A 72,089-nucleotide genomic window follows, 5' to 3' on the forward strand; every position below is an offset into this window, starting at 1 on the left:
TCGGCAGAAAGCTCTGCTGGGTATTGTCTTTGGTTAAGGAGTGTGTGTGAGTTCCTCCTCTGTTAGTGGAAATAGTACTTAGTACTTGCTTTGTAAATACACAATACTGCATCAAGGGTACCAGATTCCATCATTAATTTCTCTTCCTAATTGGAGTAGCCCTTGGAGCCCCAAACTTTAACTTTCCACTCAAGTCAAAAAAAGAGGAAATTACCTAAATCTCTGAAAGGTTTCCTGCAGAATCATGAGAAAAGAATATGCGTGGTCTCTCTATTTTTTAAAATACATTGCATTGTATTATCTGTGTAAATGAATATAAACCATTTCTTTGTAAACTCTGCTTTTTAAGTACTGGGGAAAGTGCCAGGTAACCTAAGTAGTTTCTGTGTTCAATCTCTAATGATTGCAAAGATGCTTATTCAACCAAAGAACATTTACATGAAGACTGCAGCAAGTAAGCAAGACTTTGTCACTTCCTTGATTACAGGAATTGATTTGACTTTAGGAAGAGTGACTTTAATTAGCTGTGCAAATGCTATTAATTCCAATTAATCTTCTCACACTGTCAAGACCAAAATCCAGGGAGAAGATAAATTGCAGCAAATCAATATAACTCCTGTTTCTACCAGGAACAGGTGCTTACGGAAAGAAGAATGTCATTTATAGGTGCTTGCATCAAGAAGTATATAAACAAGACAGTAATTCAATGTATCTAACCTCTAGATGATTCATTATAGCCTATTTATACATCTTTTTAATTGCTTTGCATTTGATGGAAAGTATTTAACCTAGTAGTTTTCAGAGTTATTCCAATAAGAAATCTCTGTTTAAAAACACACAATACATCTAAACTCTCTTTCCCCTAGAAAGCCTGAGATATGCATTTATAAAATAATTGATTATACTTTACAAACCTTAGGTAAGCACTACATTTGCATGATGGTGGGCAAGCCAGCTGATAAACCTATCCCCCCTCCTCCCGCCCATGCCTATCAGTTAGCTAATTATCTATCTCAAAGTCAAGATAGAGCAGGACACCCCCTATTTTTAATCTGACCGTGTTATTGAGAGGATGATGACCAGGAGGAGTATAAGCTACGTGGGGAAAGCATGCATAAAAATGTAAAGCACCAAATCTTTATAAAACAGATTACAAAGTGATTGGCCGAAACAGAACAGGCACAAGGGTTGTAGGCAGAATTTATATAGGTGATAACGTGGCCTCATTACAGCCAGTGTCAAAAGCAAGTCTGTGCCCTGGTCGCTTGGAGTCTGACTCTTTATACAACGCAGCCTTGATAGACAAAAAACCCACAAAAAATTAAGCAGATACACACAGGCCAAAATTCTTCAGATTTTACTTTGGCCAACTCCCACAGATGTCAATGACTGTTGCAGAAACTAGGATAACACAGTCGGAGTGGTATTTTCATTATCCTCTGTGGGTTTCACACTGCTGCCCATCACCATAATATCAGAGCACTTTCCACATAAAACTGCTGAGCGCTACTTAAGCCCCTACTGGACTTCATGGCATCTCTGGATCTTCTCTCTTTTCAGGAGAAAGCACTTAGTAGTGGTTTTAGGATTCTTGCCAGCTGAAGGTATGCACATAGAATTAATCACAACATCCCAGAAGATGGCCAGGAGGCCCACTAGCAGCGTTCATAACTCCTGGATGCATGTTGTTTGAGCGGGAATGCTTCCTGGGTGCATTGTACTTCCTCCTGATCTCAGGAATGCTAAGGAAGAGAGCATGCCCTGCTGTTTGTATTGGTGAAGGTGGTTGGTTCTATGTCTCCTTTGCTTCCTAGCTCACCTACGCAGCAGGGAGAAGGATCTAGTACTTAGACAAAACCTATGATTTGTTCCCAAGGTTTGCTTAGAGTCTGCCACCTCCCCATACTACTGAAAGGTTTAGTCCCTTTCAAGACAGGGCAGTCCCAGTTACACTGCTTTCCCTAGAGGAGCTGCTCTTTTTTATAAGCCTATCAGGCTGAGTCGCTGTATACTCTAAGGCAGGAGGCCCTAGCCGTTTTTCTGGCCAGGGTGGAACATTTTCAGTAACGCCCCCACCCCATTTCCCACCTGTGGGAAAACGGGTGTCTGTGAAAGTTAAGTGACAAACACAGTGCACCCAAGATGTATTTCAATAAATTTGGTGAATTCAAATGCCACTCCGAGTGTTTTGGACAACAGCTCTGCATCTCTGCCTGGAAGCAATCTAAAATCCACTGAGTTTATACTAATCCTTCAAAGGGTTGCATACACTGATTATCTACAGAATGTTGGATTATCATGTTACCACGTTAAACAGAAATAGGCCTGCTTTCTTTCCTCATGTTCTGGCCACTTTGCACTCTTCACATGGAGCAAAGTGGTGAACTGTGGCCCAAACTGCCCAGCTAAGAATTACCCTTGTGTAGAGGAGCTCTCAGCTGGCAAAGTGACATTACCGGCTCCTGTGCAACTGCACATCACCATGCACACACAACACAGAGGGTGCAATGCACCTGGTACTCTGCCAATTCATAACTGGTGTACGGTCCCATGCCGACCATAGGCCACTGGAATAAGCTAGAGCAGCCCCAAAGTTGTTCATCAAGCTTATGCCCATGGTCTGGCACAGATGCACCATGGGAATAAAGACAACAATTTTCTCCCTCATGCCCATATCCATCCGCACTGAACAACCTCTGTGTCAGTTATCTCTGATGAAACAAACAATGTCCAAAATTACTTTAAGTTTTGTGACCTCCAGAGACACACAGTTTTCAGCCAGTACTACGGAACACTACAACAATCTGATGTTCACAGCATTGCCCATCGCAGACCCAAATAACCTTATTCAGGGACCATGAGCAGGTGCTTGGGGAAAAAACCCTGAAATGCACCTTGCTTAATGGAGAGCCTGCAGCTTGGGCAGTACGCCAGCTGGATTTGTTTGGGAAAAACACTTGCGGGAGACCTTTAAGAGTACTTTAGCAGACCTTGTGTCAGCTATTGCTGGGGTGTGGGGGGGTACGACACTCTTGCAAGCTCAGGTTGAATCCTCAGCACTATTCCCCTTCACAGTAATCAAAGGATGGAAGGCATAGTGCTAGATTCTCTAATCAGATGTGTGCCTCCTGAGTAGCACAAAAAGATCAAAACTGTCTTGAACTGGCTAGCAGAGAACTCCCTGCTGGTGCAGATGGGCTGGCTTTGGAACCCGCACCTGTCACCTTCCAACTTCAGCGTAGGACGTAGTTGCAGATTAAGGCAGTTGCAAGGTCCGACAGAGCACCACGCTGTTTGTCCTCCATGGGTGCAGGCTCTATTAAACCACAACTGACTCCTTGTCATAACGCCTACCTGCCACTCCCCTTGCACTGAGCTGCGGCATAAGAGAGACTCAAGCCCTTGACTTTTTGCTGCTGTCTACAATGCAGAACAGTTGGATGAATAAGTTTCCTCTTTGAAAGGAGAGTGCTGCATGTGACAATGTCACAGCATTGTCTTCATCACACAAAGCATCAACCATAACATTGTGGAAGTAGCCCAGCATACACACACATTAGTGTGAATGCTTAAAGGCACAAGGCCGTCAAAGAGGGCAGCTTACCTTCTAAGCCGCATGGGAAGTAACTAAGCACAGGTCTAGAGAAAACACCATATGGAGCATAATAGTCATTTTTTAATCAGCCAGGGAGGGACAAAGGTTTTGGAAACAGTACAAGTTATTAAACCCTTCAAAGCCTACAATGGTAGTGACAGTGTATCAACCTTTGAGTGTCTCTCAGTGAAGGCACAATTTAGAATCTAGAAAAAAATCAGTCAACCCACTTGAAGTGAATGGAAACAACATTCAGTTTTGGTAGACAAGCACAGAAAGTCTCCCCATTTTGAGAAGTACTGCAGCTGCTTTTGTACATCAGTTCACAGTGTGAGTGCTGAAAGATCCTCTTCACGTTGTGCAGCAGTGCTAATTGATGTATGCAGGAGCATAGCAGAGAATTTAAATCTGTAGAGCATGGTAATGGAGAACGAGCTCAGCTGAACACAGCTCTCATGGGAAGGACTTGGAGAGAATTTACATTAGTTTTATTGACATTATCTGTGATTTTTAAACAACTGAAACACAAAGTATCCTTTGATTTAAGCTCCAGTGAGGTATACCAATTAAATAACTTGGCTTCACTCCTCAGCCAGGCCCACCTGAAGCCCCAAAATCATGGCGTTCTCTAGGTGCCACCTTGGCCCCTGACATAGTTTAGAGAAGTCCCAGGTCCATTCCCAGTGGCCAACAGGCCATCCTCCAGCAAGAGACCAGCATACATCAGCAACACACCTCTGCAGGTGTGGAGGAGTGAGGCAAAGAAGCTAGCTGAAAACCCTCCATGTCATGGGAATCCTCAGCTGAGAAGATCTAACTGTTTTCCACCTGCTTTGACACAAAGGGTACGTCTATATTGCAATGTGTAAGACCGGGCTTGAGGCTGAACTCAAGGCAAACCCCCCTACCCTTGCGTCTACACTTCAATTGTACTAACCCAGGGCTTGGACCGAGGGTCCCAGGATCCTGCAGGGCTGGATGTTTCCAAGCTCAATCAAGCCAGGACACAGGTTCTGAGCCTTATTGCTCATTAGTGTACACACAGTCCCACTTTACTCAGGTCCTGGGAATCAGCCAGAAGTATCCCGCAGTCCCTTTGGGGCAACTTCATTAGTCCTTTTGATGCCAACAATCTGCAGTGCATTCTATTGAAAATGGAAGCCATTTTGAAGTACTTGGAGGAGAGGAAGCTGATCAGGAACAGTCAACATGGATTCACCAAGGGCAAGTCATGCCTGACCAACCTGATTGCCTTCTATGATGAGATAGCTGGCTCTCTGGATATGGGGAAGTGGTGGATGTGATAATACCTTGACTTTAGCAAAGCTTTTGATATGGTCTCCCACAGTATTCTTGCCAGCAAGTTAAAAAAGTGTGGGTTGGATGAATGGACTATAAGGTAGATAGAAAGCTGGCTAGATCATCGGGCTCAATAGATAGTGAGCAATGGCTTGATTTCTAGTTGGCAGTTGGTATCAAGCGGAGTGCCCCAGGGGTTGGTCTTGGGACTGGTTTTGTTCATCATCCTCATTAATGATCTGCATGATGGGATGGATTACACCCTCAGCAAGTTTGCGGATGACACTAAGCTGGGGGGAGAGGTAGATACGCTAGAGGGTAGGGATAGGGTCCAGAGTGACCTAGACAAATGTGAGGATTGGGCGAAAAGAAAACTGATGAGGTTCAACAAGGACAAGTGCAGAGTCCTGTACTTAGGACAGAAGAAACCCACGCACCACTACAGGCTGGGGATCAACTGGCTAGGCAGCAGTTTTGCAGAAAAGGACCTGGGGATTACAGTGGACAAGAAGCTTGATATGAGTCAACAATGTGCCCTTGTTTCCAAGAAGGCTAACGGCATATTGAGCTGCCCATTAGTAGGAGCATTGCCAGTAGATCGAGGGAAGTGATTATACCCCTCTATTCGGTACTGGTGAGGCCCCATCTGGAGTATTGCGACCAGTTTTGGGCCCCCACTACAGAAAGGATGTGGACAAATGGAGAGAGTCCGGCGGAGGGCAATGAAAATGATTAGGGGGCTGGGGTACATGACTTATGAGGAGAGGCTGAGGGAACTGAGCTTATGTAGTCTGCAAAAGAGAAGAGTGGGGGGCTGGGGATTTGATAGCAGCCTTCAACTACCTGAATGGGGGTTCCAAAGAGGATGGAGCTCGGATGATCTCAGTGGTGACAGATGAGATGACAGAACAAGGAGCAATGGTCTCAAGTTGCAGTGGGGGAGGTCTAGGTGGATATTAGGAAAAACTATTTCACTAAGAGGGTGGTGAAGCACTGGAATGGGTTACCTAGGGAGGTGGTGGGATCTCCATCCTTAGAGGTTTTTAAGGCCCGGCTTGACAAAACCCTGGCTGGGATGATTTAGTTGCGGTTGGTCCTGCTTTGAGCAGAGGGTTGGACTAGATGACCTCCTGAGGTCTCTTCCAACCCTAATCTTCTATGATTCCTGTTTGTGAATGGCAGCAGCTCAAGTCAGCGTAAACCCTTTCTCTTCTGATCGATCATCGGTCTGCAAGCACATTACCAGAGAGCTTCCTGGGTTTGCAATGGAGACTAAATCAATCAAGTCTTTTGTAATGTGAGCTGCTTCTTGGTCACACAAGCATAGCCAGATTTTGGGGAATCTCTGGTATGAGGCCAGCAAAACTGCGGGCTTCAGCAAAAGCACCAGGAATGACCATGCATATTCCTCTATTTACCTAGATTTAGCAGTTCAAATTTCAGTAAGTTCCAGCTGTACAGCCGTTGTGCACCTGTAACCCACATACCTCCTGGGTGTGGTGTTCTGTCCAGTCTAGTGGCACCGAGACCACTTAGAGTTAGAGAGAGAGAGAGAGATTAATGAGTCTGCTCTACAGCCTTACGGCTTTCAGCTCATGCAGTAGAGGCTCATGCACTCAGCACCAGAGGCCCCAGGTTTGATCCCACTTGTATTGCCAACAGATCCCAGTCGTCGGCATCGAACCTGGGACCTCAGTGCATGAGACTCGACTGCGTGAGCTAAAAAACGTATGGCTGTTAGCTAAGACTGTAGAGCAGACTCATTAATCTCTCTAAGTGGTATCGGTGCCACTAGATGGGACAGAACACCACACCCAGGAGGTTTGTGGGTTACAAACCCTCTCCCCCACCAAATTCATTTTTCACCACATCATTCTGACTTACGTTGCATGACGCTCAAGGCCACCCCCTTCCCACACACTACCCACCCTCAAAAAATAAACGAGACAGTTTTCCCCTCCAAGTACATTCTTACAGGTACAATTCCCTCTTTTCCATCGGGCCATGCAAGTCCATAAAGTGAGAACACAAAGCATCCCTTATTTCTGCTGCCCAGCAGGGGTTGCTACACTTTCTGGCTAGGGAACCGATCCCAGCATTCACTCACTACCTTAGGTCCATAGAGGGGGAAATGGCTCACCTCTGGCTGCACAAGGGCTGTGAAGAGCACAGCAAGTACGGTAATGCGGACAGCATTTATTACACTGGCATCCAAACTGGTTTGTAAACACCTTCACCATGATTTTACTCTGCCAAAAGCACATTCAACAACCCTTCAATCCTGCTGAGAGTGTAATTAAACTTTTTATTCACCTCTGAAATCAGAGTATGGTTTCATAAACCATGGCAAAAGAAGATACGGGAGGTCCCTTCGAATAATACTGTGTATGTCAATGTCATTTGGTGGAAATAGTGTCCCAGCCTGCTCATGAATGTAGACTGTTGGGTGGCAAAAAAAAACTGGCCTCATGAACCTTTCCTACGGAGCCCACACTGAAATTCATAAACCTGCCTCAGTGGTCCACTAGTTCCTGCATAACAATGGAGTAGTACCCTTTGTCATTTATGTACTTATGTGCTCCTTGAGGAGAGCAAACTATGGGCACAAGTCCCATCAACAGTCCCCCCTCCATCCCACACACAGTTTCATAGATTCATAGATAGTAAGGTCAGAAGGGACCATTATGATCATCTGGTCTGACCTCCTGCACAACGCAGGCCACAGAATCTCACCCACCTACTCCTGCGAAAAACCTCTCACCTGCGTCTGAGCTATTGAAGTCCTCAAATCATGGTTTAAAGACTTCAAGGAGCAGAGAATCCTCCAGCAAGTGACCCGTGCCCCATGCTACAGAGGAAGGCGAAAAACTTCCAGGGCCTCTTCCAATCTGCCCTGGAGGAAAATTCCTTCCCGACCCCCAAATATGGCGATCAGCTAAACCCTGAGCGTATGGGCAAGATTCACCAGCCAGATACTACAGAAAATTCTTTCTTGGGTAACTCAGATCCCACCCCATCTAACTTCCCATCACAGGCCATTAGGCCTATTTACCATGAATATTTAATTATCAAAATCATGTTATCCCATCATACCATCTCCTCCATAAACTTATCAAGTTTAATCTTAAAGCCAGATAGATCTTTTGCCCCCACTGCTTTCCTTGGAAGGCTATTCCAAAACTTCACTTCTCTGATGGTTAAGAAATCCCATTCTCTCCAAGACAGCAGTTACCTCTGGGATACCTTTAATGCCTACTACCTGGGGGTAAACCACATGCCTGCTTGCCTCAGAAACCTGCACCACCACTTTTCTCATAGTCGACTTTCCAACCCCAAACTGATTGGCAATGGCCCTTTAGTAGCCTGGGGTAAACCAGCTTCCAGACTGTTATAGTAACCCTTTTCTGGACAGGCAAGGGAGACCTCACATGTCCCTCTTGACACTAGAAGGTGAGGGCAAGCTCCTCACAAAGTTCCAGAAATGTGGCTTTCTTCATGCACGAGTTCTGGACTCACTTCTGGTCATTCCAGGTCTGCATGATGATGTGGTCCCACCAGTCTGTGCTTGTGGTTCTGCGCCAGAAGATGTGGTCTACATAGGGGGTATCAGTAGCTATACCAATTATACTGAGCAGCATCTGCCAGTGAGAGTCTGCAATGCCAGGGTATTCCCCCTCCTCTGCCTTCTGCAGATCCATCAGGAAAGCCATCAGGTACGTTAGGTGGGACAGAAAATGCTGCTGAAATGTCCAGCAGCACCGAACAGATATGCTGCCAGTTTCCTGATACGGAAGTGAAAGCGCAAGCAAGAGAAGTTCTTCAAAAAATACCCCCTCCATGTTGGCGACTCTGGAAGCTGGGAACATACAGAACAAAATGACTGCTCGGGAGGCTGGGTTGGTGGGCAGTTCAATCTTACTGTAATGTGCAGGGTGGGCAGTAGTTTTCCCACAGCGCACTATGTTCCTAGGGCTTGAGTGGCCACACTGCAAGTCGGGAGGCACTAGGGACTCTGGGATACGGTTACTTTGACTCAGGTCTGCACATTGCACTGTGGATGCCGGAACCCTGTGTTCGAGCACCTAGGGTTAAAATACGATGTAGATGCTCAAGCCCAAAGTTCCCTAACAAAGGTCAGCTGACTCGAGTCTCACTAACCCTGGGCTTACATTGCAGTGTAGACATACCCAAAGGGACCAGACTGATGTTTAGGACTGAGCTCCATGGAGATGGGTACAGCATAGCAACCAAGAAAGATAAACAGAACAAGCTAAAAACTAAAGATTGGAACGTCAATTTCTTTCTTCATATATTTACGGAAACATTTTACAGAACTTTATAAAACACTGGTCTGTATTTAGAAATTTACTGTGATTAGATGTTCGGCTGTGTGTGTGTTCTCTGTGTGCTGCCCCACTTTGCGCAGACAGCGGCACAGCAGACCTTAAGTGAACTGCCCAATAACGACAAGATCTGTTAAGGTACGAAGGCAGCAGGGCAGGTTTATTGTTGACAAAGCACGGTAATAGCCCTGGTAGACTCTACAAGGATACAAAGACATGTATGCCCGTGACAATGGACGCAGCTCAGTGAATGGCAGGACTTTCCATTCCCCCCTTGGCTGGACAAAGATACTCCCTCTGAGATACATCTTTATACCCTGATGCAAACAAGTTAGTACTGCCCCTTTGACATAGTTACTGCCCATTAACGTGGCTAGTGATTACATTGTATATGTTAATTTAATTAAAACATTTCTATTATGTACTGTTACTCTGACCTTATCTTTTAGGAGGGGTTAGTGTGTTCCTGTTATCCTTGGGGAATGTTTTTGTACCACTTGATATTGGGATGTGTTTGCGTGAGTATTTTGTGACTAGCGCTTCTTAGGAATGTGTATGTTTGCAATATTAGCCCTCTTCTTGCCAGATTTTGCAAGCAGGGTTTGCCTTATACCAGGCCTTTGATACAAGTGCTTATGTTTCAGGCTCTTTTCCTACTACATTTACCATTTTTGAAGTATGAAAAATGATACTTCTGTCCATGAAGAAAATACAGCCATTTATATGGAGTCCTGCAGTAACGGTCAATGCTCATATCCACAAATTTTCAAATCAGTAATTGCGGCACTCTATTTACAGCTGTTCGGCAAGTACAGCCTGTAGCAATTTATTTTTCCTTAAGAAAACTTTCCTAAACTTGCACCTAGCTCTTCCATATTCTTTATGATCCTATCTTGGTTCCTCCCACTCAATTTCTGCACATGATTTAGTATGTTTTCTTTCTATTAGAACTTAGTAATAACAATAATAATGCTGCGCGGTTACATTATATCTAAATTCTTATGATGGCATCCATCACCACCATAGCTTTTGAGCACGTTGTTGGAGTTTTACTTCTTAAAAAATGCATGAATCAAGAATACCTTGCATCTAACATCTACAAAAGCAATACGTTACAAGGATCCTGTAAGGGGCCAGGGCATAGGCAATCTGGCCTAGTGTCTGCACGTCAGGGATGGTAGTTACTCAGCAGGAGTCAGAGGAATTGCAAGAGCCAGGTTTGGTAAGCAAGAGCGGTCAGAGGCAGGCCGAGGTCAGAGACCAGACGTAGTACAGGCGTCAGGGTCAGAGTCAGGCTGAGATCAGAGACTGGAGATTGGGAGTTAATGTGAAGTCAGGAGCTGCAGCAGGCTGAAGTCTGTGTGCTTGCTCAGACAACTTCCGGGGGCAACCCCTGGGGTTAAACAGGGTGCTCAACCAATCAGAGAGTCACAGGGTACTGTCACTCCGGCTTCGTTGGGTGGTACTCCTTGTGGTGCTTACTGCTCCAGATATGCTGCCAGTTTCCTGATACTGTGGTGCTCCCTGGCTACAGCTCTGCATTTAGCTCTGCACTCTGGGAACATCTGTTGTCTCAGGCTCTGCAGATCCAGGTTCTAATCCACAGAGCTTTACAGATCTTGACATGGTTTACAAAAACGGGCAAACATTATCCCCATTTTGCAGATAAGGAAAAAGACAATGAGGTTTAGGGAATTGTTCCAAGTCACATTGAGAATCAATCTCAAAAACAGAACCCAACAGTCCAGACTCCTAGTCAGCTGCTCTGATCTGTAGTCTTCAAAGCCTGCCTGCCTGGCTAAAAATTCCATTTAATTTATATTATATAATAAAGTATTTATATTAATTTTATTATATTAATTAATTTATTTATGATATAATTTATATTATATAATATAATAATTTATATTAATATGCGTTAGTGGTGCAATGTTGTAAGGAAATTGGAAAAAAATAGGTGAGTAAGGAAATTGTTAGTCAACTGAGGAGCAATAGGGTCAGAATATTCTGAAAAATGGGAGCTGGAGTAAGAAAGGGTGGAGTTTGAAACTAGGGTTTGGAGGTAAACAAGGATTCTGCTTTGTGACAAATTTTGTTCTGGCAATTGTAATAAACTGGAGACCTTTACAAAAAATTGAGAAAAATCCAGAGTGAGACAGAACAACCAACATCTCAGTAGTAGGTGATGTGGGAGAGCCAAGTTCAAGGCTCCACTCATCCTTATTCAGAGCAGCGCCATGAAGCTGGGTATCCCTCACTGCAAGTCAGTTCCCTGGCCATTTGGCTATTCTGGGATAGGTCCTTCTCTCGCAAAACATTCAGTTGAAAACTTCTGGAATAGCTGTATTTGAAAAGCCGTTTTGTATTGGACTTTGCTGAGGTAAGAACCCACAGGCCTAGATCTGGGGTCTGCAGGGGTTAAAAGCAGGTACTGCTTTCTTGTCTCCAGCAGGGGCCCAAGCTTGGTTACCATCAAGAGGTACTGAAAGGTTAAGCCATGCAAGAATTCCTGTTCTAAGGGACATGAGCAACAGCACTCCATGATTCCCTGATTTGGTGCCACTCCCCTATAAACCAAAAGCCATTTCTGGGAGTTGTCTGAGCAACACAGACCTCCAGTTTGCTTCTACCTTAGACCCTACCTCACTGCAGGGGCACAGGAACTTGGGGCGAGGCGGGGGGGGGGGGAGGAGGCGGGGGAAGAGCAGGAGGCCCATGGCCTGCCCACTTTTTAACATGGGCGTAGTTTGGGGTGCGGAAGGGGGCCCTGTTACTCCCCCAAACTGCAAGCGTCGGGCAGACGCAGAGTGGCACAGCCAGGGGCTGCGCTTCACAATGAGGGAAACTGATGATCAGCTTCCCCGCCCCAAAGCGCAGTCCCTGCTTGCAGCGCCAGACTCTTCCCGGTGGGGGGCTGAGGTGGGCCTTAGCCCCTCCTCGCCAGGAAGCCTGGCCCCTCTCAGTGGCAATGCCCCTGCTCCTCCTCTTCTCCCTGAGGCCCCGCCCCCTGGTCCGAAGAAGCCCCAGCCCATGTCGCTGCCCCCCAAGGCAAGTGTAGGTTCTGGAGCTCTCCACAGCAGCCCAGGCTCCCTGGGCAGCTCTTACCATGACCCAGCTCTGGCTTCCGGCCTGGCCAGAGGGCAGGGGCAGCGCCATGGTAGGGGGTGGGGTCTTGTGGGTCTCCCACGTGTACTAAGGTTCAAGCACTCCTGCCTCACTGTGACTTGCCTTGATCCCAGACTCCGGGTTCTTGACGAAGGCTTGGCTACAGAACCTGATCCCTGCTTTACGGTCTTCAGTTTAAGACCATTGCTGATCCCAGTGAAAGACTCTGGCCTAGCCCAAACCCAATTCTCACTTCACTCTTTCATTGTGGCTATGGATCTGACTTTGCAGTTTTGACCCAGCCTGACCCCAGATTGATCTCTGACCTTAAGCCCCAATACCAAGCATCTCACCCCATGGCCATAGGCTACCCACAACCTGGCTCTGACAGTTGTGCTAGAGATGGATTATTTTAGCTCAGAAATATTTAATCCAACTTGTCTCCCATTATCATTAATTCATTTCAGCCTTCTCCAATATTATAAACAGAAGGACAGTAACCATTACAGTGAGCCAAAAAAATGATCACACAATGATATCTGAGATATACTCTAAACCTAGGGAAAAACTATTTAAGTTTTTGTTAACTATTTGCAAATGTTATTTTTCTTACATTCTGCTGAATGTAACAACACTGGAAATTTGCACAGGGAAGTTTTAGTTCTGAGCTCAGGTAGTCTCTGTAAGGAGAGAGATAAGGGAACTGAGGCACTAATCTTACCCACATTTGCAACACAACAAATTGATCTAATTGAAAGTCTGCTGCTTTTAATGTATTGTTAATAATTTGCTGATGTTTCAAAGGTTTCTCAAGTAGGTTTTTGTTTTCTCCCTCATTTCCTCATGCCCTCCTATACTGTTGTTTCTGAGAAAGCAGGAGACAAAGGGATGCAGATGTGCTCAACAGATGCATGTTATGGGACCACAGTAGTTTTTTCTAGGATTGGTATGTGACAGCTCTGAGACCTTACATCCCCTTTTCAGCTACCTTTATCATAGCTTGGAAAAGCACAGAAAATGGAAGTGAATACAAAGTAGATAGGATAAGTGGATCAGGATAAACTCAGATACACTGCTTCTAAAATATACCGCACTTGTCAAGCTTCTGACACACATCTTGGCTAGCTGGAAAAAAACAACCAAAGAAAACATTCGTTATCAAAGTTAGAGTTACTTCCACAGTTTGTAATAATGATGCAGCCTTTGTTTTCTAAGAACTAACGTCTCATAGACTAATGTATTAGTAACTTTTTTGTATTAATTTAGGACCTAAAAATGAACGATGTACGACATGTTAAAAAAAAAATCATGCACCATATCAGACTATTCAGTTCCGTGGCAGCATGTGCAAACATTTTTCACCAATGGATTAAATAAAAATTGCATCCAGTTCCTTTTCTGCAGAAATCTGCCCAAGGACATGAGACCAGAAAAATCAATGTCCCTAAATGATTATAAATCTGTTTTTGGAGTGAACATTTCACAAATCAAGTCCTGGTAGTTTTGCGAAGTTCTAGTTATGACCTTCAAAAAGTATACTTTGTTACCTTTGTAAGGACATTCAGTTCAGACCTAGGAGCATTCTCCTCATTCAGTTAGGATGCCCAGTCCTTCCAACTGAAGATGTGTAGTGTGACAGATATGGTGATTTATTGCAATATCCTGGACAAACCTTACTGAATTAAGTTTAAGTATCTTAGGAGTTTATTCTATTAAGAATGCAAATGTTTATGTATTATTGTGGAATTATATGTAATTTATTTAAGAGACATGGCTAGTATCAACTTTGGGAAGTGTTATGAGCTTCCAGAGACTCTCAAACAATGTGCTAGGGAAACAAAGTTAATGGGATTCTGAGGAAATACTTGGAGGGGGAGGGGAATGCACATTACCTGCCTCCAGATCCATCCTTTTGAAGGTGCACCTTGAAGGGAGAACCATTGTCTGGCGGATTACCCATTCACAGTCTCTTCAAAGACCCAAAATGGATAACAGGGTGATTCTCAGATCCATGTGTGTGCTGGTTCTGAGCCAAAGTGGTTATGAACTGATATACATAGAAAAACACCTTGGTAGGGGTTTGAAGGACTGGTCAGTGGCTAGAGCCCTTGTTGGAGTAAGCTTATTACCAGAGAAGGGCTACTAGGATGACTTGAGGAATGGAAAACCTACCTTACTGGAGGAGACTCCAAGAACTTGGCTTCTTTACCCTAACCAAAAGAAGTCTGAGGAGTCCTCTCTATAAATATATCAGAGGAATAAATACCAGGGTGGGAAAGGAGTTATTTAAGTTAAGCACCAGTGTGGACACAAGAACAAATGGATATAAACTGACCATCAATTAATTTAAGCACGGAATTAGACAAAGTTTTCCAATCATCAGAGGAGCGATGTTCTGAAACAGCTTTCCAAGCGGAGCAGTGGGGGCAAAAAAACAACAAAAAACCCAACCCAAAAAAACAACTGGCTTCAAGACTGAGCTTGATAAGTTTATGGAAGGGATAGTATGACATGAGTGCCTACAATGGCATGTAGCCAATCTGTGACTACTAGCAGCAAATACCTCCACCGGCCGGCGATGGGACACTAGATGGGGAGGGCTCTAAGTTAATATAGAGAATTCTTTCCCAGGTGTCTAGCTGGTGGGTCTTGCCCACAGAGTTAGGCCATATTTGTGATCAGGAAGGAATTTCCCCCCTGGACAGAATGGTAGAGATCCTGGGGGTTTTACACCTTCTGTAGCACGAGGCATTGATCACTTGCAGGTTTAAACTCGTGTAAATGGTGGATTGTCTGCAACTTGAAGTCTTTAAATCATGATTTCAGGACTTGAATAACTCAGCCAGAAGTTAGAGGCTATTACGCGAGTGGGTGGGTGAAGATCTGTGGCCTGCAATGTGTAGGAGGTCAGACTGGATCATCATAATGGTCCCTTCTGACCTCATATTGTATGAGTTTAGAATCTATTGACATGTGTATAGATTCTCTTATTGCTTTATAATGTTTTCTCTGTAATGATTTTACCATAAGAATAAATGTGCTTGCTTAGAAAGAGCTGAGTGGTAACTTCACTGTGGCAATTACATTGTTTACCTTTTCTGAGGAGAAAAGTAAAGCAGACCTGCTTTGGCAGTCTGACTTTGCTGAGGATTTCACAGTGTAGACAAGGAACTGTGCAGCCTGGAAATACCTCAGTCAAGTGAGAGACAGACACAGCTGTCTGTCGAAGAGAGGTGATGGCTGGGATCTGGAATTGTGAGAGTGGATACTCTTGGTGGAAAACAGACAGGGTAATACAGTGCAGTTGCCATGAACTATGATATGTATCATGACTTATTTTTATCTTATTATCATCAGCCTCGGAACATCTAGGCAGAGAATCAGATTTCTTTACATGAAGCTTCAGCTCCTGGTCTGACACTGGAGAAGTCTGGGAAACTCAAGTGGCCACATCCATGCTGCAGAAAACTGAATTATGTTTCAGAAAGTGCAGTGTTTTCTATACAAATGTTTCATGGAAAAGAAGATTTTTGGCAACAAATGTATATACTACTGTTTGTAAAATCTTATTGTTTGTGAAAATAATGACAAACAGGAGATTCTAAATAGTAACAACTATTCTTCTATCCTGATCTCCTCTTGAGTTAACTAACACAAGTGTCACTTTTTAAGGCTCTCACACCCTCGCTTGGTTCGTGTCCCACAGACAGGAAGCAGAAGGTGAGAAGCCAGAGTGCAGACAATGCAAGCATAATCACAGCTTTTTACACCTTTCTCCTCCTCCTTAGGAGGCTTAATTATATCTGTAGTGCTCACCCTTGGTACCACCCCTTACCATTTATGGTCATATTCTGTTTTGGAGGGTCTTGAATCTGGGGGCTTCAGTACCACTTCTTTTGTACCCCCCCTGGGAGGGGTAGGAAGTGAGATTGTGTTCCAACCAGGGACACCTTTTCTTTGTCTTTTAGTGTTTCTTATACCTTCCCCCCCCCCCCCCCACACACACACACACATCCTCCTTGCCCCTCCCAATTGGTTGCTTGACTTTGTCATTGGAGAGGAGTTGGGGAAGAACTGTCCTTCAGTTGTACATTCATACTCTCACCATACCCAGCAACACTTTTTAACTCTATTATCTTTTCTCATTGTACTATAAACCCCATCTGGCTGTAGGCAGAAGCAACACATGGTGTCTTTGTTCCTTGTTCACAAATGTCAATAAGGATATAGACACAAACAATTGTATTTTAAAAAGCTCAAAATTTAAACGGGCAAACAAAACCCAAAATTCTCTCTCAGGAAACAGGCCTAAATACTATATTAACATCACGAACAGTGCTTGTCATAATTTATTAGAGCTGGTCAGGAATGTGCTAAGTGATTTGCAGTTTCTGAAAAAAAATCAACATTTTGATTTTCCTGATTTTCTTTATGATTATTATTATTTTCTGTTGGGAAAATTGAAACAAAACATTTTGTTTCATGTTGGTTAGACCCAAATCAAAATATTTGGATTTGTTGAACTGAAATACATCATTTGGTATCAGTCTGACAGTTTAAACTGCATCTGCCTAAGATGCTGGAGTGCCTCATGGGAGTTGGAGTTTCGGTGCCTTATGCCCCCATTCTGTCCTTTGGGCTGTGCTCCTTGGCTGGACTACATTTCCCATGAGGCACTGTCGGTTGACAGTGCCACATGGTCCATCATAAGAGCTAGGGAGCCCAGCCTTTAGGGAAGAATAATGGCATGAAGCACTCAAGCTATAACTCCCATGAGGCACCATACACAAAGGCAAGTTAATGTCTAGCTTGTTCAAATATAAATTGTTTGGATGTTGCTGAATTGAAATTTTTCAGAACTTTTCATTCAAGGGGGGAAAAAAAGATATTTCAACTTCTTACACCATTGGGAAAGAAAACAAATGTCAAAATATGAAAATTTTCTATGGGATAGAAGTTCTGCTTTTTGATCAACTCAATAGATTATGAGACACTATGACCAGAGTTTCCAAACTCAGATGACTAAATTTAGACACCTAAAGAAAAGTGACCTAATTTTCAGAGACAAAATACTGTCTCAAAAAGGGCACTTAATTAGGTACCCAAATATGGATTATGGAGCATATATTTAGATAACCTTGTTTGAAAATATTCACCTGTCTGAATGATTCACACTACCAGCAGAATGTAAATGAAACTTTATCCATAAGGATTTTCAGAGACTTGTTTCAGTGGCTATCATATACACTTTTTGAAGGCAGCATATGACATTTTTACTAATAACTGTTAGTGTAAAATTTAATTGCAAGAAACATTGCTGTACATTTATCCTCAGATCATCACAGTATCAAGTAGATTACATATATTTCAATGAACACTTTATCTCTATCCTGTCATTCAAAGTATATCAAATAAAGTTTTCTATGAAGATTTTCAGAGCTTAAAAAATTGCATATGATGAGATGATAGAAAAGAGAAGAGAGAGAAATGATAAGTCTTCAAATATGTAAACATTGTTTTAAAGAAGACAGTGATCAATTGTTCTCCATGTTCACTAAGAGTAACAAAAGAAGCAATCAGCTTAGTTTGCAGTAATGGAGATTTAGGTTAGATACTAGGAAACCCTTTCTAACTATAAACATAGTTAAGCACTGAAACAGGTTGTCCTAGTTTCACAGTTAACTATTCCTTCGCTTTTACTCCAAGGACAATGTTTTTACCAGTGACCACACATCTCTTCCAAAGCAAGCACATTTGTTTTAAAGGGCAAAAGCATATAGAGAAAAACAACAATAAAAGGTCCAACAAGGTTACTAAATATACCAGAAATCACCCATCAGTTCTATGGGGGTCTAATAGGCCAAGCTCTTTCCAACCCTTTAGCAAGGGCTGGGGCTGCCCTAGGACCAAAGGTACTTCTGATTGCTGGATCAAAAGGAAGACTCTGAGTCTATTTAAACTCCGCCCTGACATCCAAAGATGTGCTCGGTCTCCCAGCCCCTGAAAACAGGTGAACCAGGACATAAAGCTTCCAAGGCAGCCTTGGGAATTTCCACTAATCACCCTCCTAGTGATTCCAAGAACATACAAATATACATCACCTATATTGGTACAAAGGACTGTGAGTTGTCTATGGTTCATACTGTCTAGCCCATCTCAATATAATGGCTTTTTGAGGGTGTCATGCTTTTGACATAAAATACAATACCGTCCCCAAAAGTACTGCATGTAGTTGCAATATCTGTCATGCAGGTTATCTAGGAAGACTGTGGAATCCCCTTTACTAGAGACTTTAACGGAGGTTAGACAAACACCTGTCAGGGATGGTCTAGGTACACTTAAACCTGCCTCAGAGTAGAGGGGTGAACTAAATTACCTCTTGATGTTTTTTCCAGCCTGGAATTTCTAGGATTCTATGATAGATAGGCATATTATGGCAAATATATCACATGCATTACATCACAGAGAAATACAGAAGTTTGGAATTGACTGTATTTATAAAAGACCCAATAATGGCTAGAGTGAATGTTGCTATAGACTTCAATTCTAGGTTATCTGAAAATAAAGAGTAAATTTTTAACAGTGAAAGTAATTAACCATTGGAACAATTTACCAAGGGCTAGGGTAGATTCTCCGTCACTGACCATTTTAAAGGCTAGATTGGATGGGTTCACTCCCCTAAAATAGATGTTGGAGTTATTTTGGGCAAGTTCTGTGACTTTGGGAAAGGTCAGACTATGTGATCACAATAGTCCCTTCTGTCCTTGGCATCTATGAACCCCAAGAAATAGTCCCAACAATATTTAAGAATTATACAGGAAATGGAAGAGAAAAATGTGAAATAATCCATTTGTGAATTTTATTCACCATCTCTGTGATGGTGATTAGCAGTGAATGGTGATGAAAGACCATCTTATAAGAACATAAGGATTGCTGTACGTATAAGAACATAGCAATTGGTCCACCTAGTTAGGTATCTTGTCATAGTGACTAATACCACACATTTCCAAAGACGGTGCAAGAAACCCTGTCGTGAATAATCACTAATATTATAACTTTGCTCACAGAGGAAATTTCTTCCTATCTCTGTCAGAGCGTGTTTAGCACGTGTCATAAAGCATGAAGTGTTGATAGAGAAACCTTTTATAAAATATCCATAAGATCTTATTAATGTAACTGTGGATGTTCTCATTAGCCATACAAATGCCCAATCCTTTTTATAAAGATTTTATCTTCAGTGATACCTTGGGGTGGTGAATCGAATGGGTTGAACAAAATTCCTTTTCAGTTTAAATGTATTGTCTTTCAAATTTATTTAATGTTCCCTTGCTCTTGTATTACAGTAAAGAGTAAAAGCGTCTACCCAATTTACTTTCTCTACACCAGTCATTATTTTACATATTTATATCACATCCCCGCTTGTGCTTTTAAACCTGATCTTTTAAAATTTCTGCATAAAAAGTCTTTTCCATACCTCAATCATTTTCCCCCCATCTCTTCATCCTCCCTCTTTCTATTCTATCATTTTTGACACAGTGTGACCAGAACTCACCCAATGCGCATGGTAGTTTCTTTAACAGAATTTATAATATTTCTATCCCTAACATTTGGCTTACTCCATTGACTGCTGACATGTGTTAGGCAGATATTTACACATCCCCTTTTGCTCACTAATGGGAACAGTAAAATGTGTGCTTGTGTGCACACGCCCATGTGGTCATGTTCATCTTGTACTAATTATTTTGGTCTTGACTTGGAATTCAACTATTGACTATCCTTTGGTAAAGTACTTACTGTATTGTACTAGGACTTAAGTACTAGTTGACTTTCATGACTTTCTCAAGGCTGGCACAGTGTGAAAGGAGAAAAATCAGATAAAAAGGAATTTAGTTGGCTACTCAGTTTCTATATTCCCTATGCTCCAATTTCAGGATTCATGACTAGATTGTGTTTCAGACTATACTCTTGAAGCTTATGCACTACACCTTGCTCACGGCTGTGCCTAAAGTCACAATCTAACCCTCAGATGTGTGTCTGGATATACACACCCTACATAGTCCTTTCCTCCTTGTATGGTTGCAATGAAATCTACAGCATTAGTTGTGAAAAAGGTGCTACTCAGCATTAATAAGGTTATTAGAGTTTGGACCTCACTCATGAATCAGCAATGCTGCATGACGTGCCATTCTGCCACCCAAATGAAAGGTTCTCTTTCCACACTAGCAATAATAATGGCTCTTTTAACAAGGTTGAGAAAGTAGATTAAAAAAAGAGCTGAACAATTAAAGTGTTTTGAGAACCTGTAACAATGGTTAAAGTATTGGGGATGTGGGAAAGTATCTTATGTGGATCTCTCTCAAATAAATCTCTTGTGAATCCAGTAGCAATATTTCCTCTGAGTAAAGAATACCCATTGAAATGTAGCACAGTGGGCTCTTAACATCCACTCAAACCTGAATCATTAACAGGGTAAGGTAGTGAATCCGTTAAAGGGCTAGAAAATCCCCACTTTCTGGCCTGCACACCTACATGTTTGCAAATGTGTCCTTTTAAGGTAATACTAAAATTCATTTGCAATACATTAGCTTGCCCACAAGGGCTGGATGTATGGTTGCCAATCCTCCAGAATTGGCCTGGAGTCTCCAGGAATTAAAGATTAATCTTTATGTCCCACCAAAATTGGCAACCCTAGTTGGACAGCCTGGGGCCCGCCAACCCTGATTACTCAAGAGCCATACCTAGGAGAGATCAGGTGATTTCTCTATGAAGATCAGCAGAAAGCTGGGGGAGAGGGGATGGGGAGGAATGCTCAGGGATCAGAAACTTATTATGAGTTAGCAGGTTCTAGCAGAGTCTTGGGAGGTAGAACTGACACTCCAGCCAGACAGAGCCTGGGAGTCACCTGCCAAAGCAGAAAAGGCCCTATTGCAGGAAGGTCTGGGAGAAGGAAGAGAAACCTTTGACATGTGTGGACTTTCACTCTAGGATTTTGAGTTTTGTTTGCAGTTTATTTTCCATTAATCAGCCCAGTCCCCAAGGAGGGGTATTTTGACCACAAAAAGCCTTAGTGATGTTTTTATCTGTACAGTCCAAGATGAGAAAATGAAGCAGGCTGCCTGAAGCATGTCCCGAGGCCACAAGGGGGAGCACAGGATGCAGCCTTTCTGTTACAGTATTCCACATACAAAACTAATTCCATGATACCCACATGTTGCATGTAAATGCTTCCCACAGCTGCATTTTCACCCACATATTTCATACTGCATGTACTCATAGGTCCCATAATAAGAATACACTATTTTTATTGCAGTCAAATTATATGCAGTGCAATCATATATTGAAAAGCAAAAATGCACTAAATCAATTATATATTTGGTGCATATAACAGATAAGAAAGAAAAAAAAAACACTCAATGAAACTTAGGTCACCATGAAATGTCTGACTTCTGAGTTACAAAAAAATTGAAGTTCAGATTGTTTAGTCTGCAGAAGAGAAGAATGAGGGGGGATTTGATAGCTGCTTTCAACTACCTGAAAGGGGGTTCCAAAGAGGATGGCTCTAGACTGTTCTCAATGGTAGCAGATGACAGAACGAGGAGTAATGGTCTCAAGTTGCAGTGGGGGAGGTTTAGATTGGATATTAGGAAAAACTTTTTCACTATGAGGGTGGTGAAACACTGGAATGCGTTACCTAGGGAGGTGGTAGAATCTCCTTCCTTAGAGGTTTTTAAGGTCAGGCTTGACAAAGCCCTGGCTGGGATGATTTAACTGGGAATTTGTCCTGCTTCGAGCAGGGGGTTGGACTAGATGACCTTCTGGGGTCCCTTCCAACCCTGATATTCTATGATTCTAGAGATGGGTAAAACTAAGGAATTGAAAAACTTCTCAAAGTTCAAGATTTTTGTTATTTGATTACAAATTCACAATTGGGCCTTTTTGGGGAAAAATCAACTAAGGTTTTATTTTCTAAACAAAACTCAGTCCTTTTTACAAACAAGACCGGGCTTTCATATCAACAGGCAAAATGCATTCCTGCAAATTCTTGATGCAAAAGTTTTGTTTTTTTTTTGTCAGCACTGAGAACAAAACAAAATTCGGGCACTAGCAGCGCAAGTGTGGGTGGACGGAAACATCAAAATGCTTTCATGAAATAAAAATTGAGACTTTCATGCTGACTTAAATCAGATAAGCAGCAAAATGTGTCTGGTTCTCTGTAGTTTGTTTAAACCTCCAAACCTTTTGGGGGTCTGCTAGTTCCAAATTTCTTCTTTCCCTAAAACTGACTTTCACTTTGTCTTCAAGTGGAAGGAATCTACAGGGGGAACCGTTACTTTTTATATCCCAGGGGTAACAGCAGGAATCTTTTACAGAGGCAGCAGCTTTGATTTAACATCTTTCATTTAATGCTACTGAACAATAATGGGATCTCAAATGTACAGTAGTACATAATACAGATGTATTTCATAGGTGACAGTGGTAGTGGGAATATTAGTGGTAAATACACCAAACGGTGAAAAAACACACAGGGGGCAGGCTACAAATTTAAAAAAAAATAAGCAAGTTTTAAGCAAATTACAGCCAGCCAATAACCTCAACACAAGTTGTATCCTGGCACCGAGAGATGGTAACTTCCTGTTCAGGATGAGTGTTTTCAGCTCCACTCAGCGGATGACAGAGCCAACAAATATATAGGGCGTTTAAGTGTCAAGTATTTAAGGTCCAAATTCTGCTCCACTCACTTACATTGAGTACTATTTTGTACTATAAATAGTCCCTGATATATTGTTTGGAGCTGTGGACTGTATTAAGTTCTGGTCCTACAAATGACCCCATGTAAGTAGTCGCCTGCATGGAGTTTTTAGTAAAGCCATAGGGCTGTGTGTGGACATGACCGAGGGTGGCAGAATCAGACCCTTTGTGTGGTGTGCTGAAATGAAAGAGTATAATAAATGGGTTTTCAATTGCAGCTGGGCAGGAAACAGGTTTCCTATCCCGGAAACATTGAGGAGGTATTGAAAACATTTCCTTTCCTTAATCAAAATTTGAAATCCAACATTTTTGCAAACCAAAAGTCTGCAAAAGATTTTCAGTTCAGGACAACTTTGACCATGTTTTATTTTTTTAAATGACTAGTCCACACTGAAGCCCAGGCCACTGCATCTTCATAGCCGTTTTTATAACCTACCCATGCTACAGTTACAATTTACATTTCAGTGTAGAAATACCCTTCGCCACGATAGCTTCTTGTGTACCATCCCACACTTCACATAAGCCAGAAGAGAAGTGGAAAATGAGAAGCCAGGAAATAATTTAAGTACATAATCCCCAAATGGGATCCACGTGATCAGATCCCTGCCCCTCTACAGAACTCTGTAGCTTCACTAAAGCGTCCATATGGGCTCAAGGGTCAGATTGCAGGGTCAAGACCTTAAGACAAACCCAGCTTCTGTTTGAGCCTCTCTCTCTTTTCTCTAATTATCTTTTCATAACCCCGGACTTTCTTTTTCCTGTCTCAGTTTTGTATAATCAAATAGAATAAAAGTATTTTAAAAAAAAGAAAATCATACCAGGAATGGCATTTATATTTAAGAGGTTTTCATGCTACTAATTTGAAAGCAAAATTAAAATATGTTTGTTAAATCTAAACTGAATACTGCATGTATATACATTTGTATATTGCATGTATATATATTTTAGATAGTAAGAATATTTGCATGTGGATCATAAGCTACAGTAGTTGCCATGGTTACAGTGAACATTTTTGCATGTTCCCCTTTAGAGGTTTGTTTATATATATTTAAGTAGCGTACTTCAATCTTTTGAGTTGAGCACACTTTTTTAATGGTTATTTTTGACTGCATAGTGAAGAAAAGAGTATAAAATATGAATTGGTGGGGTTTTGTTTTGTTTACTCAGCAGGTTTTCATTCAAAATCAGTTTTCTTTAACATATCTGAAAACATAGGACTAATATAGCCTGGTTAACACCAGGCACATTAACTTGAGAGTGGACGAGATGGCTGTTATCGCTAACATCCATGATACTAAAGAGAACAAGGTCATGGAAATGCCCACAATGAAGCGACGAACCTCACATATGTATATGCTGTATTAGTATAGAGGGCCAATCATTCATCTTTCTTATCTTTCCAGCAGGCCTTTAAAAAAAAAAAAAATCAAAGGAGGGGCCATGGTCTCATTTATAGTTTGCACAGCATCAAAATCATCCCTGATGTATCTCCAGTGAAGTCAGCAGAGTTAAGACTCTGGCCTGGTGCTTTTATCCCCATTTACTCCCATCTCCCAATTTGGTGTTTTTATCCACACTTACATGAAAGATGAATGAATCTACAAGCACATACAAAGCAAACAGCAGTAAATACCGGTGCAAAACTGTGTCTGGATTCTGACTCTGAAATTCTGCTGAGGGTGGCTCTGAAATCTCCATCATTCTCCTACCTGCCAATTTTGGTATGGCCCATCATGGGAAGCAGCATGAGGCTGAAACATCTGTCCTTCCCTTGATGACATGTTGTCTGCCTTAAAGCAGAAGCCATGACTAACACCTGGAAAGTCACTAGATTGACACCTCCTTTCTTTTTCAGAAAACTGACATGACCAGGGACAAATACACCAAACCACATACTGCCCAGTGGTTTATTCCACTAGGACCTTTCAGGGTCCAGACCAGTGAGGGATTATGTCACCACCTGTCCTGCAACTTGGGGTGTCTCATAATGCTTTGCTGCTGTGGCTTCCAGCCTGGGCTTCTCACAGTCAAACAGCATGCAGGTCATACCCTGAATGTCTGTGTATGGTTGTGGTTCTGGTTGAACTACTCTGATCCCAGCAGCCTGCCAGCAAACACCAGCCACACTCTGGCTCCCATCAGTTTTGGTTAGTACCAAAACTCCAGTCCCAAACTGAGATGACCCCAACTCCAGTCCCAAACTCCAGATGACCCCAACTTCCAGTCCCAAATTCCCTTCCTCCCCCACCACAAAGATGTGCTCTGTACTACCCAGACCTCTACTGGACGATTCAGATGTTTTAGGTCCATTCTCCATGTAAGGGAACAAAATACAACAACTTCACACCTTAAATGGAGTTACTCACACTGTTCACAATACTGGATTCATTTTGATTAAAGAATAAAAGAAAGGGTTTTTTTTTTTTTTTTTTTTTTTTTAACTACAAAGGGATAGATTTTAAGTGAATACAAGTGTTAAGGCATTAAAGTCAAAAATGGATACTAGGAAAAATAAAGATAAAATGCTTTCTAGTACTAAACTCAACAGACTAGACGTGGTTTAAAATGAAGTTCTCACCACAGATTCCCAGTATCATTGGTGATCAAGTTTCAGGTCAGGATCTGCACTCACAGTCTGTTTCGTTGTCTTCTTATGTGGAAAAAGAACGATGGACCGGGAGACAGAAGTTGGGGTGATTTTGCCCCTACTTTCATATTTTAGTCACTCTTTGAAATGCATTTTCCTGAGAGTGACCCCTAGATAAAGATCTACTCAGCTGAGAGCAAGGAGACATGGAGTTGATGGGAGGATGATTCTTGCTATTGTTTTCTAAGATGCAGATGTTTAGATCCTGCCCCCTTTCCTTGCCACAGAATGGCCACTTGATAGGTGATGGCCCATCAGCTTTGATAACACTTGGCTGGGGCATCAATTTGTCCTTTGTCTTTGAGGAACAGGATTACCCACTTCCCACACTTGTCTAGTAAACAGACTTCAGTCATGATTTCAGACCTTTACATATAGTACTGTTACATACATTTTACCGTGCTGTTATTGACCAGCAAGTTTTTAGTTTTGAAATGATAGCTTAACAACCCTTATTTTGTACAATGATTATTACAATAGAGTGCAGGGTGTAAATACAGGGTGCATTCCGTCACATCCACCTTTTAGGTGGAACAAGTTCCTTGGCAGAAACAGGAAACCTTGAATTATGGGATAAGTGATGAGCTGCCAAAATCTTAACCACCGGTTCCCTCCTCACCCCACGAGAGGGTCGTGGACCACCCCCGCCCCTGAGGACTCCTACCCCATCCAACCCCCCACATTCCTTGATGCCCCCCCCGGGACCCCGCCCCATCTACCCCCCTCCTCTGTCCCTGACTGCCCCCAGAACTGGGCAGGAGGGCCTTGTGGGCCACCATAGTGGATATGCACTGTGCCCCGCCCCTAAGAGCCAGAGGGACCTGCTGGGGGGCAAGGTGGGGAGTCCTGGCAGTGCTTACCTGGGGCAGCTCCCAGGAAGCATCTGGCAGGTCCCTCTGGCTCCTAGGGGTGGGGTAGCGTAGCTAGGGTGGAGCGGCTGCTCCCCCCACCAATCACATCAAAAGTGGAGCCTTAGGCGCTGGAGCACCCATGGGGAAAATTTGGTGGGTGCAGAGCACCCACTGGCAGCTCCCTGGCCCACGCCCGGCCCCAGCTCACCTCCGCTCTGCCTCCACCCCTGAACGCGCCACCCCGCTCTGCTTCTTCACCACCCCCCAGCCCCGGCTTCCCGCGAATCAACTGTTAGCAAGGGAAGCCTGGGAGGGCTGAGAAGCAGGCGGCAGCTTTGGGCTCAGGCCCAGGGTGGCAGAGGTGAGCTGGGGTGGGGAGCGGTTCCCCTGTGCACCCCCCGAGTTACCTGCTGCAGCGCGGGCGGCCCTCCTCGCATGCCCCCCACCCCAGCTCATCTCCGCCTTCCTGGGCCTGAGCGCAAAACTGCTGCTTGCTTCTCAGCCCGCCTCGGCTTCCCGTGAGAACAGCTGATTCGTGGGAAGCCTGGGGGGGAGGCAGAGAAGCAGAGAAGGGCGGTGCGTTCAGGGGAGGAGGCAGAGGCGGAGAGGAGGTGAGCTGGGGCCGGGCGAGGAGCTGCCAGTGGGTGCTCTGCACCCACCAAATTGTCCCTGTGCGTGCTCCAGCCCCAGAGCACCCACCGAGTCGGCAGCTAAGGCGCCACTTCTTGCCGGTTGTTAAATTTAGAAGCCCTTTTAGTATTTTAGAACTGGTTGTCCCTCATGTGCCATTTGGAAACTCAGTCTACACCGTCTCTTCTTTCAGTCTTTACAGTGCATATGTCCCCCTGAGCCATCCATATTTTCCTCACTAGGCTCCATCTTCATCATGATCTTAAAGTCATTGTTCAGTCACAGTGAGGACTGAGTGAAAGGGCAGGTGGCAGAAAGCTTAGGAGTTTGTTCACTAAGAGGTCAAGGATGCAAAGTGGCAAGATACTTTGCAAGTTGCTTTAGTTTGAGTACACCATCTGCAAGAAATGAAGACCTTAAGTAATTTCCTATGTTACATGACTATTTTTTAAATGCACATACATGAATTAAATGTGGTTATGACAATATGTCTCAAGGAACTAAAGTGAATAAAGGAACCACAGTACCATCTAGTGCAGGAGTGGGCAAACTACAGCTCACGGGCCAGGTCCAGCCCACCAGCCATTTTAAGATGGCGCTCAAGCTCCTGCTGGGGAGTGTCATGGTCCCCCTCCAGCTCCAAGGTGCTCCAATGTCCTGGCTCCAATGGAAGCTGCAGGGGCAGTGCCTGCAGACGGGGCAGCATGCAGAGCCACCTGGCCATGCCTCTGCGTAGGAGCTGGAGAAGGGACATGACTGCTGCTTCCAGGAGCCACTTGAGGTAAGTGCTGCCTGGAGCCTGCACCCTTGAGCCTCTCCCCAACCCCCATCCCCATCCCTGATCCCCATCCTGCCCTCTGAACACCTCTGTCTCAGCCCAGAGCACCCTCCTACAGCCCAGACTCCTCATCCCCAGCACTACCCCAGAGCCCTCACCCCCAACCCCCCCCATACCCCATTCCCCCACCCGAGCCCGGAGCCACCTCCCGCACCCTGAACTCCTCATTTCTGGCCGCACCTCCAACCAGAGCCCAAACCTCCTCCTGCACCCGAACTCCAATTTTGTGAGCATTCATAGCCCACCATACAATTTCTATTCCCAGATGTGGCCCTTGGGCCAAAAAGTTTGCCCAACCATGATCTAGTGTCAGCTACGTATAATGTCTGCTACTAAACATGGAATCAAAATGTTAGAAGAAAGTGAAAAGTGGTGGGTAACATGGCACTTGGGGCTTCATGAGGCGTGCATCGGGAAGAGTAAGCTACATCAAAACAAGTAGAAGGGAATTCAAGATATGTGAAAAAGAATGGCACTCTGTTTGTATTCATGAGCATACAGTTGGGGGAACAGCAGATGTGAAAAATTATCTGCATGTCTTGCTTGTTTCTGGTGAACTATCTGAGGAGAGTTGGCATAGTCTTAACCTCATAAGGAAGGATGGTGAAGATCAAAACCTTTCTGACCAACTAAGCAGAGTGTGCAAGATTGGAAGGATGGTTGAGGCACTGGTTGAAGGCTTGGGAGATCTAAATTCAATTCCTATCTCTACTACAGCCTCCTTATGTGACCTTGAACAAGTCACTTACATCTCTTGGTGGCTATCCTTTGTCTGCCTTGTTTATTTAGATTTTAAGTTCTTTGGGGAAAGGGACTGTCTCTTACTTTGTGCTTGTACAGGGCCTAGAATAATCTTGGAGTCTCTCTAGGAGCTTCTGTAACACAAATAGCAATCTTCATTTTCTTTAAATAGGTACAATATGATCTTGTTTATCCAGATGCATCTTATCTGAAAATCCCACCTTCCTGAAAATGGGTTGTATGACTCAGGCATTAGTCCCACTTTTAACAAATAGACTCTACACCTTTTCTTCTTTTCCATAAATGCAGTTTTATTGTATTATAAATATTTTAAAAGATAAATTGCTATGTAATAAAAAATGTACATAACAATGACATTCAATTGCAAATAATAAGCACCCACAGTTTGTAAAACATCTAAAATATAACAAAAAAGAATTATCAATCCAAAAGAAAACCAACATTTTGGCAGCCACACTATGCAGATTAAATTTGAGAACACCCAATTGAAACTAATAAAAATCAGACTATTTCAAAGTTGTTTTAAGGTAAATCATCAGGGTTAATGGCCTGCATAAAATATTCCTATTTTGCTATATTAATCATTGTTCGGATAACATTTAAACAATCACTGTGTGTCTCATTGTATTACTGACTTGTCTGTAATAATATTAAACATTATTGTAATGTAGGAAGCACTTTTCTCCTCTCTCTATGATTGAAAATATGCAAGAAAAGTTACCAAATATTTTCATTTAACAGTTTGTTAATTTAAAACAATGAAAACATTTTATAAACACAGTAGAGTTTACCTTATATGAGCAAAATAAATAATAATTTCCAATGGGATTAGCATCTAAGTTAACATTGCAACTTGTGGTGCAATTAGCACAGTAACCTGAGCTAGTGAAAATGGGAGTCACCCAGCAAAAATACAGGACAAAAAGCAGAAAGAAAAAGTTCCAGTGAGGAAGGGTGGAGGGTGAGAAACATTTTATAAAATATGCCTCTTAATTAGTGTTGGTCAAAATTTTGATTGAAACTGTTTTCCGCCAGAAAATGCTGTTTTGACTAAACCAATTTTTGTTCCCCCAAAATCATATCCATTTAAAAGAAATTTCATGTAAAAATTAGAAAATGCTTTGAAAATGTTGAAATATCCCATTTTAAACATTTAATTTAAAAATTAGGAGAACTCTAGGGTAGCTGAAAAGCCTACACCAATGACAGATATATCTCCATTGGATTTAGCTTACTAAATCAGCACCTTTCAAATTTCCAGACAGTTCTGTCAGTTTAAAAATTATTAGGAACTCTTCATCATTCATATCAGAGGGCTATGTAAATTCAGATAATGAGTGTATTAGTGTATTATGACTTTACTACCACTACTAGTAGGATATTAAAGAGCTGGCAGAGATCCAAGTACAGCCATGGTAAAGTAGGCATACAAATAAAATGGATATGATTCTGCTACACTTATTCAGGCTAAGTACACTGTACAAGAAGGCTGTGTGAACTCTATGGGGTTATTTTGGAGGAAGGTGCTACTCAAAGAGAGCAAGTGAGGCAGAATTAGTGATTAAACTGCTTAGAGGAGTTGGAGAGCTAAGCTGGGGTTTGTGTCTGATCAGACATTAGTAAGTTCAGTTCACTAGCAGATACTGTTGGTGTCTGTGCAGGAATAGGCATGAGCTGTGAAATTTCTGTGGGATTAAATGGCATCTTTTAGGATAAAGATAACTATTAAGTCAATCAAAATCTGTGATTTAGAATTCTGAGTAAAGAACTGATAGAACAGTAAAACTAAATGGTAGGAAATGAGTGAGCTAATCACCTAATTAAACTGGATTGACATATCTGGAAGGCCATATTCTAATTTCTGGAATACGATTATATAACCTTTACAAAAATACATACAAAAAGATGAGGTGTTTTCCATAACTCTTTGCAATCAAAGCCTCAAAATGCTTTCCAAGCATAAGATCTATGTGGGAAACAGAGTATCCCCAAATCTGCATACTTCAGGGTTTCTTGAATCTGCCTCTGAAGCATCTGGTGCCAGCCACTGTCAGAGAGGATAGTGGATTAGATGGATGTAATGGGGTTCACTCACCACTCTGGCACCTCCTTCTGGCTGTCTTGGGAATTAGCTCTGGGTGTTAGTGCACCCTCTTTGGGTGGTGCCTCGCTGCCATCACTCCTGCTTTAGAACCCACCTTTCTCCAAGGACCGAGGTGTCCTCTTCAGTGACACAGCCCTCCAGCCATGCCACACACGGTGGCTGCCCCCTTCCAGAGGACCTGAAGTCCACTGTTCAGCCACTTCCCTTAGCAGCTACTGCAGCGAATTGTCTGGCAGCTTCCTCATGGCCCCAGCATCCTCTTTGCCCTTGCCTCAAGGCCTCAGCCTGCAAACCCCACCAGCCAGCCAGGAGCTGTCACTCACGCCCCCAGTTCCTGCTAGCAGCACTGCTCTGTCCAGGGTGCTGGCAGTTCTCTGAGCCCTCCGGAGACACCGACCTTCCTCCCTGGGCTCCCAGCAGCGAACTGCCTCCTCTGCCCTGCTGCTCCCTTTTTATATGGGCCGGTCTGGCCCTAATTGGCTGTTCACTTCAGCCATTCTCTCACTGTAAGCCTCCTGCGCATCCTCCTTGGGGCTGTATTAACCCCTTAGAGCCCATTGTGGGGCAGGCGCCCCATCACAATGGACTTTGGGTCTGATCCAGTCTGACATTTCCTATGTTTTCAGTTCATTCATTCTCATAACACCTGTGAGGTAGATAAAAATTATTGTACCTGTTATACAGAGGGGAGAACAGAGGCCAAGAGTGTGTAATGGCTTGATTTTCAGAGGTACTGAGCTCCCAACAACTTCAGGTGGACACCACCTCTGAAAATCAAGCCTTTAAGGATATGTCAATGCTGCAGTTAAACAGCTGTGGCTGGCCTATGTCAGCTGACTCAGGCTCAAGGGACTCAGGCTGTGGGGCTATATAACTGCAGTATAGACATACGGGCTTGTATTTCAAATTAGATTAAGCTGACCAGTGTTTGAAGAGCTGCAGTACATTTATGTCATACCATAACGTCCAAATAACATGAACAGTGCTCAGTGTTCTAGTCCATGTTATCCAACATATGACAGGTGTGTGGCTAATATATAGCTTTCCCCATACAAAGTTGTATTTTTTTTAAATCATTTTAATTGCTAAATGAAGATTGTCCTGGCGACTCATTGTCCAGTCAACCACATACTCCTAGTCTTGTGCTGCTTGCCTTAACTGGATACTGATATGTAGAGATGTCTTTCCCAAATCCTGTCCCGAATATTTATCCATCATAAATTAATTTTAAAGCAGCACTACCATGTATTATTTTCAACCCCAGCTTTTAAGAGAAAACCCTCTAAACTGAAATTAGAATTCTAAGTATTTAATGTATATATACACGGAGTTTATCTACTGTATAGAATATCTTTTTGTACAGTACCTGTGCACAACTGTTTGGCTGCTTTAACAATTTGAAATACTGTCTGACTGAATTTTTGAAATGTGTGATTCTATAGCATCTCTCATCCAGGGAAGTCAGAGAGATTTAGAGACAATAAACTAATCCTTGTAATACCTCTGAGATGCAGCTAAGTGTTATTATTAGACCTGATTTTTTTAATTTGCTGGCAGGTCTGAAAAACAAAAAAACGAATTAACAAAATTGTTCTGGATCAAACCTAATGTGAACACCGCCCCCCCCATCAGCAAATTGAAAAAAGGTCATCTGAGACAATTTAAATGTTCACAGCGCTATGATTTTTGGGTGGGATTGCCTACTATCTTGCATTCCCTGTGCAAAGAGCATGAAGCAGGTGTAAAATACTCAATATTTTCACCTCTTTCACTGGTGTAGATATCTACATAAGAGGCAAAGAAGTGGAGAATCATGCCCTGTGCACACAAGTGAGTGAGCAAAAGCACCGGAGAGCTAGAGCTGTACATTTGCAAAAAATTGCACTAAGGAGCAACCAGAAGATGATAGAAATGCAAGTCAGTGGAAAACTGAAATGTGTGTAAGAGCAGGGGGAAAACAAGTTGCTTAAGGGAAAGGAGAAATCCAGAATAAGATCACAAACACAGTCACTTCTGACAGATTCCACAAGCACACTAGCCAGGAAACTGTGACAACTGCCTTGTGCAATAGAGATTTCCTTCAATCCTCATAGGATTTCAATGAATCAACGAGTTTCATACTGCAGAGAATTCTATTCCTCAAGTATTTCCACTATACAATCTCTCTCTCTCTCTCTCTCTCTCTCTCAAGTGCCTCTGACTTTGTGTCTGTGTGCGTGCTTAAATGGAGACTCAGAATAGGTGTTTCCCACGAGCATACCCTCTACAAACACGTCTGCTATTCAATCAGAAAACATGCCTTTGGATGAGTCTTGCTGTTAAGCGGGTGAAAAAAACATCTTCATGCCAGTCAAGCTTTTCTATGTCAAGCTGAGTATTTTAACACCCCACATGTTTAAAAAAAGGTGATACTCCAAAATGCAAATAATAAACACATAATTTAAGCCGTGAAAAATAGGTTACAGTTTAAACATGCTTTCCATTTTAACAATCTCATTTTGATAACAATAAAATACAGGGTGCTTTTAAAAATTAGATTCATTATTTTGTTCAGCTTGGGCAATGAAACTAGAGAGGTCAGTTTCACTTTTTGCTTATGGAAATAGTCTTACAAAATGTAATAGGGATGAAACCAAATAGAAGTGACTCTACAACGTTTTCAGACTGTAACAGAAAGGTTGATCCATTTTCTTTATAGGTTTTCTGAACAAGTTTACAGGATTCGATTCCAAGAGTATTTATATTCTGTTATTACTTGTATCACAGTAACACTGAGATTAGACCCCCCCCTACTGTACAAATGCATAATAAGAGACAGTCCTGACATGACGTAGCTTTCAATCTCAATAGACAGGATGGACACAGGGTGGGAGGGTAAATGGAGGCACAGAGAAGTTAAGTGACTTGCCCAAGGTCACTTAGCAGATAAGTAGAAGTGAATAGATCTTGTGTCTCCTGACTGGCAGTCTAGGGCCTTCTCCACTGGGCCATACTACTGTTGAAAAACAAAACACATATGGCTATGTCCCCAATCCACCACAATCACCATGTCAGAGATCCTGCAAGTGGGCTCCCTGCAGCATTCCACTCCCAAGCGCTCCCTGAGAGTCCAACCCCTTGCTCTTCGGTTCAGCCTCTCCCAGGTTGAGTCAGTTCTTCCCCTTCCCCTTGGGCCTTGCACAAGCCTACTAGGGCATCAGGGTAACCCAGCTCAGCCCAGCTCTGTCACAACCTTGTCCATGACGGCTCCTGCTGCTCCTTCCTGCTCCTCCGCTCTCTCCTACCTAGAGAGGGTCTGAACAGCTCCTTTTCCTCTCTCCCAGTAGCCCCCTTGCTGGCCTGCTGACAGCAATTCTGGGCCCCAGGGCCATTCCTAGGGGAGCGCGGGGCCCAGGGCAGAAGTGAGCCTGTCATTTCCGGGACCGATTGTGCCGGCCTGTGGAACCCCCCAAAGCATGGAGCTCGGAGCAGTCACCACCCCACACATGCCCCTGGGCAATTGCCGTCCGGTGGACCCACCGCCGAATTGCCGCCGAAGACCCAGACGTGTCGCCCCAGTAACTGACGGAGTGCCACCCCTTTCTATTGGCCACCCCAGGCACCTGCTTCCTTCACTGGTGCCTGGAGCCGGCCCTGCTCAGCAGTAAAGAGGGCAGGATTTGGCCCTGTCTCATTGGCATATGCAGGAAACTCTTTTCTCATACACACAAACTCCTTCATGCATTTGACAGGCACACCATTTACATAATATCCATGCACTCAGTGCTGAGATTTTTCAATCCCCACACAGAAGAGCAGGATGGTTTGGCAAGGGTAATATATTAGAGCTTTTATAGGAGAACCATTATATACACATTTGTAACTGCTTGCTAGTAATGCCTCTTCTTTTCACTGCATGCATCATTATCTTGACACAATCACTTGTAGGTATGGAGAAAGGACAGTCTCTCTCAGTTGTCACGCTTTATGCTTTGCTGGCCCTGAATTTGTACCTGAAAATATGTTTCATTACATACCAGAAAATATTCTAGACTTATCCCTTGAGAATTTTCACAGAAAAAGTAATTTTTCCATTGGGAGTTAACCTTGCAGAACATTTCCCATGAAAGAGATATGCCATTATGTCTTTCTAATGATAGATCTACTCACGGACTGCAATGAGATGAAGGGCAAATACTTAGCCTCCACAGCAAACCTGAATAGACAAGTTTTTTGTTGAGGACACACACAGGAGTTAGGCTAGTCGGGAGCCAGGACACAGAGCAGCCAAGCAACTACTACATAACTGCTATGGACAGCCTCTGAACTATATTAGCAATCACAGCCCACTATTGGCCTAAATTTTCAAAGGAGCCCTGGCAGCTCACGTTGACGTCAACGGAATATGCAGCATTCAGAATTCTCAGGCATTCCAATCTTACCGTGATAGTATAAGAGCCTGAATAGAAAAGAAGGTCTATTAAAAATCAAACAAGCAAGCCAGCCAGTCACCTGTGTCCTCTCCAAGTGAGGAGTCGATATAGTTTGTAGAACCACTGACTACATTCATGGCTGTTGTCCTCCTCCAAGCTAATCCCATGTTCCTCCATACCATAGGGGGCATAGTGCAACGGCCTGTCCAGCTTTACATACCCCCAAAATTACTCTTTATTACTATTAATATTTCAATTGAGCTATTTTGAGTTTTGAAATTTAGTTGAGTTTGTTAAAAGTTTAAGAAACACTTTAAAAGAGAGGAAGTCCTACAGTCACATTCACATTATTGCAGGACAACCACCACTTCAGGTAAAATAAGTACCCACCTCAAATGAACCTTTGCCCAGTACTTAAACTCCACTGTTTTGAGATTCATAAAAGCTCAATTATTTTTTTCCTGGTCATTCTTATTAGACGCCTTAACACCTTTCACATGAGGAAAAGAGAAAACACCGCAAGGATGGATGTTATTACAGTATTTCAGGACTGACATGAAGCAGAAACATTTTGCAACCTTATGTTGAAATGTTTTTAATTAACGTTAAGTTGTTAAACATAAGGGCGCAATCAAACCCAAGTTTAGTTTTCAGGTTCAAGCCTCTAGGTCAGTTACAGAAATGTACTTAGTAGAGGACCACTGGGCGACACTTTGAATGATACAACCAAAGTTTATTAAAAAGGAAAAATGATTAATTAGGCAAGAAGGCATGCAATTACCACTAACACAATGTTGCAGTTATACTTACTCTCAAAGATAAAATAGCGTATCAGTGGGTGATCAGTCCACAAACAACAGAGTGAAATACAGCCATATAATACTGAAACCCTAATGGTATCCTTTTGATGTTGAGAGGTCTCTTGCAATTTAGCAAGGCTACGCCTTTTATAATTGATTTTTCAACTTATTAACATTAAACTATCGCTTACCATGATTATATTTTTGCCTCTTCCTTTTTGGCTCTTTATATTACACGTTATTTAAATTAACATCTGCACCAATGTGCTTCCCATACTATCAATATATGTAGACAGAATTTTAATAAAACATTCTTAATTCTGAAAAACGCTCATTAAAAACCTTGCTCAACCAGTTATAACCAACTACAACATAACTTTGGGTCATGTCCTTAACTAACTTCAATTTTTCCATTGGACTGTCTCCAATTTATCTCTAACTTTCTCACACTAGCAACCTCAATTTCCAATACTCCTCTACACTTAGGTTAACAAAGGCCTGAAACCTGTTTTCTTATTTCTTAACCTAAACCATCCTATAGGCTACCATTTCCACCTTAGAAGATTTCCACCCAATTTTGCAGAGCCAAGATGGAACAGATTGTTCAGAGAATAATGTGAAAAGCATCTGAACTCTTGGGTGCTCAACAGAACCTCCGGATCTTACCAGTTGTCTTCTAAGAAGCTGTTTGCCCATGACTAACAAGCATTTCTATGAATACATAGACTCATTCACCTGGTAACAATTATCAGGAGAATAGGTCTAGAGTAAAACACATAAAATATCCTATTGAAATAGGATAAGTACTTAATATTCCATATACTTGAGTGGTTTGATTCTCTGGAAACCTCATGTTACAGCTGAAATAGCACAGAAAGAAGAGTACAGGCCACTAATCAAAACAGAGAGCAAAAGAACACATTGAGTATAGTAATACAGCATCGTGCTATGTGACCCAAATTCTGGTCTCATTCAGATCAGCTTCATTTTTAGATCTAACCAGAATGATGCAATGGAGTTATCCTGGAGTTCTACCAGGGAAAATGAGAGATGTATACAGTAAGCATCACTTTTAAAACTCTGTAACCACCACTTGGAGTTTGCCAGCTCCTGAAATGCCAGACTGAGTCTTTTGGGACTACAACTGTAACAGTTACCAGAGAGCTCTGACACATGCTTGGAGTCACATGTAGGGATAGAATGGACCAGAAACTTCTGCTGAGACCAACAGGGAGGCTTCTGCATGGGGTGATCTGGACAAGCAGTTTACTGGACCAATTCACAGTGCTGCAGCATTCACCTCAGGACTCAGCTTCAATATACCATCTGCCTGGGAAGTTGCCAAGGAGGGAGTTGGGGGTGGGGAAGAGCTGTGAACATTGAGAGCTGGGAAATTGGTTGATTTGTTAATGTATAGTACTTATTAGTTAACCCTAATCTTTTCTTTCCCCAGATCCTACTTTTTTGATACCAGTGAAGTCCCCCGTTACTATATTGTTATTTTTGTGTTATTTATTTGCTGGGGTTTGTGTTGATGTACTTTATTGTCTCCTGTATTTTGGGTTTTATACTCCTAGCCCATTAGTGGCATTAGTTATTTTCCAAAGGCACACACCACCCCTTGTGTCTCAGGCACAGTAAGGAGTCACCTTGGGTGGAAGCACCAGGCATCACAAAATAAATAAAGAATCCAGGACCCAACCCATGTGAGGAGAAGGGAAAAGCCACTCCAATTAGCAAGCACCAGGAAAAGGAGGCTTAAGCCACGCCTCGTGCAAGGGGCTACATCTCTATTGTCAATAACAAGGTCTGAAAAGTGTTATGGGACAAAAAAAATGGCACTTTTCTGGTGATGCATGTTTTCATGAGAATTGGAAATAATCCAACACACTGAGTCTGATACAGTCTTGAAACACCATCTTATGGCCTTCTCTATAGAAGATGCTACATTTTACATAGAAGTCTTTTCTGTCCATTGTGTTGTACATCTCCTAGCACAATGGAGTCCTAATCTTTGATCCACTAAGGTGCTGAAGCAATGCAAATAAATAAATCATATTAATAACTATTCTATTTCTCTTTATTATAACCCTCATTGTTAGGGACAGCTATAGATGAAATTATGTTCAGACTTCTGTCTCCCGAAATATTCACTTTTGAACCTGCAGCATCTCAACACAGAAATGAATGTGTCTAGAAAGTCTGGGTACAGCCCATCCAGGTATTAATGAGTTATGGGAGAATAGGGAAAAAACACTTTTTGCATCTTCAGTAACAGATTTTTTAAAACTTAAAAATAGATGAAAAACACCTCCAAATTAGAACTGGTCATTAAAAAGAGAGGGGGAGCAATTATGAGAATTGTTTTCCAATTTTTTGAACTGTGAATCATTTCAACCAGCTCTGTAATTGCTTGAAAACCGTAAATGTTTGATCAAAACATTACTTCTGTTTGTCAAAACCTGACATTTCAGCAATATATTTTCCTTTAGAAAGAGTCAAATAAAGCCCTGCTCCCCCCAGGGACATCTTCTAAGGAGCTGGGGAAAATGCTCTCTCTTTTTGCCCAGGACTGTTTCAGGAGCCTGCAGGGATATTATGCATTAAGGAGAACCTAGACTCTCATAGTGTGGAGGATTTATTGTGGTGTTTCAAACAATAAAAACCCTGCTTAAATACCAGAAACCAGAGGAGAATACTGTATAATTACTGTTAAATACTGTGCATAAGAAATCTGTCAGAAATTTTTGAAGATATAAGTGTAATGGAACAGCAGATTTACATGGGGATTACCAACTTCTGGTCAAACTTTCCCCCCCACAACGAGAGTCTTCTGTTCTGGACAGATTATCAAAGAAAGACTATCATGTATAGGATCTGTCATAACCTCTTGAAGGTAAATCACACGAGTATACTCCATAAATTTTGAATATAAATGGTTTTGCTCTTAATCCCCAAATTCCCTATTCATGTCTTAATAGAGTTTCTTGTGTCTGAGTCAGGAAATCAATATTTTATACAGTTCAGTGTGCATCAGTTATAATATGCTTTATTCTCTCACATCTATAGCACTTGCCAGAAAAGATACAGTAGGCAGAGAGGTTTTACTTAAGGCTGTCAGTTAATCACAGTTAACTCAAACGATTAGCTAAAACAAATTAAATAGATTAAAAAATTAGTCGTAATTAATTACATTGTTAATAGCACTGTTAAACAATAACAGAATACCAATTTAAATTTATCATAAATATTTTTGGATTTTTTTCTACATTTTCAAATATATTGATTCAATTACAACACAGAACACAAAGTATACAGTGCTCACTTTATTTTTATTATAACGATTTGCACTGTAAAAAACAAAAGAAATAGTAAAAAGATTGCGGATACAGACTAACATGGCTGCTACTCAAAAGAAATAGTATTTTTCCATTCACTTTATACAAGTACTGTAGTGGAATCGCTTTGTTGTGAAAATGCAATATACAAATGTAGAATTTTTTTTACATAACTACACTCAAAAAACAAACAATATAAAACTTTAGAGCCTACAAGTCCACTCAGTCATACTTCTTGTTCAGCCAATCGCTCAGACAAACATGTTTGTTTACATTTACAGGAGATAATGCTGCCTGCTTCTTATTTACAATGTCACTTTGTATGGCACTTTTGTAGCCAGTGTTGCAAGGTATTTATGTGTCAGATATGATAAACATTTGTATGTCGCTTCGTGCTTTGACCACCATTCTGGAGACATGTAATCACCAATAATAATAGAAAGTGAGCCCTGTATGCTTTGTGTTCTGTTTTGTAATTAAAATGTATTGAAAATGTAGAAAACATCCAAAATATTTAAATAAATGGTATTCTGTTATTGTTTAACAGTGCGATTAAAACTGATTGATAGCAATTATTTTTTTCTAATCTCATGATTAATCATAGAATCATAGAATATCAGGGTTGGAAGAGACCTCAGGAGGTCATCGAGTCCAACCCCCTGCTCAAAGCAGGACCAATTCCCCAAATAAATCATCCCAGCCAGGGCTTTGTCAAGCCGGGCTACCACTGAGAACAGCCTAGCTCCATCCTCTTTGGAACCTCCCTTCGGGTAGTTGAAGGCTGCTATCAAATCCCCCCCTCACTCTTCTCTTCTGCAGACTAAACAGGCCCAATTCCCTCAGCCTCTTATCGTAAGTCATGTGCCCCAGCCCCCGATCATTTTCTTTGCTTGACTCTCTCCAGTTTGTCCACAACCTTTCTATAGTGGGGGGCCCAAAACTGGACACAATACTCCAGATGGGGCCTCACCAGTGTCGAATAGAGGGGAATGATCACTTCCCTCAATCTGCTGGCAATGCTCCTACTAATGCAGCCCAATATGCCATTAGCTTTCTTGGCAACAAGGGCACGCTGCTGACTCATAGCCAGCTTCTCATCCACAGTAATCCCCAGGTCCTTTTTTCCCTCTTCCTTTCTTTATCCTTTTCCATAACTCATCCCTGTTTCTCCCCTATCTCTCACCAGCCTCCCTTCTTTCCTGGCAGCACAGGCCTTGCAGGACAGCACCCATAATGCTAGCACCCAAAGTTTAATTGTTAGCTAATATTATAATTCTTAATTACCTGTATTGTGGTAGTGTTTAGGAGCACCAGTCATGGATCAGGGCCCGATTGTGTTAAGTGCTGAACACAGACAGAACAATACATTCCCAACCCTAGAGAATTCACATGGCGTCTCCTGTATTTTATTTTAGTTGGTGTTTTTCTATTTAAGAGAGTCTATCTTTTCCCTTCTTGTGGCAGATGTTACTTGCCCGGCATCAGAAAGACATAACTGCCAAATTTCCAGATGTTCTCATAACCATTTCATCCCATCAACATCAGTTCTACAGAACAATATAATATACCACTTTATTGTTAACTCTGTTGTGTTTAAAAAAAAAAAATAAAAATTAAGAACAAAAACGAAACACTAACATCAGTGTGATAATTTGGAGAGCACAAATTCTGACTGCACAACCAGTTTCTTCCTAGCCCCTCTGATTTATTCTGAGGCACATTAATCCTTATCCAACATTCACTGTCGACAAACCAACAGTATGGTATTTGGAATCAAAAGAACAAAGAGGAAGTCTGCAATACAAAAAGAAAAAATCTCTATAATATGCAAAAGCATTAGTGAAAAATATTACAGTAAAAACAAGGGGCATTTGGGCATGTCATATTCTTTAGGATTAAGAATCAGAGGTTCTCCAAGAGTCACCGGGACCAATGCTGCTGTATCAGGGCACCGAAGTTGTCATTCACATGTTCCCTCCTAGACCTACTCCCTGTGTGATTGCTTAATTGTTCCCTCACAGTCTTGCTCAGAGGTGGCCACATCTGGCCCGTGGGACTGTCCTGCCCAGCCCCTGAGCCCCCAGCCAGGGAGGCTCGCCCCCAGCCCCTCCCCCACTGTGCCCTCTCCCCCGCAGCCTCAGCTCGCTGTGCTGCCAGAGCTCTGGCCTGCCGCTCCTGCCGGGCAGCGTGGGAAGCGTGGCTGGCTCCGGCGTGGTAAAGGGGTGGGGGGTGCCAGGGGAGACAGGGAGCGGGGGGGGGTTAGGGAACAGGGGGGGCTGGAAAGGGCATGGGAGTCCTGGGAGGCCCCAGGGGGTAGCGGTGTGGATAGGGGTCAGGGCAGTCAGGGGACAAGGAGCAGCGGAGGTTGGATGGGTCGGGGGTTCTGGGGGGGGGTAGTCCAGGGTTCTGGGGGGGCGGTCAGGGGACAGGGAGCAGGGGGAGTTGGATGGGTTGGGTGCTCTGGGCGGGGCAGTCAAGGGACAGGGAGCGGTTGGATGGGGTGGAGGTTTTTTGTGGGGGCAGTCAGGGGACGGGGAACATGGGGGGTTGGATAGGTGTGGGAGTCCCAGGGGGCCTGTCAGGGGTCGGGGATGTGGATAGGGGCTGGGGCAGTCAGGGGACAGGGAGAAGGGCGGGCGGTTAGGGGCAGGGATCCCAGGAGGGGGCAGTCAGGGGACGAGGAGCAGGGGGGGTTGGATGGGTTGGGAGTTCTGAGGGGGCAGTCAGGGGGCAGGAAGTGGAAGGAGGTGGATGGGGGCGGGGGCCAGGCTCTTTGGGGAGGCACAGCCTTCCCTACCCGGCCCTCCATATAGTTTTGCAACCCCGATGTGGCCCTCGGACCGAAATGTTTGCCCACCCCGATCTTGCTGTTCTGTCATCTGGTTTGGGAAGTTTTCAAAGACTCTTCCACCAAAGTAGAACTAAACAATGCCAGAGAGAGCTTTTTTTGTTGCTGCTGTTCTCAAATAAGCAGTTATATGCAAAATACTGGGGCAACATGAAATACAAAGCTTTCACCTGCAAAGCAGTAGAGAGAAAACTGCAAGTGCTTCTTCGTGAACACATTCTAGCAGGTTTTGCTTTCCTGCTGCTCAAAGGAATGCAGGAAGGAGGAGGAGGAGGAGGAATGGTGATTCAGATGAGGCTCAGGTTGTAACGCTGTGACTGAGTATAACAAGAACTCTAGTTTAAACAACACTTTAACACAACCCAATCCTGCTAACACTCACTCCTGTGCTGAACTTTAAAGTGTTTTCAGGATCAAGCCCCAAAATTTGTGACTCAAGATCCCAAGCACTACATGCAATCACAGACTTTTGGAACAACTGTGAGAGATCACAGGCTATTTGCTGCAGCTGTGTGTTGTAGCAACTAGACAAGGTACTAAAACTTCAACAGGACTTTATTTTTAAAGTGGAAACCTATTTACCAAGCTGCTGCTGCACCCTCAGTAGATCTCACTCCGCCTCCTCAACTCCCCCCTCTCCTTCCTGTCCTTTCAGACTCCCAACAGCCAGTGCTCCCAGTTCTAATAATTACAAGCAGCATCTAAATACCACATTCCCTCCTCTCAAGAAACTCTCCCAATTAAAATAAACATTGTTGTTCTAACCACAGGAAAAAATATGAAACAAGACACTATACTGTTGGCAGATATATTACATTGCGAACACTGTAGATTCTACATAACATAGTCTCTAGTCCAGACAGGTGGTCATCTGGGTCTGACAGGCCATCTCTCAAGCCCCGGTTCCAGTGCAATTTCTTGTTGTGTTCACACTACGGTGAAGTCATCCAATACAGACTGGGTGTTGGCATAATCTCCTCTTGGTGCAAGGTAAGCAGCATTCCATACCTGCTCATCGGAAAGTCGATAGGTGTAAGGTCCCTTCTTCTCTAGGATTTTAAGAGGAGCTGTGAATTTATGGTCCCCTTTGCATAAAATTCTAGGTTTTCTTATTCTAATGAAGGAACCACACTCAAACTTTGGTTCCTTAGCACCCCGCTGCTTGTCTGTGAAAGCCTAAGACTTTGCTTGGTTCTGTTCAACTGTTTTTCTCACATCATTCTCGGTTGGGGCATCAGGTCGTGCCTTTAACAATCCAGCAATGTTCTGTTTAGTATTCATCTGTTTCCCATGCAGTAACTCTGCGGGTGATCTTTGCATTGTGGCATATCTTGTAGCCCAGTATGCTTACAAGAAATCAGTAGTGAAGGTTATCCACAATCGCCCTTCCAGTTTAGCTGTTTGCAAGCTCTCTTTCAAACTTCTGTTAAACCGTTCCATTTCCCCATTGGCTTGAGGGTAATAAAAGGATGACCTTCTGTGTAAAATGTTCCTCTCTGCTAGAAAAGTTTCAAACTCCAGGGAAGTAAATTGACTACCATTATCTGAAACCAGTTCTTCGGGGTTACCTTCCCTGCTAAAAACTGGAGAGAGGAACTTAATTACTGTAGCAGAAGAGATTTGCGATGTAAATGCTACCTCAGGCCATTTACTGAAATAGTCTATTAAAGTGATGGCATAACGGCAGTTACTTGGAGCAGTATCAAAGGGTCCTACAATGTCAATCGCCACTTTTCCCCATGCAGATTCAGGAAGAGGAACAGGCTGAGATGGAGGGGTACATGTCACTGCTGTCTTATCATGCATTTGGCAAGTGACACAGGATTTGATGAGTTCTTCAGTTTGAGAGTCCATTCCTGGCCACCAATACAGATCCCGTAGTCTTTGTCTGGTTCTGACAATTCCTTGATGAGTATCGTGTGCCAGGTGTATGAGTTTTGACTGTAATTCTTCTGGCACAAGTAGCCGGTTTGTACCTCGTAGCACATAGCCATCAAGCAAAGAAAGTTCATCCTGAACTCTAAAATAGGGCAGCAAAACTGGGTCAAGGTTTTTAGGGTTACTGGGCCATCTCAGTCAGAAATTCCGGTAGTTTGTTGAATTGGACACGCTGAACAAGCAGCTTGAAATTGTTCTTTTGTAACTGCAGTGAGAGTGCTTGTAAAAAGCGCAACTACTACATCCTCATCCTCCAGTGGACCATCTGGTGAAGGCACAGGCAGGCGAGAAAGACCATCAGCGACCACATTTTGGTTTCCAGGCTTATATTCCAGTTCATAATTGAGAGAGAGTAGTCTTGCAATCTCTACATCTGACATCTAGCAATATGATATCCTGCTCTTCCCAGTCCTTTCGTGGTGAGCAACGTCGTCAAAGGGCTGTGGTCTGTGCGCAACTTGAACGTGCCACAGGAAAGTTCTCCATTTTTAAGTAGCCCAGACACAAGCAAGTGCTTCTTTTTCGACTGTAAAAATATTTCCTTTCAGCATTACTTAGTGTCCTTGAAGCAAATGCAACAGTCCTCTCTGTGTCTTCCTCATGAAGTTGTGTGAGGACAGCCCCAAGTCCATAATCAGAAGCATCAGTAGTTACAATTGTGGGGAATACAGGAGTGACTAGTGCAAGTACTGGACTATGTACAATCAAGTCTTTCACCGTTTTGAAACTAGCTTGTGCATCCGTTGTCCACACTAAGGTTGAACTTCTCCGTAGTAATTTTCGTAACGGTTCAGTGACAGAAGCATAATTGGGAATGAATTTTACATACTAGGAGGTAAGACCCAAGAAGGAACATAAGGTTTGCAAATCTGTTGGAGGAGGAGTATTTGAAATTGCCAGGATATGATCTGGATCCGGTTTTAGTCCAGCCTGTGAAATTGTATGCCCCAGAAAGAAGAGTTCAGTTTGTCTAAATTTGCATTTGGACCTATTGAACCTGAGGCCTGCTTTGCTGATGCAATTTAGTACAGACTGCAGGTTATTGTCATGCTCCTCAGAAGTATTTCCGAACATGATAATATCATCCAGATAGCACTGAACTCCATGTTGATTCTTCAGAATCAATGACATTTTTTGGAAGGCACTTGCAGCAGATGCAAGACCATATGGAACACGTTTAAAATGAAATGGTCCCTCATGTGTAATAAACGCTGTGAGGTCTCTGCTATCTTCATGCAACATAACCTGGTAGTACGCGGTCTGCAAATCAAGAGTAGAAAACAGCTTTGCTCCACGGAGTTCTGCAAATACTTCTTCTATGTGAGGAAGAGGATGGCTGTCAATCACAATAGCTTTATTTGGCTCCCTTATGTCCACAAAAAAGTTAATGCCTCCACCCTTCTGCGTCACTACTATAGGTGAAACCCATTCCGAAGAGTCACTCTCTTCAATAAATGTACTTTTGAACAAGTGTTCTAAGTTCCTCTGAAACAGCTTCCCTGACTGAAAATGATAAGCGCCGTAACTTTTGTTGTACAGGCATCGCATTTTAACTTTATGCAGAAACCCATAAGCACAGCCGAGTTTCTCCTCAACCTGGTGTTGGGTCCCAGCTGTAACTGGTGTGTGTACCGCAAGAGTGCTTTGCTGAGGAAGATCAATTCATCTATTAACTACCCTGAGATTTAAAGCAGCCAATAAATCTCTTCCAAGGAGAGAAGTGCCTTTGTGGACAATGTAGAACTCTGCAGTTACACAGCAATCACCAAAAGTAACTATTGCTGGCAGGCAGCCATGTACTGGAATATGGTTTTCAAATAGCACACCAAGTGAAGTTTGGATTCAGTAAGAGGCACATCTTTAAAGTAATGCAGATAGATGGAATCAGGTAGTATAGATACTACTGAGCCAGTGTCCAACATTAGCTGAATAGAGTGTGATTTGCTGAGGGTATGGCGGAAACATTTACCGTGCCCTTTATTTGTTCTGGAATATGTGCAGTAGTGATTTTGTCCACACTCAGCACAGTAACATCTGGTATTGTAACTGCATGCACCTGTTGATTGAACTGGCTGCCGCGACATACTTTAGCAAAATGCCCAATCTTTTTGCAATGATTGCACTGAGTTACTTTTGCCCGACATCCTGTGTAACTTGCAGGGTGTTGTGGGGATCCACAGAGAAAGCAGGCTTTTACTGTATTTTGAATTTGCTGATTTGGTGGTTTTCCATTAGTTTTCCTCTTGCAATTGTGTGTCTGCAGTGGTAGTGAACTTTTAGTGAACTTTTCTGCAAAGGAGTCACAGCCTGGACTGTGCCTCCTGTATCCATGCTCATTATTTTGGCTTCAGCTGTAGCTGACTCAATCTGAGAAATTGCTTTTTCTAGTGTAAGTTGTGGTTCTAGAAGTAAGTGTTCTCCTACACGAAGCATGGTTGTTTTCTCAATGAGCTGGTCTCTAATCATCTCATCTGCCATATTCCCAAAGTCACAAGTTACAATCAGACTCCCCAGGGAAACAATACACTGCATTATAGTTTCCCCTGTTTTCTGCTCACACTGCCGAAATCTGTAGCAATTATCTACTACATTCACTTTTGGCACAAAAAAGTTCTTTAATGCAGTGAGTGCAGTCTCATATTTATCATCTGCAAGGGGAAAACTGTAAAATATACGCTACCCTCCTGCTCCAAGGCAGTGGATTAGCAGAACACACTTTCTTACTTCAGAAATCTCTGTAGCACTGATTGCAAGCAGATCAGTCTCAAACATATGGATCCAGGCAGTAAAAGCAATTGGAGGCTCACCTGGGCTGTGCAGGTGGTTTCAGAGGCAGAAGATCCATCATCATTGCCAAAATATTGTAGCAACCAGGCAAAGTACTAACAAACTTCAACAGGACTTTATTTTTAAAGTGGAAACCTCTTTACCAAGCTGCTGCTGCACCGTCAGTAGCTCTCACTCCGCCTCCTCAACTCCCCTCTCCCCCGTCCTTCCTGTTTCCTGTGCTTTCAGACTCCCAAAGCCAGTGCTCCCAGTTCTAATCATTACAAGCAGCATCTAAACACCACACTTTGTTAATCAAGCAGTATGAAACCTGTACCTTTGTGAGGAGAGACTGGATTTATTTCTTACTACGTAGTATGCTGGTCACACTTGCTTCTTGTATCATCACAAACAGATGACAACACTGACTTATTTTTGCAGTGAATAAATAAAATTAGGCTGGCATAGCTTTGGTTTACACGTTAATTGGGAAAGTCTTTATTTAAAGCAAATAAAGAACCAACTAGAATTCTATTAATTTTCTGAATACGTCAATTTTCATGCCTCCTAATGCTAAGCATATTCCTTATTTTTTTAAATAGACGATTCTCCAGATTGACTAAGCTTTGGTTTTACAATAGACTGTGGTGCCTGCAGGAACAATACTAGTCCCTAGTGTTCCATGTAAAACCCCAAAGAGGAAAAACTTTCCTGAAATATTCCATGGTTTCTCCTTTCTGCATAATGCAGAGAGTATCATCCTTCTGGAAAGGATTTCACTGTCATCTGGACAGAAGGGCTTTCAAAAATTATACACTGGCCAGAGATATGCAGAAATGAACGGGAGAGAGAGATGGCAGCACAGCTAGCTCAGATATGATTGGCTTCCCTTAGTTAGTGTGCAGGTGATTCTTTCAGTGAGGAGCTCACATAACGCAGTCTGCATAGTGCTGAGTGCCCACAACTTGATTAGTAAAAAGCATATTCAACAGCATTCTTTCCTCCACCCAAGGCTGTAATTGTCACATTCTTAAACCACTTCAGCTGCGCTACAAACTAGGCACCAATGGGGAACATTCTGAGCCTTCATCTTCTTGCACAAGGAGAAATGGACTAAATTTGCTCAATTTTAACCCTAGCATTAGGGAGTGAGGAATAAGGAAATGGGGTTGGGAGCAGCAAAAGAACAGAGAGAACAGCAACGTGTGCAGCATCTTCCATCTGAGGAACTCAAATGCACTTTTTAAACACTGATTGATTCCCTCTCTCGTACTGAGAGGCAGGGAAGTATTATCTCCATTTTACAAATGGGAAAAATCCCTTGAGATTAATATGCACATAGAATCATAGAATATCAGGATTGGAAGGGACCTCAGGAGGTCATCGAGTCCAACCCCCTGCTCAAAGCAGGACCAATCCCCAACTAAATCATCCCAGACACACAGGATACCTTCCTCTTCCCTGATCCAAATCCAGTTCCAGCTGGTTCCTAATACGTCCTCCCTCTCCTCCCATCTGCTTTCCCCTCCCTCTAGAAACTTATAAACACTCCAACTCTCATTCCTTGCCACACCTGCTCCCTCTCTTGCATGCAGTGCAACTGCAGAGATCCTTTCAGCTAAACAGCTCTGGAATCCTGGTTAAGAAGTCTATCAAATGTGATTCAGCCAGAGAGAACTGTCGTAGTAGTTGAGACCTAGCAGGCCAACTGGAATTGTGAGCCGAACTGGTGGACTGAGGTTAAAGGGTCAGGAATTGTTACATAAAATTGTTTAAGAAAAGATGTAAGGAGGAGACAGGAAGATAGCATTAATTTAAACAGAGGTGGTGTACTGATGCCAATCAAAGGCTGGGTTAAGATTATGACTGCTAAACAAGTGACACAAGGGGATGGAAATCCATGGACTAAAATTGGTACTCAGAAGTTTGATGAAATTAGTGGAAAAAATGAGAGGATGGACTATTCTACCCACTGCCCCTTTTTGGCAATAAAAAGAGAAGTAAGAGAGAAAAGGGAACTTTTACCTTCACCGCAGCTGAGACAGAAGGGTTGTTGCCATGATACCAGACCTTGATACTCCAGGGGAGGGATTTGGCCATCATTGCTGCATCAGCGAGGACCCCAGCCAGATACATGTGGGATTTTGCTCTGTCTTCCCCTCCTTCCTGCATGTCTCTTTCCATCCCGCACTGTCTTTCTCTCTATCTCTCTCTCTCTCGTTCCCTCTTTTTATCTGATCCTGAAATCAACTGCATTGCACAGCACCCACATGGCAAGGTGAGACAGACCAGCCAGCTCTGCTCAGCCTGATAAGGACCTTACCAGACCAACCAGAAGATGTCCCTAACTGGAGAGGCAAGTCGGGGTAGAGAGCAAAAGCATTCATGGCTGACCTGCTAGCCCAAAGCATCCATCCATGAATGACCAGCCCCCGTATCCAGAAAACATCAACAGAAATCATATTTCCCCCATCTTGACTATCCTAGCTCTTCTCCCACTTCTGAGTCTGTTTTGTCAGATGCAGGAAAGTGACAGTCATTCCCGACTCAAAATTGAACAGAATTAATCTTTTCCTTCCCCGCTAAGGGGGACTGTTTGACAGAATAAAAGACTGTAACCAATATTCCCTCTCTCTAAAGAGAGATATTGACATGTTTTGATTGTTTAGCATAATCACTCAATTTCAGTTTCAATGCTATTTTTGCCTTGTTTTGATTCTTTTCTTTTTGTGTGTTTCAGTTAATAACTTTCTAACTTTTGGCATGAATTTCCTAACAAGTTTCCCATGGTACTAAGCAGGCTGAGGTCTCTGAATACCAAATCCCAAACTTCGTTTGAAACTGTTTAATGTTGGACAGTTTCAGGATCACCTTAACACTACTGAATCTTTGGGATTATATATTTCATATTCTGTGGTATTAAATTAGATAAGAGTACCCTTGTATAAGAGCTGATAGAAAGAGCACCAAAGAACCCATTTGCAGTACACAAGTTTTACTGATCTTACAAAATACAGGAACCACGTTCCATATTCTTGAAGGCCATCTACCCAGCACCTTGTCTGTTAACTAACTAGAGATATACAGATATATATTGCAAGCTCATAACTAGGGCCCTGCCAGGTTCACAGCTATGAAAAACGCGTCACGGACCGTGAAATCTGGTGTTTTGTGTACTTTTACCCTATATTATACAGATTTCACAGGGGAGACCAGTGTTTCTGAAACTGGGGGTCCTGACCCAAAAAGTGGTTGCAAGGTTATTCTAAGGGGGTCATGGTATTGCTGCCTTCAGAGCTGAGTGGTGTGAATTTGGTAGGACCCCACTCATAACAAGTTGGTGGCAGGGGAGGTTCCTTCCAGCACCATTGCATGCTGGTATATTTAGACTTCCAGAGCTATATTTTAGCGGGCCTCTTTATCTGCACCTACACAATTAGCAAATGCATCTATTTCGTGAGAACAATGCCTGTATTTGGAACACAAAAATGAGCATCTATTTATACAAAGTGGCCACTTGGGATGGCAAATAGGAAGATTAGACATGTAATTACCTTCCCCCGTGTCAGGAACTAACCTCTTTCCCACATTTTGCTAATGGATTTTTCAAGACTTATTTGAAAACCTGACCTACAATTTCAGCCCCACCCCATAGAATAAAACAAAACAAAACAAAAAAAAGTCAGCAGTGCACTTCTCTTACAATGTGCCGAGGCGGAGACCTGGTGAGCAGAGACTGGATGAGTTATGTAGCTGGTGACTATAGGAGATCTCAGTAGTGCAGGGGTGGGCAAACCCTTTTGGCCCTAGGGCCCATCAGGTACCGAAATTGTATGGAGGGCCGGGTAGGGAACTCTGGGGGAGGCTGTCCCTCCCCAAACAGTGAGGCGTGGCCTGGCCCCCGCCCCCTATCCAGCCCCCTGGAACTCCCACCCCCATCCAACCCCCCCTGCCCCCACCCCTGACTGCCCCCCAGGACTCCCACATCCTATCCAAATGCCCCTACGTTCTGCCCCCTGACCATCCCACTGGGACACCTGTCCCCTATCCAATCCCTCCTGACCACCCTCAGGACCCTCGCCCCTATCCAGTCCCCCCTGCTCCCCACCACCTGCTCTCCCCGCCCTACATTACCTGTTGAGTGGAGGAAAATGGAGGGCTCAGTCCTTTCCCTGTGTGTTTCCCCTGCTCGTTTGGCTGCTCTCCCTGGCAGTCGGGCAGGGCTTGCTCCGTCTGGGTTTGGCTGCTGGGGACAGGGTACAAGCATGCTGGAGGTGGAGGTGGAGGGGGGCCCTGGCTTGCTCTGCCCCTGTCCCCGACAGCAGGACCCAGGCCCCGTGACTGCCCCACCCCACAACCGCCCCTGCTCCTCACTTCCCCCGCCCCCCCAAACTCTCCCCGACCGCACTGCCCTGGAGCACCAGGTCTGGCCGCGCTGTAGCCGTGCCGCCTGGCTGGAGCTGCAGCCACGCTGCCCAGGCGCTGGGGGGACTGTGACTGCGAGGGAGGCAGGGAGGGAGAGGAGCAGAAGGGAAGGGGCCAGGGACTAGCCTCCGTCCCGCTCACCATGCTGCCGGGGAGTTAGGCTGGCTCCTCCACAAGCTTTTCCGGACCCCACTCCCTGGCGGGAGCTCGGGGGCCAGATTGAAGGATCCTGTGGGCCGGATGTGGCCCACGGGCTGTAGTTTGCCCCCCTCTGCAGTAGTGGAAGAAAAAAGATGCAGAGAGAGAGTTGTACCAAGGAGAGCAAGGGTTTGAGTGGATTGACTGCGAGATGACTGATGCTCAGATATACTTTAAATTTGTGCTGGTAGGCCCATCCATCCATAGTTATTCCCCTGCCACACCAGAAAATGACATTGATGTATTTCAGTTCTGTAACTAAAATAAAGCAATTTGCATAGAACATAGTCCAGAACTATAAAACTACCAAGGAGATTTGATCCTTTTTCATTCATTTCTTAGGTTTTTGGTATTGGACATGGTGAACATTCATCCTGAAGCATTATATGTAACAAAAGTGTGCCAGCAGCAGAGGAATGTGCAGCCTCCCTCCCCTCAGCAAAACCCAGTCCTCAATCTAATACTAGTGTTTCAATTACACCGTTAAACTGTCTGAGGACAAACAGCGGTTTCAGTAACATTAACGGGATGTGGGATGGTACAAGGAAACTGAATGATGATAAAAGATAAATAGAAGGAGATCCTGCCATGGCACATTTGGGCTGTGCTGACCTGAAGAAGAGGACAGAATGTTCTAACTGGATTCTCGATTAATTCTCCAATGAAATCACACAGAAAAATGATGAAAGACAAAAACACCCTATTCACCTGTGTGTGAACACTTTTCACAAAGTGATCACTCTATATCTGACTTCTCAGTCCTCATCCTCAAAGGAAACCTGTACAACACTTTCAAAGGATGAGCCTGGGAGCTTAAATTCATAACTTTGGGCTAGATACTAAAAACCAGGGACCTAATAGAGACACTGGATTTATGGCTTATTAGAACATTCCATAACTCAATAACAACTCCCCACAGCTGCCTTCCCAGCTCCTTCTTTTCCTCCTTATGACTGGAGCCATGTTAATGGACCACATCACCTTGAATGGTCTCTTGAAATAAGTGTTAACAACGTATGCTAAACAATCTGTTTCACCTTGTATTTAGCTGCAACACTGAGTATGTTTTTCAGACCTGAAGAAGAGCTTTGTGTAAGCCAACCTACTCCTCACCTAGGAGTGTGGCTTTTTCACACCTTTGAGCAATGTTGCTAGGTCCCTCTAATTTTCTAGTGTAGACCAGACCTAAGTATGTGATCCATCCATTTCTTATCCCCCAAACAATTTTTTCTCTCGAGCTAGCTCCTCTTCCTTATACTAAGGTGGACAAATTTGTTTTCAAACCTACTGTATCACCTCTTTCTACCCAACAGAAACTTAAAAACAAAACAACCCCGGCACCCCGTCCGTAAAGTTACCTTAGACTCAATGGACTGGATTTTCATTTATGTAACGACCTCTTCACACCCTTCTGGCAGTATCAAAAAGTCGTAAAGTAGGTGAGAATACATTTATGTGTACTTTAAGGCCCTTGCAAATTGCCAAGAGATATAAAGGGGCCTTAGGCCATTCTGCACTGAAAAGTTAAATCTGCATAATTACATCAGTCGGGGTGAAAAAATCACAACCCTCGGTGTAGACACAGCTGTGTCAAAGGAAGAAGGCTTCTGCCAAAATAGCTAATTTCATTTGGGGAAGTGGTGTCCTATACCAACAGAGAAACCCCTTCTATCGGTGGCCAGATCTACACTCAAAAGTTAAGTCAACCCAGCTATATATCTCAGGGGTGTGAAAAATCCACACCCCTGAAAGACATATCTATCCCCAAATTAACCCCCGGTGTAGTCAGCTCTAGGTTGTTGGAAGAATTCTTCTGTCAGTCAATTTAGCTACCACCTCTCCAGGAGATGGGTTGTGTATGGTGATGGACACAGGTAGCATCTACACTGAAATGCTGCGGCTGTGCTGCTGTAGCGGTTTAAATGTAGACATGCCCTCAGTGTAAATGAGAATCAGGTCCGATAACTTTCTGAGGAACTCTGGCATCAAATGTGCACATGGATACAGATGGAAACACAATTTGCCAATGCACAGGAAAATAAGACAAATACATTTATTTGGAGAATGTGGACTAAAGCTAACTGAATATTTATGCTCTGTGTATAAGAAAGCATGATTAGCGTATCGTCCACTATCAAAGTTCTCAACACCTTCGGACTGATTCTTCACAGTTCTGCACCTTGCATAGTCATTTGCACCCATGCTAAGTGGGTGGTGAAGTATTAACATTCTGATTTGTGAGCTCTTTACACCCACTTTTACACTAGTGTAAACAACTGCAAATGAGGAACACAAGGAAACAGGCCTTAAGACCCCAAACCCAAAGTGGGGATTACTGGTCTAGCTTTGGATGGGACTTCAATCATTCTTTTCCAAAGCATGTGAAATATAGTAGCTATCCTTCATTCTGCCAGTGCTTCCCCCATTTCCTGGATAATCTAAAACTTGGTTGAAGCAATTCCCATATCCTTTGCTGCTTTCCTTCAGTGTTTAGACTATTCATCTGGGACATGTTGCTGCCATCCTTTATTCTGATTTATGTGCAGAGCCTTTCAGCAGATAGCACCCCCCTTACCTGCTAGAAAATGGATAGTGTCAGCGGCTTAGTGCTCCTCTCAGAGGCAGAGAGTTAAACATTTCACTCAGGACTCCTGTCTACATTAGCCTCATCAGCCAGAAACTTTGCAATCAAGACCCTTAATGGCTTCACTGACTTCTCCCCTAGCTACTGGCTTATTTCATATTTGTTATCTTCATTTCCTCAGCTATTTTTATTTCATTAGCTATAATCTTCCTTAACATTTCCCCCTGTTCCTGTGTATCTTTTCATCATCCCACCTCACATGTGTAACGTACGCTCATTGTCTGTCTATTCCCTTAATCACATTGTGAAACACCTCCTTTGATTGGCATTATCTCATCTGCCTTGTCCAGATATGAAAGAAAAGCTTGTTTTATGTTACTAAGGCATTTGGAAACTATTGCAGCACTAAAAGGGGTTGATTAAAGTGATATGCAGGTCAATAATTCAGCTGATGTGTCTCAGTGTGAGGTTGGCCATCTTAACTGAAGTGAGTTCAGACTCATTTTTTAGTCTTAATTATAGAATACATTGCCCTTTATTCTTTAAATCCAGCCTGTAAGTTTACAACAAAGTCCCAAGACTTAGGCGCTTTAGAAAATCTTGCCACTGATGTCACCCTGTCAACCCCAGAGGTTTCACTTACACTCCATGATTTCAGTGAGGTTGCATGAGGTAAGGACAGAAAGTGGATCTGCCAGTTTGGGATACGCATAGGTGAACAACCCATGCTTGACTTTTTGGAGACACTGGGACTGATTCTCCTCTTGTTGATGCCAATCTGAACATTATTTTCAGGACGTCAGTGGTTGCGCCTGACTCATACCAACACAAGTCAGAAGAGAATCAGTCCTCTAGTATCACAAATTCAGAAGACATAAATACAGTAACTCCTCACTTAAAGTCATCAGGGTTAACATTGTTTCGTTATTAGGTCACTGATCTACCAGAGAACATATTCGTTTAAAGTCGTGCAATGTTTGTTATAAGGCTGTTTGGTTCACGCCGCTCCACCCGTCCGGCACTCCTGCTGGGGAGCGAGGGGGCTTGTCCACTCTGCCCACCCGGCATTCCAGCTGGGGAGCAGCCTCGCCCCCGATCCCTGTCAGGGGCAGCAGGCAGGTGGAGCGGGACAAGTCCCCATGCCCCGACCCCGCTACGCCCTTACCTCAACCAAGCTTCACAATCATCATTGGTGAATACAGTATTAAATTGTTTGTTTAAAATTATTTACAACTTATACTGTATATGTATATAATGTCTTTTGTCCAGAGAAAAAAAATCCCCCCCTCCCCATTTACATTAATTCTTATGGGGCAATTGGATTTGCTTAACATAGTTTCGTTTAAAGTAGCATTTTTCAGGAACATAACTACAACGTTAAGTGAGGAGTTACCGTATGGTTATTCTTCTTTAGCAGATGAGGTAAATAAATTTATCCAAAGCAGAACAGCTCCAACAGAAGAGACTGAGGGAGATCTCCCTCAGAATACTCCATGGCTGAATAGTTAGAACACTCTTCTAAGAGGTGGGAAAACCCTGTTGAAATCCTTTCCCCCCCAACCCTGCCTGATGGAAGATTTGTATCTGTGTCTCCCACATCCCGGGCAAGTGCTCTGGGCTTAAAGTTACAAAGTTGACACCAGCACCGCCTCCTCCTCCTCCAGCCATATTGTGAATGGGACCCAATTCAATAGGCAGCCATTAGGTGGCTTGAATGTTTATATTCAAATGTTTGTGAACTTGGGAAGATGTGTCATGACCAGTGGAGCTGGAGTCAGAAAGCCCATGTTCCATGGAGGGACAATTATTGACAGGAGTTAAGCTGAAAGCAACTCAGCCACATGGACAGAGCAGAGCACAGGGTTTAATAAAGTTTCACATATTCAACTTAACCTTCATTCACATACCCCTTGTGAATGAAACAGCACCTACTGGATCAGGCCCCACATGCCAGACAGATGTTCCTCCTTGGCCTATCTTCCTCCAGTTCTACCTGGGACTTAGGCAGGAGATAGGGATCCAGACCCTTGGAAGGAGGCAGCAGTGCTCACACCCAGAGGCAGAAACATAGGTGCCCAGGGAAATGTTGTGACACAGAAATTTAGGCATCAGGTAAGTTTAGGTACTTAGAGAGTTTGGTGGCAGCTGAGTGGGGGTTTTGTGGATCACATTAGTGCCTGAAACTGGGACTTAGGCCCAGTTCCACAAAAGTAGTTAGGCACCTAAGTGACACAGGAGCCTAAGTCACAATTTCAAAAGTGACTTAAGCACCAATGGACTTGCAATGAGACTTAAGTTCCCAAGACATTTTGAAAAAGGGACTTCATACCCTCAAAATCAAATAGGGAAACATTTTCCAAAGTGCCTAAGTGCAGAATTTTGCCTGAGGAATATAAATTAGAGACAACCTGAATTAGAATTCCCCCCCCACACAAAAATCTTAACTTTATCCCTTTATCTTTATTGTTGATTATCCCACCAAAACAAAACATAAGCAGTAAGGACCATTCTGTACATCATATGTACTCCACTCATCAGTCGCCCCCAGAGAGGCTATAAATAAAACAGATTTTAACCAAACACTTAGATAAGCAGAAATCGGACAACTCTCATCTGCCAAAATTTACATATAAAAGTTTAAATGTCTTAGGACTTTGAAGCACAGAATACAGAATATACATTAATGAGGGTCTTTATAAGACTATGGCTAGGTGTGTTAGGTGTATGGGGAGCAGCCTCGCCCGCAATCCCTGTCAGGGATGGCAGGCAGGCGGAGCGGGGCAAGTTGGGGAACTAACTTTCTGGAGCTTTCCCTATGTGGACTGTATGGGCATGCATACACAAAGGCACACACATGACTACACTTTCACACCCTAAAATTAACAAAATAAATGAAAATGCTGAGATGTCTCCCACATAATAAAAAACACACAAAATTAGAAGAAAAGGAAAAAGGAAATACCAAAGATAACAGGGGAGTTCAGGAACTCTTCAGCTCCTGCAGGCGTCTTGGCTCTTATGAAATAAGAGGTGGAAACGCAGTTAAGGAATCAGACTGTGATGTTGCTGACACAGTACTCCTTGCTAGTGAGCTTCCTTTGTGTGCAGGGAGACACTGGTCAGAGGATGGAATTGATCTGTTCGCGGAGGTTGGGACTGCCTCACCCCCAGGTGATCAGTCTCGGGGTTCCAGAACAGTCTGACCTCAGGTGGCTCCACTGGCCTGAAAGGCTGTGCTTCACAGCCTCATTTAGTCCATCTTGTAGCACCTTCCTCCAAGGGCTTCAGACAAATCGGGTGTCAGGCCTTCCTTGAAGCCAGGCAACTTGGTCCAATCAAGAGTGAACTGTGTCATCCTGAGCTAGTGTCAATGTGGAAAATTCCTTAAGCCATCAGTTCTAACAGTATTTGGTGTTTCCACACCACAGGAACTAAACCTGCAACATTCCTCCACCCCCCAAAAAATACCAAAAATCAAGAATAAGGCCACTTTGAGGTAGCTGACATGGCCTTATCCAGGTGAAGCAGTCTTGAGATGACACTATGTCACCAGTTTACAGAAAGTCTGGCACAAATCCTATAAAAATAACTGGTTTAAAAAACCCTAGCAATGACCAGCCACTCAACATCAAAATTAAAAATTCATTAGGACATCTTATCATAAATCATCATTCATCTTGCAAACAAGACAATTTTGTAATCTTTATATTTAGGAACTGGACTATGAATAATATAGTTTATGTATGAAAGTTATGACAAAGTTCCTCCTCTACCTTGGTGGGTCTTGCACTTATTGGCGGATTTGCTCGCCTCGGAGATTCACGGCAGCCCTCAGTTTGGCCGTTTTCGTGAACGCACAGTCCAGGTCAACTCCTCCTGTGTCTGATCAGGAGTTGGGAGGTTTGGGGGGAACCCAGGCCCGCCCTCTACTCCGGGTTCCAGCCCAGGGCCCTGTGGAATGCAGCTGTCTAGAGTGCCTCCTGGAACAGCTGTGCAACAGCTACAACTCCCTGAGCTACTTCCCCATGGCCTTCTCCAAACACCTTCTTTATCCTTCCCATAGGACCTTCCTCCTGGTGTCTGATAATGCTTGTACTCCTCAGTTCTCCAGCAGTACGCCTTCTCACTCTCAGCTCCTCACATGCACCACAAACTGAAGTGAGCTCTTTTTTAAACCCAGGTGCCCTGATTAGCCTTCCTTAATTGATTCTAGCAGCTTCCTGATTGGCTGCAGGTGTTCTAATCAGCCTGTCTGTTTTAATTGTTTCCAGAAAGTTTCTGATTGTTCTGGAACATTCCCTGTTACCTTACCCATGGGAAAGGGACCTACTTAACCTGGGGCTAATATATCTGCCTTCTATCACTCTACTGTAGCCATCTGGCCTGACCCTGTCACAAAGTTTAAAGCTCAATAGAAAAATGTTGTTTTGAAACTGCTCAAGATGAAACCCATTGAAGAAATCAAAATAATTAAATGTCTGCATTTGCATATGCACTGTTTCTCATACACTTATGCGATCAGTCCCTGTTTATTTTGAATGTTTGTGACAAAGCTAATGTAGGCAGTGGACATTTACCTACTTGCAGAAATGTGAAGAGACAATAGATATGGATTATTCTTTATAAAAGCTATCAAGACAATAACTAAAGTCCTGGGCCCAATGCTGATGTGTCTTCTTTACACTACTTCACAAGAGAGAAGCGGCCATTTGATTAAATTTGGGATATAAATCTAATTATGGGAGATGTCATAAGAGATGCTTTGGCCTGGAAGGGCAATTATACTAGAAGAAAGAAGAGCCAAGATCCAGCTTCTCTTCTGGCTGCGTGGCTGGTGCCTAAGCACTGAGGTGCCACTGCAATCAACACAACTCTCACCAGCAGGAATCTGGCCTGATGTGCAGTTCCATTACAAACTCAGGATTTGAACCAAGCTCCTCAATGAGTTCATTCAGACTTGAGAAAAAGAGAATCATTTGTACAGAGGCTAGTGAACAAGTCCACTGAATTTTGAACGACAAGCATGGCCAGTGGATCATGCCCTGGACTGGAAGACAAGGGGGGTTCTATTCTTGGTACAGCCACTGGCCTGCTGGATGGCCTTGGGCAAGTCACTTTACCACTCTGTGCCTCACTTACAATGGGGATAATGGTACTTTCCAACTTTGTAAAGTGCTTTGAGATGCACAGATAAAAAACACTATGTAGGAGCTAGGCATGATCATTGTGCAGCTATGTTAGAATGAAGAGTCCTTCACTGTTTCTTTTATTCTTTGTATTGGGAGAGCTACATCCTTTGCTATTCAGTTCCAGGATGCTTTTCAAGTCCCATGGGAGAATGAATAAAGAATTTAAGATGCCTCACTTCCTATGAGCTTTCAGACCTCAGCCTTCACAAGTAGCGGAAACTTGTTCCTCTGCAGAGCCACAGGACAAGACCCAAGTCCCACTTAACACCTAGGCCTGGTGTTGGCCTTCTGCACGGTGTGTGAGTGGGGGGGGAGGGAAAGATTGTGCTTATGGCCTGTTTTGTGCATGCATACTTTGCTAGTGTAACACTTGAGCACACAGTTTTGTGGGTGAAAGCTCCAGCACCTGCGTTTCAATGCATTAGTGCACTAAAGTGTGAATATAACCTGGAAGCAAGTTGAGGCGTTCCTGTTCAAATATTCCTGAAATAATGTTGTTTTAAAATATAAACGATTATTTCTTGATCAACAGCAGTAGGCTTAGGGCTATGCAGAACAAAAAGCATCCAGGGGCCAAGATTTCCAAAAAGGAAGTAGTGATTTTGGATGTCCTACCTATGACACCTTAAAGGGACCTTATTTTTCAGAAAGTGCTGAGAATCAGGCCCCTTCAGATGTCTCAGGAAAGGCATCTAGATCAGGCCCCTTCAGATGTCTCAGGAAAGGCATCTAGGAACTGAGGCAGCCAAAGTCATTTTTAAAAATCTTAACCAAGTAGCTTACAAAGTTCCTGCTCCTAAGAGATTATTATGGTGGTATAGTGAAAACTGTGTTAAGATTACAAGCAATCACTTTAAATTTCAAGGGTATTTCCTGGTCCCACTTGCAAGTTAGAGGGCTCTGCAGGGAAGCATGTGATCAGGGTCTTCAGGAGTCAGTCTGCAAAGAGGAAGCTTAGAGGAAGGTAGGGTGAATTGTGCCTCGCTGCCTTAGGGAGAAGCCTGCTTTGTCTTTCTCTGTTTTGGGGGTTCTGGATTTTAAGAAATAAAATTGTGTTACACTGTATCTCCTTGAAAGAGTATTTTATGTTTTTAATTAGTCTGTTTGTATGCCACAAATATAATTATTTAGAACAGTGGCACATAGAAATGTCAGATGAGATCAAGCTTCTAACGTGATAGATGTTGTACAAACACATAGTAAGAGATTGTAGGCTTTGGGCATCAGGAACTATCTAATGAGACAAGACAGACTGAGAATCAGAAAGGTGAAGTGAGTTGCTGAAGGTGTCATGACTGGTCAGTGGCAAACCAGTAAAAGAACCAAAGTCCCAGGTCCAGAGCCCTGTCCACTTGACCATATATATGGAATTCCTTGTGTCCAGACCCTAAATAAGGCCCTTAGTAATAAATCTTACTTCTACAAGTAACTGCCCCAAAGTGTATAGAAACTGCCACAGGAAAACAGAGAGCTGCTTCCACAGAGGTATGATGTGCCCATGTGAAGGTAAGATGGATCGCTTGGAGGCCTTGTGGAAAACTTGAGAAAATCCAAAGAAACAACAAATCAAAATGGCCATATTTCTTTTCATATTTAGTTTTAAATAGCTAGAACACTTTTTTTAAACCCAGAGCATGATTCAGAAACAAACAATCTATTCATCATGAAACAGTATTATGGGGAAATGGTTTTATTTCCAATCTTTCCCCTCTACTCATTCTCATTTTGCTATATTGTCTTGAGAATTTTTTTAAAAAGATGTTTTCTAGAAGGAGAATGTGTAGGTGGGTGTAAAAATGAGAGAAATTATAGGGATAATACTTAGCATTTACCCAAAAGGTAATTCTCAGTTGCACAATGCATTTTGTGACAACCACTTGCTTAGAAATCACTTCTTCCTTTATTTCGCTTAATTGAAATTATATTGACACAACTAATTTCCACCAGAAAAATGGAAAAAAATAAATAGTGTCCTGGAATTGCTCTCTGCTGCACTGGCATGTCTTTCTATAGTACAGTGCTCCCATTCTACAATATTCTTGAGGTCTACAAAATTCAGACTCAAAGAGGAAAGAGAAAGCGCTTCTCCCTAACATTCTAATACATGCATTAAATAGCAATTACTGTTCCATTACAACTATATTCACAGAATTTACTTTAATCCAGCAGAAATAGGATTGTAGTATCAATGTGTGTTGCGAAAACGTAGTTGGAAAAGGAGGACTATACTGGAGAAATGAGTCAACTGACACATTAAAGAAAAACACCAGTCACTGGTTATAATACCTTAGATCCTCTTAATATTCATTGAGCTACGGGCAAAATTAAAGAGCACCACATGACTTAGGCACTTAGCATCCTAAGTCCCATTCACTTTCAGTGAGTGCAGTGGCTACAGTAACTCCTCTCCAGAGAGGCCATTTCAGCTGGACTAGTGGCCATATACACTGACATACACTCTGGATGATGATTCCAAGCCATTGTATCCACATAGAATTTTCGGACCATTCTCTTTTATTTCTACTTTTATAGGTGTTAGACTCCAATCCCACAAGGAGCTCCACACGTTACAAGAGTGCTCTGTATTTGTATATACGTAAACAGTTAATAGATAAGGTATTAGCTCAATAATATGTATCCTAGTTCCTCTTCCAACCGGTCTACTTTATGCTAAGTAGCAACCTTTCAGTTTGAGGCCTCAGTGTGCACACGGGGGAGTTACAGCACAACACTTTGGATATGTCTGCACTGCCCAGAAGTTCAGACTATCATGGTGTGAATAGAAGTGCGTACCAAAGTACCACTTGAAAAGCTGAGTCTTGTAAGTAAGGGTGTAACATGCATGGCAAATTGCTTCCTCTGGCTGCTCTTTACACCCGCTTTTATCTCCATGTGTACGGCCCGTTGCACCAAAACAGAGATCTTACTCTTACTTCTATTCTTGGCAATGGTGTTGAGAGCAGTTGGAGTACTGTATAAAGTCACAGGGGCTTTTTTGCTGAACAATGATGCTAGTTAAAAAAACAAAACACAACATTTATAAAAAACCCAGAGTGAAAGGAGGAAATATGCATCTTGTTTATAGCTATTTTTTCCTGAAGTACATGCCAAGAGGCAGTTTATCCCTGATAAATATGTTTATACAGCAAACTGCTTCAATTTAAATAGCTCATATTACAGGCTCTGTGTATGGAATCATGCTGGATATATATATAAGTGATTCTAATAAAATTATAGAAACATATAAAACAAACTGCCGACACAGATGCAATTTCATAGGAGCAGTTTATATCTTGGCTTTGTATTTTTCCAACATGCAAACTAAGAGATAAAGCGTATTGATATCGATCTCAATGCCTAGGTCATAAAAAACTTAAAGTTATCTGCCAGCAAAAGTGAAAAAAATGTTTTCCATTTTCTTTGGAGAGTTCTAGAGTGCTCGTGTGAATGCAATTTACTACATTAATAAAATAATCGTGTGAATTTTTTTATTGTTTCCCTTACACTTAAAAAACACGGCAAAGTATTTTATTTGACTCTTGTGCCTTTTAGATGTGCTTGAATGTTTGACTGTAGCTTCAGTTAAAGAGATCACAGCATCAGCAGTGAGCCTATGCAGGTTTTAGAGAAGGGATCTATTCCAAACATACTGCCCTTAATGGAAGTCTTTCAAGTTCAGGAGACGTGAGAGAGAGTTCCAAAAGGGGGAAGGCTTTGAATATACTGTGGAGTTGGAGGAAAGCCTAAAGTGCTCCTTTGGGGCCTGATCCAAAGCCCATTGACTTCAGCAGGCTTTGGATGATGTCCTTGAAGAGAATGCCATGTTTTCAGTGAAGGTGGATAGAGGTAACACTGCTATTGTCCATATGTAGCCAGGTGCTATTTCTTTAATAGGTCAGATATCAGAACTCTGCACTAACAAAATGTGAGGTCCCAGACTGATCTTGGTATGAACAAGTAAGGAGTGAAAAACAGGATATGGGCTATCTAATAGCATCTTAGGGTTTGGCTACACTTGTGAGTTAGAGCACATTAAAGCAGCCCCAGGTGTCCTAACTCCCAACCCGTCCACACTGGCAAGGCACGTAGAACACCTGGATTCCGCAGCTGGAGCATTCCTGGTACTCCACCTCCACGAGAAGCATAGAGCTTGCTGCGCCCTGACTGGAGCACTGCGGCGCCAGTGTGAAAGAGGTTGCATGATTGCGCCCTGATTGATCTCCGGAAACGTCCCATAATCCCCTTAAGTCAAGTGGCCACTCGTGTCATAGTTTTGACCTCGCTGTAGGAACGCAGATATCCCCTTTCAAAGCTCCGTTTCTGACAGCTGCCTGCTTATCTGCTCCGGGACAAAGGAACCATTACTGAGGAATGCTGCTTGTTTTGAGTGAGTGAGAGAGAGGCAGGGGGAGGGGGGTCTGCTGCTGTCTGAACTTACAAGGACAGCATGTTGACATGCTCTCAGCCCCCCCAAAACCCACTCTCTCCCCCCACATACACACAACACACTCCACCCCACCCCCTGCATTTGAAAAGCACGTTGCAGCCACTTGCATGCTGGGATAGCTACCACAATGCACTGCTCTTTGTGGCATTGCAAGAGCTGCTAATGTGGCCACGCCAGTGTGCTTCCAGCGGAGAGTGTAAATACTCGGCAGTGTTTTCCCTGCTGCAGTCTCCAAAGGCTGGTTTAACCCTCAGTGCTCTAAAACTGCAAGTGTAACCATGCACTCTTATGAGAGAAGTTAGTACCTGCACAGAACCATACACAAGGTACCAGTATTCCTGAAGCCCGAACTTCATAGTGGTAGGTACATGAAGCCACATCTGTCATAATAAACAGCTGCTGTTGAGCATGTTTAACTAGTGGAAAAAGCATTCAAAAGACTGCATCCAAATAGTCAAAGTGACCAAATGATCATTTATTTGATTGTTATACGAATCCTCACCCTGAAGTACCTGTACATCTTAGCAGTGAGCAAGCTCTGGACTCTGATTGGTCAGATACCCAACCCTACAAGCATAAACATGCCCAAGGCCCAGAAAATCTGCCAGTCTGAACCGACTGTCATTTTCTCTTATGTCTACACTTCAGCTGCCACAGTGGGGCAGCTGTGGTGCTGCAGTGATAGCATGGTAGTGTAAACACTTCCTGCACTGGTGGAAGGGGTTTTCCATCTATATAGTTAATCCACCTCTCTGGAAGGCACTAGCTAGGTCGATGGAAGAATTCTTCCATCACCCTGGCTGTGTCTACACCAGGGGTTAGTGTATAGATAAGGCCTAAGACACACATGCGTGAAGAGAAGTTAAATCCAAAAAACCCATAAAGTTTAAAATATGCCCAGGATTTGCTACCAGCAGAAACACATGAGATGAGAACGCTAACAAAGCTGTCATCTGGCATCTCCATTTTTCAGTTCATTATCCTTGTCACAGCCCTGAGGTTGGGAGCCACAATCACTCTGTCTATTGCAGGTATTTATCATGGTGTGATGGAATATTCTGAGACAATACAAAAACAGATGGCCAGTGGGTCATCTTAAAGCTACTTAGAGCAATACTAACTTGTGATAATTTGTTCATGCCTGCCACCGTGGGAAGACATATGAGGCACCACTTGTCCAATTGCCACCGCTAGTTGGGGACAGAACACCACACTGAGTGGGTGTGGGTTACACTTCCTGTTAAAAAATTGCCACCTGACATCAGTGCTTTCACAAAGTAACCTGTCCCCATACTTCCTTTCTAGGAACACATGAAAGGGTTTGATGGAATTGCAAAAGGGAAACTAAGGACACAATGTGTACAACAGTGCTTTTAGTACTAACACTTATGCACAAGAAGGAAAGAGCTCAGCTTGACTCTCAGATCCCAGCATGAGTCTACAGTGCTAGCTATTGAAAAAGAAAATTATTGTAGTTCTTGCAAATTGAGCTGGAAATTCCGACAGACAATAAATATGGAGCCCCATTAATTGCTATATAGAGGAGACCCGTTCTTTAGCAAGTTGGTAATAGAGTGCATCCAGATGGAGCAAAAGATTACAGTGGGTTTCACATTTAAGAGATGCTTCTGTGTATGGGAAAGTTAATGCTCTTCACTGAGGAACAAAAGAGAACCATATGATACCAGAGGAAGGCAGTGTCCACACCCATACAGTCAGTGAGATTTAGAAGGGCTCAGTTACTAATAAACCGATTGTTCATGAAACTCAGACCTATAATGTAGCCCATTATTATCTCCAGTTATGTAACAATAAGAGCATAACACTCTCGTGATGCCAGAAGTTGATTAAAAGTCCCTTGCATAATATCTGGTTTCAGAAGGTAAATGTAAGCATTTTTACTCACCAGAGCAGAGCCATCTAGTGTTAATTTGTAGAAGGGTGAGACAGTTATTTAATTCCAGAGGTTCCTGTTACCACTGGACTGACACTTGCATCGCAAAAAGGAAACTGACATTCAAAATTGCACTTAAAAGTTGCAAATTACTACAGACACAATTTGAAGTAGGGAACCAGACAGGAGGGGCCTTATAAGGAGGGGATAGAAGAGGGAACTAACAGCAGTCTGTAGGCTGGAATGCAAAGGACTACAATGAGTAGGAAAGAGGGGAACGTGAAGATGTTTTCGCTCACCATATGCTAACCAGCCACTAGATGTCTCTAGGTGTCATATTGAGTTCCAGAGTGGATGCAGTCCTGGTAAATAGAGACAAATCTGGGGCTCAAGCTGTGTGTAAGTCTGCTTGTCTGTACTTGTAGCTACTTGTTTTAATAAACACCTCAAGTTTAAGATAGACTTGATTTCATATATTATGGCAGGCAGAGAAATCTAGCAGTTTTGTTTCTGTTCGCTTCCATAAGCTTTTATGCCTTCGTTACAGATGATGGTATTACTAAATCCTTCGACTCTCTAGCCAATACAGAGCAATGAAAACTGGAAAAATCATACAGTCTACAGTTTTGAGGAAGAAAAAGTCTGTGATATAAATGCCAGGCACGTCTTCAATACTAATTAAAAATACTGGATTGAGGAAAAAGTAGGGCCAGGCAATCAGCTGATGTACATCAGTCAGAGGAGCTATGCCACCACATACTGGCTTTGGATGTGGCACATAATGAATTGGAGAAGCTATCTGCTGTTAACAGTTATACACCCTGATGATTTTTTTTCCAGTTTCTCTCTTCTACCTGAAAATTGTGTCACAATGATTTTATGAATATAAAGATGTTCAATGCTGGCTAACAATATACACCTGGGACCTTCCAACATGGTTCAGTAACAGATTTTTATTCAATTAAGGGACACATACATATTTTATTAAAATGAACAAGAAAATAACCTCAGTAAAAAAGTGTGCATATATATGTATTTTTCCTTACAAATCAGCCACGAAAATCTAATAGGCAGGAGAGCACATGTAAAGCATCACAATATGCAAGGCGGAGTATTATGAATACACAAACTAGCATCTCAGTTGGATGGGAATTTAAAACAGGCTAATTTATTTCAGAATTTAAGTGATAGCAACAGTCATATCTCTAGTGGTATACTGAGCAGATAGATTAGTTTGATATGCCAAATATACACAACTACCTGGAAGAACCCCAGGAAACCCCACCAAGTTTAAAGCAGGTAAGCAGACTGGCTGACGGGGGGAGGGCAAATAAAGTTCCAACTACAGATTACTGAACATCATTTTCTTCAGGGCTTGCTTTATTGCCACAAGTCCCAACTCAAAACCTGAATAAATCAGTTCCAACTACTGGTTAAGAGTTACATGAGGCCTTTCCAGCTCCAGCCAGATGGAGAGAGAGAAGAGGGACACTCTCCCCATGTTATATATCATCTCTATTGCAGTAGTGCCTAACAGCCCAAGATATGGACAAGGACCTCACCATGTTAGGCACTGTACAAACACAGAACAAGACGACAATCCCAACACCAAAAAGCTTAAAATCAGAGTAGCCTTCTTTACACCACTTCCTTTTATAACCCTGTCCAGATTAACCATGTAATAGGCAAGAACCCAGCAGTCCCTTATACAACAGAGCACCTTTACACCTTGCCACCGGGCCAAATGCTACGTATGTGAAACTTACTTTAAAAAGGGGGATTCTTTAAAACAGCGTAAACCAGACAAGAATCAGGCAAACTTCAAGTGCCAAAGAACAGGTGCTTTGAAAGTGAAGGTGAATGCACACTCTGTCTTAGCGATCGCAAATTCAGTGTTGAGTAAAAAAATAAATGCAAACCTCCACTCTTTGTTATGTACCACTGATAACCTTTGTTCTCAGTGGTTGCTTCAGTGCAACCTGATGCTAAAGGAAGGAAGAGTGGTCAGGGGTTAAGGCAGATAGCTGAGATTCAGGAGATTTGATTTAAATTCCAGGCTCTGCCACAGACTCCTGTGTGTCCTTAGGCAAGTCACTTGACATCTCTGTGCCTCAGCTGCCCATCTGTAAAATGGGGATAACAACATCACCCCTGCTTCCTTTTCCCCAACCTTTCTCTATCTAATCTATTTAGACTGTGAGCTCTTTGGGGGAAGGAAATATCCCTTAACATGTGTACATACAGGATAAAACTTTCAGAAGTGCCTAAATGATGTAAACGCTCAAGTCCATCTGGCTTTGGTACTTCATAGCCTAAGACCCATATGGTAATCGAAGCTAAACACGTTTTAAAAATCTGGCCCTAAATCTCATTGATTAAGCACCTGTGTCACTTTTGGAACTGGAACTTTAAATACATTTTAAAAATTACCTGCAATGCCTACCACTGTGGGGGCCTGATCCCAAACTGCAATCAAAATAAAAGCAACCCCACTGATTGAAAGCCACTGCTCACTATGTACATTCTAAATTAATGTTTCACCACCACAGTCTGACCAGACAATGAACATATGCCAATTCTTTTTGCGCATAATATTGGTTTCCAGTTGAACTGCATATATTAAGAGCACTCACTATGTTCAGAAAAGAGAAAATGAGGCACAAACAAAACAGTATGTTGGGGTGTGTTTTTATATGGTTATTTTGAAAAGAAAATTACTTTATATCCTTAAATTCATGTTACCTTAAGCCACTTGTAGGACAGGCATATTCAGCACTGACCTAACACTGCTCTCATTGTGTTCAATAGTTAAACACCCATTGATTTCAACAGGAGCAGAGCTAGGCCAACTTGGAAAGCTTTAGAAAAATCCAGTTATAGTGTTTAGTATACATGGAGAGGTGCTATGTATCTCTCATGCCATATTTATATTAGTGGGAGTTGTGGGCTTGGATCATGAGCACAATATAGTATTATGGATTAGGAAAGCTTCAGAAGGCTGTTTAAACCATTTCAAAAAGCTTGTTAGCATTTTTCCTAGTATTGGGCTAGCACACCAAAACCTGTAAAGTCCAACTCTGATTAAAGGTTCACACATTCACAGGATAAGTTTGCATTCAGAAACAGACTCATTTAGAGTGATGCAGAGGTTAGAGTCCAAGACCTCACAGAGCACTCATTAAAAGCCACATCTGCTGCCAGGGGCATATGAAGGAGCTTTTTTTGTTTAAAATTCAAAGTATAATCATTATTAGAGGTGTAGAGCCCTGATAGAATTTTAATCTTAAACTAATTGGTACCAAATTCCAGAGCCGTCATTTGCACTGGACAGAGTGTAGTAGCTCAACCAGCTGTAAGATTCCAGGAAGCGTAAGTGAAGAGCTGGGAGAAGAATCCAGATTGTTTGGGGCTGGCCAGAACCTTTCAAAACTCAGACCAAAAATGAAATGTAGCACAAATGAAAAAAAACTTTCATTAAATAATTTTTACTAAGGGGGGAAATGGCTTTTGTCATCACTGGTCAAGACTTCATGCCCTGTAAAGTCATCCATATCTTATAAAATGCTATCTGAGGTCATGTCTATACATTGTGGCAGAGCTCCAACCTTGTCCCCGTGTGTCCCTGCACTTCCAGGCAGTTTATGCTAGCTTCAGAGGCTCACTGCAACCCTCTACGTAGCCCTTCTCTCTCTAGGGCCAGGGGACAGTCTACTGAGCCCTTTTCATCATAAGCCAGGAATGGAGGTTGGTGAGAGAATTCCCACAGTCTCTGTTGCTCCTATGGCCTCATGCCAAAACAGTTTAGCCTCCTGTCCTGACAGGGGCCTGTTTTCCCCTCTCAGGAGGTGTTTCTGTAGTGGTGGGTTGGGGGGAACCCGGGCCTGCCCTCTACTCTGGGTTCTGGCCCAGGGACCCTAATGTTAGCAGCTGTTGGCAGCCAACCTTTTACTGCCAGAGTTGCTACATTTCCTTGGGACGCTTCCCCACAGCTCTCCTGCTTCTCCCTTACCTTAGGGCTCCCTTACTAATGACTTGAGGGTATCTTCATTAACCAGTCCTTCAATTACACTTCCTCTCCGCTGGCTCCTCTCTACCAGACTGGAGTGAGCCCTTTTATATTATCAGAGGGGCCTTAATTAGAGTCAGGTGGTCACATTAGCCTAATGGCCTCACCTGACTCTTTGCAGGTTAATTGGAGTCAGGCGTTCTCATTAGCCTGGAAGAGCCCTTGCTCTGATCAGTCAGGGAACAGAAAACTGTTAATCCAGTGGCCAGTATAACTGCCTTCTGCTACTCTGCTGTACCCAACTGGCCTGGGTCTGTCACAATGTTTAGCACTGCAGCGTGTGTGGTAAAGACACTCTCTGTTGATGGGAGAGAGCTCTCTCAGCAGCATTAAAAAAACACCACCCCAAGCAGCATAAGCTGTGCTGATTGGAGAAGCTCTCCCATCAATATAGCGCTGTGCACATGAGCTCGTATGCTGGCGTAATTTATGTCGCTCGGCAGGTGGGATATTCACCCCTCCTGAGCAACATAAGTTTTTCCAGCATAGGCTGCAGTATAGACATAGCCTAAGAGGAAAGCAGATGTGGAGTATTGTATTGTATTGGAATGTAATTGTAATGTATTCCTTTAAATAGTTTGTGAGCCTTCTAGTGGCCTTCGCTGTCTTCTGTGTTTAAGAAGCCACCAGAACCCTGTCAGAGCAGCCGTGTGTATATGTAGTTAGGGCAGTGCATATTATATATAACTAATGAAGATGGTTATTTGAACCCCCATATGCCTCTATGAATTCTTCATGTTATGTTTGTTGTTTGAAGAATAAAAGATAATGTGTCACAGGTGTACAGAAGTGATGATCATTTATAGTAGCACTACTTACTGATGCCGTAAACCCAAAGCGAACAACCATTCACTACTTGGAGTAAGTTACAAAAGACATAGTTCTTCAGCTTCTTCGGAGCTGACAGTGATGACTGGCCCACTCAAAAGCTTTTAATGCACTGTTCTTTGTCAAATAAACATCCTACGACAAACATGTAATAATTTTCAGGCTGCTAATTTCCATATTAATGATAGTGATCAGATCATTCTGCTTTTTTTTTTTTTTAAATCATGCATAACCCTTGTCTCTGCAGTGTCATGGAGTAATGGAAAAGCCCTCCAAGAAGGGGTGAAATATCATCTGAAAACCATCAGGATCATGGGGTCAGCTTGACTCCTACATCTGTTGGAATGTGTGCTGGGAGCCACAGCAAATCAATCCTCAAATCAACTTTTGATGTGTGTGTTCCAAGTCTATGTGATTCAGTGACTCAGTATCTATTTAAGTTTCATGGCTTTTCTTTGAGACAGTGTATTAAGATTCTCTTTGAACCGATATTGGCTGCACTGCAGGAGACACTTGTCATTGGTGGGTTGGGGTTTTTTGTTTGTTTGATGATTCATTGTGTTCTCACTAGGAGTCCTGCACATTGCTACAGGGGAAGGAGTTTGGACATGGAGTGGTATCATGTCAGCCCAACTAACAGTCTGCGGAGAAAACTGAAATCACCTCAACTTCAGAGGCTGCTTTAGCAATTCTGCCTGTTTTTTACTCCCTCTCGCTATTTCAGAAAGCTCAACTTCTTAGTCACTAGTTGTTTTCCCCCCTCCTTTTTTTTAAAAAAATCTTTTATTATTTTAATTTGCATTAATTACCGTAACAAGCTGACCACCCCCATCTAAAAAAGAAAAGGAGTACTTGTGGCACCTAAGAGGTACCACACGTACTGCTTTTCTTTTTGCTAATACACACTAACACGGCTGCTACTCTAAACCCCCCATCTAGTTACTATATATATGCCTGGTACATCTTGGCCCCAAAAGAGCTAACCCTCTAATAGACAAGACAAAGGGTGGAAGAAAAGTATCACCTCCATGGTACAGATAGGGAATTGAGGCAGAGAAAGATTAAGTGACTTACCCAAGGTCGCCCAAATAAGTTGTGGCAGAGCTGAGAATTGAGCCAGGTCTCCAGTGTCCAGCCCAGTGACTTACCCACAGAACCATCTTTCTGTTGTTGTCTATGCATGCATGTGACTAGTATTAGACACGGATGCATGTGCAATTGAATAACCAGAGACCACTCGAAGCAGCAGTCATTTAGCTATCACAACCACAGTAGGCATTACAACACTGACATTTGCTTCCTTAATTCTACAATACGCACAATAGAACATTTACTAGCACATTATAAATGCCATTATTAAAAACAGTCATCAAAAATAAATCAATTACATGTGGTTTTGCATCATCCACTTTTTTTTAAAAAATGTCATTATG

Source organism: Eretmochelys imbricata, chromosome 5 (genome assembly GCF_965152235.1).
Source record: "Eretmochelys imbricata isolate rEreImb1 chromosome 5, rEreImb1.hap1, whole genome shotgun sequence".
NCBI lineage: Eukaryota > Metazoa > Chordata > Testudines > Cheloniidae > Eretmochelys > Eretmochelys imbricata.